The sequence below is a fragment of the Pinus tabuliformis genome, chromosome 7 (genome assembly GCF_031772625.1).
Source record: "Pinus tabuliformis cultivar Carrire ecotype Pingquan chromosome 7, CPIR1, whole genome shotgun sequence".
Lineage (NCBI taxonomy): Eukaryota > Viridiplantae > Streptophyta > Pinopsida > Pinales > Pinaceae > Pinus > Pinus tabuliformis.
The window spans coordinates 252432685-252504773 of record NC_142293.1 but is presented as its reverse complement, the minus strand read 5'-3'; positions in this window follow the sequence as shown (position 1 = coordinate 252504773).

The window sequence follows — 72089 nt, the reverse complement described above, 5'->3', positions numbered from 1 at the left end:
AACCTAGAGGGTTAGTCATTCAACAAGACACTAACTTTCCCAAAAAAAAAGTTATGATTCCTATGGAATATATTGTGCCTAGTCTACACATAACAGCTTTCATAGGTATGGAAGATCATGAAGCCTTGGAAGAACGAATCTCATAGCTAATAGAGCTTGAACAAGATAGATTCTTAGTTGTATTCCTTCAGCAAGAATAGAAGGAACGTGAAAAAGCATGGCACGATCGACATGTCAAGCTACACATGTTCAAGGTAAATGATTTGGTATTGTTATAAGACATAAGGTTCACTAATTTTCTGGGGATATTTCAGATGCACTATGTTATCAAAGAGATTATAGATGTAGGTGTAGTTCAGTTGGCAAAGTTGAATGGAGAACCTTTTTCGAAAAGGGTGAATGGAAGCCGATTGAAGCCATATACAGGGGATTCGACTCAATCACTATATGATGGCATGATAGACTTAGTGCTCCAGGAAGTTCTAAGGGAGTGTGGGACTATAAACTACACTACCAGAATTGGAGGACTACGCAATAGGTGGGCTACGCGGAAAATGGTGAAGTTACAGTATAAGAAGTTGTGTGCAGGTAGTTACACTGTGGATGGATGCATCATGCAACATAGCCGAAAAGTGACCATTCAACACTAGTGATCTAATTTTGCAAGGAAAGATTGGATTTGAATTCAAAAACCACTATAGATTATGTGTGTCGTCCAATAGAGAACACTTTGCAGCGTTAGAGTTTTTGAGCTTTGTTGTCTGTTGCTTATGAACCACTCGTTCTTGAGGATTTGTTCACAAGATCTTCATTTTCCAATTTACCAGAGTTGAATCATAAATTCATCCTTGAAACCTGGTTAGGACCAAGCCCTCCTGAGATTGTGAGCACTGGGGGAGATGTCATGTCTGAAGGAGTTTCTCTAGAGGTAGTGAGTATGGAAGCTCCAGATCTTGTGCCTATGGTGCTGAGGTTTCCTAGGGCAAAACCTACCCCTGTTAGAGAAACCTAAAATCTGAAGAAGGATAACCAGAAGAAGCCACTGCCAGTTTGCGAATTGCCCAGGAAACATTATGCAACTCAAAAATAGAAGAAAGACAAGCAACATGAGAAGGTTGTTCATTCAGAGATTAAGGATAGGGCATCGAGGACATAGACATTGAGGGAGTGGATCCCCTTAACAATTTTCCTAACTATGTGCCTCTATGCAAAGGGAAGGCGAAGGTCACCAAGGACCCAGACTCAGATAAGTTTGTAATTTCTATGCCCCTGCTACCATAACAGGCTCCCTTCGAAGGTCTGTGCCTTGCATTGATCCGCTTCCTGAAAATGGAAGATTGGGACCTAGAAAAACATGAGCGGTTCCCTTACCAAGCGACCACCCATTATACGAAGCGTGTCTATTACATGGGATCAGGTGACATTAAGTTAGAGACAGTGGAATGGATCTGTAGAGTGGAGAATTTCGAGTTGTTGAACATGTTGTGAGTGCCCCATTTTCACCGCACCACTATTAACACAACATGCGTGTGTCAATTACTTACGCTGGTGCATGATGGGTGCTTATGGCTTGGAGGGCCTATACCCATCACTGACATGCTCATCCATAGGATCACGCACCTGCCACATGAGGGATTGAATCTGGACAAGGAGCTTGGTGGAAAGGCAGGTGAAAAGGATTTGGTAGACAAGATGAAGAAGGAATTCACCCTTGTGAAAAACCTACATGGATACTCTATCCCTTCTATCAATGACGCCACGATGCAGCATGCAACAAAAATCCTCGCAGGGAAGGTAATAAGGAAGTGTCGTGTGGATGAAATTATGGTGCCCATAGTTTCTCTAGCTGCACAATGTGTGAAGGGTGTACACTTCAACTAGTCGAGGTACATATGCAATGAATTCCTTGCAAATTACCACGAGATCCAGGATGAGACCAAGTGCTGGCTTGAAGGGGCTTGACCCAGGATCAACGTTAATTATCCAAACAAATCCATACACTACTGGCCCTTTCAACATCAACCCACAGAGCGCGGACCGAAGTCTCACCCGAGGCAAGATGGGGGGATGCTGGAATCAAGTTTCTGCATCCTGAGATGGTTCTAATTTCATTTGATTCCTTCTATCCCTTCCTTCATGTAGGTGATCTCGCTCTAGGGATTCTAAGACAAACCCTCTATTCCAACTTTCAGTACCTTTGTGAAAGTATACGATTGACCTTCGCGAACACCTAACTTGGGGCTCATGTACTTTCATGCTGTTATTGCAGCGTGCTGTGCAGATTCCTTAATTACCCTAACTGATTTTCCTATTTTTCCGAATACTTAAAGTTATCACCGCGTAATCAGATATTTGTAATTGCATTTATTTATTCAATGTAACTGCATTCATTCACGCATCATAGAAGCATAATAAAGGAAATTTGTACACAAAATATCCAAACCCATCAACAAAACAAATACACAGAAATTGCAAAATAACTCCTTTCATTAATATCTTCTGAGTGTTACAGACTTTGTTCACCCTGCACACATAGTTGTAGGGGTCCATGCACTCAACTGCCGACTTCTATCCTAGGCCTCTACGCACTCAATTGAAAAGCCTCTACCTACGCAACAACTGTAGACTTAGATTTCTTGCTCTAAGGTTATGACTCTCTTACATGTTGTCCCTTAAACTACTTAGATCTTAGCTCTTTTTATACAATTCCATGGTTTGCGAACCATGGCTAGATCTCTTACAACTGACTTTACTTTACAAAACTAAGGATGGACTACACTTTATGACACATAACACCTTCGCGCTCCACGACCACAAAATGCAGAGTCTTTAGAATAATATTACAAAAATTGACTTAAACATGGGCTTTTAGCCCCAAAAATGCCCTTGGGGGATCCCTCTCCCAACACCAATCCATTTCATTATTCTTGGTTATTGCTCTCCATCATGTTGGTCACATGGGAGCTATCAGAGGATAGCTAGTTTCCTATGTTGAAAGAAGGATTCCTGGAGGCTGTGGATTTTTCCTCCCTACGGGCCACGAAGGACCTTGCGCGTGTCACATAAACCAAAATATTTTGGGTTTTGATGGAATCAAACCTCCCCATGGCCATCAACCAGTGCCCAAGTTTTTCCCCGACCTTGTACGAGTTGTTGTCAGAGTATGCCACGTCCGATGTCGTCTTCAACTGCGTATACATTTAGGCAAGGAAGGATTCACTGTAGAAATGGTATGCTTTACCATATTTGGTCATAGATAAAGACATCTGGTCATAAATACAAACATCCAAGAGGTAATCAAGTGATGGACAGTAGAGTGGCGCGCTGCTTGTTGAGGCAAATTAATTACCTATCATTTAATTGTCAACCCGAGGGTTTCGTAAAACTTGCGAAGCATGCATGCACTATATATGATAGAAACTAACTTCCAATTTAGATCAATCTAACTACGAAATCTTAATCTATCACACCTACAGGAATTGAAATCTTGATCTAACACACTTGTAGAAATTGAAATTGCATGAAATGAAATCTACTCTAAGTGATCATGTGTGCATTATCAAATTAGGATCCAATGAAATGAATAATCAAAACCACATGATATGAAATGAAAGCAAAAACAATCACTCTTAACCTCTCACACATGAAAAGATATGAAAGAAATAAATATTAATATATGTAAACAATAAATCTTAATCTATGAAAAACAATAAATCTCTTACATTATAGGTGGGTAATCCAAAAGCATGAGGAATGGAAAGTTGAGAAGCTCTAAATGCAAGAATAACCAAATCAAAGTGAACATCCCTCATGAGCATGATACCAAATCCAAATTCTATATTCAAAACAAGAGAATTTCCCCAACTTTTCACATCTAAAATGATAGGAGAAAACTTCCCCTATTTATACAAAAAGATGAGAAGATATCTCATAAATGAGAGTCCATGAATCTCTCCCTATATTTACAGAGTTACAATCAAAATAGGAAATGATAAGGCACATGTCTTCTTAGAGTTTCAATACAAATAGGAAATGATAAGACACATATTCTTGTGATCCCATGATCTTCTCCACTCAAATTCGAATTTTGTTTTGGGAGGGCACATAAGGGTATTTTAGAAGCTTCCTTTTGACCTAGACATGTCAACAATGTCATCCCACTTGTTAGGTATAAGAACATGCACATTATTTTTTAATTTTCAACCATAAATTCACTTAAAAATTCTAAGAATTAATTAAGTTTGGAATAACATAAATGTGACCCAATAATGATAATGGTAAGGTAAATGTAATGAAATCTAGGTAAATGTAATGAAATAAAGGTGGAGTGAAGGTGACAATATGGAAATATAAGTGAAAATGTAATGGAAGTGAATGACAATTTCAAGGCCCAACATACGTCCCAACTGAAGTTATTGCATGTCCTCATGCAATCTATTACATTAATTCCTCTTTATCCTTGAGCTTTGGCTTAACTTTAAATGATATCATTTGATAACTTCATATTTCTGCAAAATATTTTAGTTATAATTGCAACATGGTTGGTTCTTGTGTTACAACCATATTTTGTTGTTATATTCATTTTTGATCTTTGAACTTTGCGTAATGATAATTTGATTATTGTTGCAAATTATATCTTTATTGGATTGCATCATAGTTGGTTCTTGTGTGACAACCATGATTGTTTTTGTATCCAATTATCTTTTTAGTACTTTTGACAAGTTTTTATATGCTCATAAAAATAATGTAATAGTTGATATCTTTTGAAAGTGTGTGGTATTTCGAATGTGATATGAATATGGAAAAATATGAATATGAATGTGTCCCCCCAAACTGATGATATTGGAAAATTATCATTCTAGATTTTCAAAGAATCTTATGGTAAAATGTTATAAACTTATCTTTTAGAAATGGATGAGATACATGTGTGGTGGCTACAAAATTCTGATCATAATCTTCTTCAAGTGGCTAGACAAGTCATGGAGAAAAAAGTCAAGATGACTTTTTATTTGCTTTTATTAAAACTTGATGAATATTCTGCGGAATAGTGATGATTCTACTGCTGCCTTCTAATTTCACAGTTGTTATTTGATTCTGCAGTTGTCATCTGATTCTACAGCTGATGTCTAATTCTACAGCTACCATCTGGTTCTGTAGCTACATATCTTCTAGATTTGCTCCAAAATGCTGAAAATGATAGTCTTCGCGTCTTCAAAACTCATTGGTATAATTCCTACTACGTGAATAAATGTTCTGATGTCAAACATAGCAAGAAATTGTTGACTTAGTGGCCATTAATGGATGCCACTAGTCAACACCAGAACTTGCACCATTGATGACAATGAGAGTCAAGATGACCAAACACATCTTGCTAAGTACGAATAATTGTGTTGTTGTCGAGTACCTAGAAGATCCGATGAACAAGGTACATTGATGTATTCCCATTGTTCCTTGGCATGAGGACTTGCCATTAAGGCATGCAAGCCTCAAGGTGTTTTTGCAAGAATTTTAGACTCAAAGGACTATGAACTCAAGAATTTGCATTGAAGCAGGGTGTATTTGTGAAATGAAAAAGGATAGGAAAGGAAAAATGAAAATGGAAGATGACAATGGAAAATAATAATGACAATGGGCAATAAGCATGTAAGTGAGCTTCTTGCTTTTATTTGTGGGTTAGGCAGAAAGTGTATGTGAATAAAAGAAAATGAACAACTGACTCTTGCTGGGAAAAATGATTGTGGCTTGCTTTGAATTGCTTGGTTGGATTTATAATTCAAAAGGGAGGAAAGGTAATGGTTTTGATGGATATGGACATTAACTTGTTCTTACGCTTCTCATGGAATCAGTCCTTTGAAGACCAATTGTATTCACAATTAGTTTTCTTCAATGATCATTCTATCATCCCAAACCTACAAAAAAAACTTCACATAAAGCACATAAGTGTGTTAAAAAAAAATTACTAGTTCCTTTCTGATTCTTACACAAAATGTCAACTGAAACACACTAAGGAAAATCAAAAGTGTTATATTCAGTCCAATTCATGATATCGATAACAATCCATTTTTAGGAAATAAACATGAAAAATAAATTAACTCCATGTTGTCAGATGACTTCATGCACTGTGCTCAGTAAAACGATTGGCATCACAAAGATTCGTTGTGTCATGCAAGTTAAAACTTCATATAAAAATACACAGGAACAATATTATATTTTTTTTAATGCTAAATGTTCAGAAATCATCTACATAATGTTCCAATTATTTTGCAAGCCATTATTCAATCTGTCAAATTGAATTGTTTTTATTGATTCCTCTAAATGTAAAATATTCCTTCGAATTATTCCTCTTTCACTCATATCATCGTCAGCCATATATTGATTTCTATTGACCAAGTCGTGAACTGGCAAGACCATAAAGAGCCTTCTTGCGAAATTCGAACAACTGGATAGGAGGATTTTTATTTTTAAATCATTCCTCAATCATCCATCTAGCCCATTCCTTGATTTGCTGCGCAGAACCTGTTATGCACTTGAAGCGTTGATAACTGTTCCATTTGCACTGTTAGCCGTAGAGATCTCCTTCACTGCCAGCAAATCCCGTTTTTGTCTTTTAATCCATTTTTCCTTCACACAGTCACCAAACAGGGTCTCGAAGAACCATGACTTTATCTTGAAAGGTTAGGAATGTGAGGAAATGATTTATGGGTTATTAAATTCATCCCGTTCCAGAAAAACCAATGTCCCAGCTTTTTCAGATTCGCCATGGTTTGCTCATAAAATTCGTTTTAAAATCGGATGTCAAGACAGTTACGTTTTCTGGCAATTATGTTTTCTGCAAAAATCAATTTCGGATTTCTCCTAAATGGTTGCAAATTCTAGAAAATTGCTCACGTGTTACCTAATTGTCCCTGTTCTAGAGAAAATCCATGTCTCAGTTTTGTCTAACTTGCCTCGGTTTTCTCAGGATTTTCATTTTAAAATCGTGTGTTTATGCTACTACGTTTTCTAGAAATGTTCCAGTGGTTTTTTGTTTTGAAGGTTTTGAAGGATGGGATTATGGTTGTGTGGATGTCCTCCAACAAAGGAAAATAGAAGATCTAACTTATCAATCATCCTATGGACAATTCTGGGGAATTCAAAATCTAGAATGAGATAAAATATGGGACAATGCTTTGAAGAAATCGAACCAGTGAGTCTCAATCATGAAGTTACCAATCCAAAGATCTACCCAAGAAATCTAACCGCATCATTTTTGTATCCCCACAGAAAACTCATGCATTACAGAGGTAAGGATCATAATTTTTGCACATGGATTTGCCTATCTTGTAGCATTCTTTAGAGGTTTTGACTTTCAAATCATAACCCCCAATTGACCACCTTTCTCAGAAGTCCTGGTGTTTAACGTTGCTACAATATTTTTTAGGCGCAAGTTAAATTGGATTCTATCAGTTGATTTGTAGTCATCATACATGCAACTGGTATTGAAGGATTTGAAGAGCTGTGTGGTTGTTGTTTATGTTTGGTTGTTTTTTTTTTTTTGGTAAATGTTTTATTTTAAAAATTATATATGTTACATTTTTTTTTAAAATTAAAAATGTATACATATATATTTCATTTAAACAAAACAATTTATTAGTAAAGAAAATGCATTTGGAATTTTTTTTTTTATTGTTTATTTTTTTTTATTTTTTTCTAAGTTTATTGAAAAATCAAATTGAATTAAATCAAATCATGAAAATAGAAATTAGTTGCAGAATTGCATTCTGTAGCTAAAATTTTTTTATGATATATTAACAAAACAATTTCCTTTTCTGATCCTCCAGGTCACACGAAGTGCAGAAGGAGAGCATACTTGAGAGAATTTTTTCTATTTTTTTTATTTTGTTAGCATAGTCAAGATTTTATCAATCGATTCCTCTGGAAATTTTGCAAAAATAAAATGAAAGGGCTTGATCTCGTACCTTAAATTATCAGTCGTGATCTTCGCTTCCACTCCTTTTTCTCAACCATTTGTTTTATTGCAAATTTTTCCCACCAAGGGTTAATAGATAGGTGGTTCTTACTGCACCCTAAAACAACAAATTTATCCTAAAAACTATAAAAAATTATTTTTATTTTTCCTATCCATCTAAATTTTTATTTTTTATTTTTAAAGTAAACTCATGCTTCCAATGAAGCCATTTACAGATTAGAATTTTTGAAATACTCATATCCAAGCTTGAAAAATGTACCTTATTGTTTGTAAGTATATGCGAAATCGACTTCACCTTTCAATTTTCTGCAAGGATCTCTTGAAGAATTGATGAATATTGTGGCGTAACCACTTTTTGATACCATTCCTCAACGTAGTCTTTGGGCTGCATTCTAGACCCTTTGTCCATAAATGGTTAGTAAAAACAAAAACAAATAAAATACACTCTAAACTGAAAGCTAGTTCCTATGCACACTTCCTCAGCAACGGTGCCAAAATGTTGAGGAAACTTAATTACCTATCATTTAATTGTCAACCCGGGGGTTTTGTAAAACTTGCGAAGCATGTGTACACTATATATGTTATAGATTAACTTCCAATTTAGATCAGTCTAACTACAAAATCTTAATCTATCACACTTGCAGGAATTGAAATTGCATGAAATGAAATCTACTCTAAGGGATCATGTGTGCATTATCAAATTAGGATCCTATGAAATGAATAATCAAAACCACATGATATGAAATGTAAGAAAAACAATCACTCTTAACCTCCCACACAGGAAAATATATGAAAGAAATAAATCTTAATCTATGATAGCAATAAATCTTAATCTATGAAAACAATAAATATTAATCTATGAAAAACAATAAATTTCACACATTATAGGTGGCCAATCCAAAAGCATGAGGGATGGAAAGTTGAGAAGCTCCAAATGTAAGCATAACCAAATCAAAGTGAACCTCACTCATGAGCATGGTGCCAAATCCAAATTCTATATTCAAAACAAGAGAATTTCCCCAACGTTTCACATTTAAAATGATAGGAGAAAACTTACCTATTTATACAAAAGGATGAGAAGATATCTCATTAATGAGAGTCCATGAATCTCTCCCTATATCTATAGAGTTACAATCAAAATAGGAAATGATAAGGCACATGTCTTCTTAAAGTTTCAATACAAATAGGAAATGATAAGACACATATCCTCATGATCCCATGATCTTCTTCACTCAAATTCGAATTTGGTTTTGGGACGCCACATAAGGGGCTTTTAGAAGCTTCTTTTTGACCTACACATGTCAACAATCTCATCCCACTTGTTGGGTATAAGCATATGCACATTATTTTCTATTTTTTAACCATAAATTCACTTAAAAATTCTAAGAATTAATAAAGTTTGGAAAAACATAAATGTTACCGAATAATAATAATGGTAAGGTAAACGTAATGAAATGGAGGTAAATGTAATGAAATAGAGGTGGAGTGAAGGTGAAAATATGGAAACATAAGTGAAAATATAATGGAAGTGAATGACAATTTCAAGGCCCAACACTACCCCCAGACTTCGATGCCAAAACCAGTAAGGGCGTGAAAATCTTGGTAGAAAAGAAGACTACACAAAATTTGGCTGTGCAATGGAAAAGGGAAGCTGCAGAGAAGGCTACACAAAATTTGGCTGTGCAATGGAAAAGGGAAGCTGCAGAGAAGGCTAGGATGGAGAAGAAGCATGTTGCTAAGGAGCAGGTTGAGCAAGAACAGTGTGAGTCAGAGAGAAGTGGCAAGTCACCTTCACCCGCGACTGAAGAGGAAGAACCATCTGAAAATGGTGGCGGAGGAGATGATGGGTAGAGCACCCCATTTGACTAAGGAAGTGTGGACAGGAACAATGGGAAGGTCCCCACAAGAAGCAAATGTCATATTATTCAGAGGGTGACACCATGGTGTTGACCGAGGGCGATCTTGATGAGATCGACGACAATGTCTGGGATACTACAACTGAACTGCTACAAAATTTCGAGTAGAAGTAGATGCAGACGTAGGGGAGGATCCATAAGGATCTGTGCAAACTACAAAACCAAAATAGTAGGATACAGGTGGGTGCAGGTCAAGTGAGCGTAGCAAAAATGAGCCTGGCACTGGGGACGAGTGAGGGTGTGGAATTGGTAATGACCCTTGACCTTCGCACAATTGCTTTATCGAAAGGGTCCCTATGCACAAAGTCATATGATGACTATATAATCTTAGGTACCCTTAAGAACATCGGGCTGAGAATTGTAGTGCTACCCAATGAGCTTCTTCATGCACTACAGGCAAGGATGACGAAGGAATTGAGAGCTCGGGAGAAGCGTGCTCTCAATTTGATAAGAGAATACATGGTGAACAATGAACATATGTTCACCGAGAAAACACAAACATTGAAGGAAAAAGATACAATGCAGGCACAGAGGTCCAGGCTATAGGCCACGGTAGCAGAGGCATGCAGAACAATGTCGAAGCTGCACATTCTAGAGGGCACACAGTCGGAAGCCAAGATCCAAAAATTAGCTACAGGAGTGTGTGAGGCAAAGGCAGATGTGGGACAAGTTCAATTTTAACTCAGTATGAAAATCATGGAGCTATAGCTCAAATTACAGCCTATGACACTGCTCGAGGTCAGCGATCAGCGTACAACCGCCATCAAGGAAAGGATGGCCACTTTGGACGTCGTAGTTGTTGACTGCTTGGCCTTATTTGAATAGGCATTGGAATTGGTAACGACTCTACAGGAATACCCAAACCTACAAATTTTGAATACAAAGGTTCACGAGCTCTAGAAGTAGTATGATGAGGTTAGTACAATGGTGTGCTCAATTGCTCCAACGCAATGGATCGCCAAGTTGCAAGAGGGGAAACAACTCCTCGCACAGGTAGAAGTAGCTAAGAAGAAGGAGGTCATGCTTAAGGCCTCGTTGGGACCTTGGTTAGAAGATGCTTACTGAGCAATAACCAACATTGAGAAGAAGATGACGGGGTTGTAGAAAACACAACCAACGATGAAGCTGGCCACAGAAGGACGAGCTATAGAGCAGCTCGTATAAGTGGTCAAGCAGTTAGCTACACATAGTGTTGTCGAGGTTGCAGGTGTGCAGGTTGAGCTGGGGGATCTTCGTAGTAAGATTTTCGCACCAGCTAAGTGATTGGAGGGCAAGTCATGACCTTTGTTATGGTAGCCTTTTGGGATGGAGATCCCTGGGTCAGTTTGGGGTTAAAAACCCAAGTGTTGATGGATGTGGAGCATGTAGATAGTTAGGAGTCAAAAGGGTTTTTAGCCCCTTGTCTATGTAAATTCAAGTCGATTTTGAGATCCACCCATGGTTCATAGCTCATGGGATTGTATATGAAAATATATAAGTAGGTCTGTCTTAGAGAGTCTAAGGAATGTGTATGTCTAAGAGAGGCAAAAAGGGCAAGTAAGTAGTGGGTAGATAAAATGGAAAAAGCTCTGCAGCTGAGTGCGCGGACCCCTACAGCTGAGTGTGTATGGAAATTCTGAGTCTTTAATACCATATTGAAGATCAATAAAGAATATTGTTGATAAATCTTTGTTTTTATTTGTTTACTTCTATTATTTATGTCATCCATATATGTTGTGATGGAATAATGTCTTTATGAAATATTGATCTATTGGTGTGTGACTCTATGGGATAAGTCTTATTAACTGTATGCAATGCATGTTAAGTACTTTTGTGAATATTATAATACATTATGTTATGTTTGTTAAATACTTAAGCAGATCCGTGCAATCTTAGATCTAGGGGTATTTTTTATCTGTTAAGGGTCCTCAAAGACCTATCATAGACCTTTGTGAAGGTATAGAGGCCGTTTAAAGGGAATTGTAGTGTTGGGACCTAGGGGCTTATAGATGTACATGAAGATAGATCTAGGGAAATAAAATACATCATATTGATCTATGGATGCAGAAAATTGGTTCTAGCATCACCCCATACTACTTCGGGTGAGACTTCAGCCTGCGCTACACAGGTTGATGCTGAAAGGGCCAGCACTGTAGGGTTTTTTTTGGCGCAATTAACTCTAAATCTAGGTCAGGACCCACTAAGCCAACATTTCTTAATTCCTATATGGATTTTTCATCATTGGCAGCAGCCATGCCTTGTAATTCATGTTCTCTTTCTCGCAAAATCAAAGCCATTTTGTTCCAATGAATACCTGAAACATGACAAGAAAAACATTAGAATAAATCCCATGCAAAAATCTGAGAAATTTGAGTGAAGAGAGAAAAACAAAATTTTCAAATGCACCCAATGCACTCTACTAAAAGGATATAGTGCATTGCATCACTCTCAACAGTTAAATTTTTGCCAGCCCAACACACTTTTCAAAATTACCAGGGTTTGTTGAAGGTAGGGTGAACAATTAAAGCCCTAAATTACTCTAAACTTAAAAAATATTGCATGCAATGAAAAACTGGAATAGTGAAAAGAAAGAGGAAGGTAAGATCTCCTACCTAGAAGTGACAACACTGAAAAATGATCCACCAGATTGGTTGCAATCAACTGCTAAATATCAGGGGGAAAATGCACTCAGAGATCACTCACCAAGATGTAAAATGTGAAATGGTAAAAATAAAATTAATTTTCTCCTATTTATGTTCACTTTTATGTTTATTTAATTATATTTTATTACTTTGATCTAAATTTGACCTAGTTTTACCATGTATTAGATACTTTTAATCTTTTGGTGATGTTCTGAGAAAGTTAACAACTTTTTGAAGGAGCTAATGATGTTTTGAATTAAAACAAATCATTTTGACTATGGAGCATACTTTTATCACTTTGTCAGGCTCTGTAAACTCACAAAAACTGAACTCCCTAGAGTCCTCTTTTAGCTCTTTTCAGACTCCCTAAACATGAAAAGATTTTTGAACACTTATCTTTACGAACTCATTAAAGTAAATGAAAAGACTTATGGCCAGTATAATTTTAACATTTATCCAGATTGGGATATACTATGTATGAAAAAGGAATACGTTAGTCAAACATGGATAGGAGGTTCTAAGTATCATTTTCATCCATTTCAGACTCAAGAGACTATTTACGAAAAGGAGCCTTTAGAGTTTTTTTTTCGCGTCTTTTTCAAACTCTTTGAACTTGAAAGAGGAGACGAGTTACACCTTCTTTGAACTCATAAAAGCATCAAACAACGATGGCCTCGTCGAACATGATGAGACTGAACCACTCCTTCTTAGGTTTCATTATAAGTACTCATAGGGATTCATCTGAAGGATGAACTTACAGATTAAGAATATGTTATCCTCCTCAAGGTTGTCAAAAAATAAAGAGGTAATGACAATAAATGGTTGAGGAAATTGGGAAAATAGGGTACTTGATCTATTAATGGTAGTGAGTCTCCCTTGAACATGGCACTCTTCCATTTCATCACTGTGGTTTTTGGGTTGGGAAATCTACGCGTCTCATTGGTTCATCACACCATATCAAATCCTCCGCATTTGGTTTTTAGTAAATGCTACTAACTCCATTAAGTGTTATCGATATGTCCAAGAGAAGTCTTTTAGTTGATATATTTTACAATACTCCTAAGCGTTCATTCATGTCTATCATTCCTGAACCATCTCTACATCAACATCATTTTGTCTCAGATCTTGGTACCTATTTCTTGTCATTAATGGGGGATACACCAAGGCCCTCTTGTGAAGGGTTTCTTTTTATCGCCATCAACTCATTATACATGAAGTTGACATAGAAAATCCATTTGGTACCTTAGGGATTGCGTACATCAATGGTAATTTTCCTTGCTCTTGGTGAAATTTTTTCATTATTGGTCTTTCGGTGAAAGACTCTATGTGGGGTTGGACTTCAACTAATTCAATCACACCATACAAATTGTACTATAGTACCTTGAGATCCATTAACATCATTGGTGGGTTATCTCGTGTATGTTAACAACTCATCTCATTGGTCGGTAATCAGATGGTGTCTACCATGTTCGACTTCAACTTATTTCTTCACAAGGTTAGACTCATACGTTGGATGATTGAGTGAATGAAATAGAAGACCCCAGATCTAGATTCATTCATCTGGGCTGTGATTTTAGGATTAATGCATGATTAAAAAGTATGATGGCCATGATCATACAAAAAATCATCCAAGCATGGGTCCACTCTCTATCATCAGTGGACGAGGCTTCTTGATCATTGTACATGTAATGTTATCTTATATGCTGAGCATGGGTATGCCTCCCTCATAAAGATATCATGATGAAAATGTATTGTAGCAGATGCTGATCTTGGCCAATTGTTCTTGATCTAGAATTATCACAAGGTAAACCATTTCAATCATCAGCTACCATTTCAAAATTTGTACTTTAAGGGGCAATCTGTTATAGGCCATTTTGTCACATTTGGTTAATAGGCCTACAAACTTGATCAATCAACATCCATAAACATGTTGTTATCATCCCCTCTAAAATACATAAGCATGACCTTTACCAAAGGTTTGAGTTTCTAGGATTAGTTGCTCAAAATCAATGTTTGTAGCCCCAATGCACCCTGTCGCTTTATCCACCTTCTTTCAGTGGCATTTTCTCTCTTTTGCACTAGCATTGGTCAAAATTTCTTTCTCCCTTCTATAGGTGGGTTGATTCTAGAAACTCAAGAAAATTACAAGATATTCCGAAGCTTCCTCTATTAGAAGCTTACAAGGGTTGTTTTAAATATTTATGATCGATAAGAGCTCAAATCCTATCATATCCTACCTTTGAGACTTCACCTCTTATCCCTTGATCTCATCCTCCCATCATATGTGAATCTCAAGCTCATAATGGTAGATCCTGGACTATCATCCTTCTCCTATAAATTTACAGTCATCCATCGCATCGGGGTTGGATTTTGGAGATTGATTGTTGCTTTGTGTTGTTTCCTTGAACCGAAAGGAGTCATCATCTTCATGCGTTACATTTGATATTGAGGTGTTATTTATGACAAGGAAGGACAATTCAACTCGGAGAGACATCTACAACATCAACTACTATTTATGGTTGTAAACTATCTCCTATTTCTATTAATACAAAGAGTGTCGTGTTTTCCTATATTTTTTGTATTATGTTTGCACTCATGTATTTCAATGCATTGATGATTCATTGAATATACTGTTGGATTATGCAACTTGGTTGGTGTAGATCCTTTGCTTGTTTCAGTCATGTGTGCAGGTTCTAATTATAGCACTTGGAGATACAATTGGAGCTTACAAGTGAGGAGGAAAATAAATATTGCTATAGATTTGGCATAGGTCTCTTTCCATTATCTAATTTCTCTAAGGAAAACTCTATTCTTTTTGTCTTCTGTTTTTCTAGACCAGTCCACTAGGTCTACGGAATTCACCTTTGTCCATAATCATAAATTATGCATAACACATAGCTTAAAAATTTGAGGGAAAACAACACAACCAAGGAAGCGAGTTATTTTTATGGTTAATCACATCCCTGAAGATAGAATAGGTGTGATGAAATATGAAAAATTTAAGAAACTTTGGTGAAATCACAGGTCCTATGAGTTAAGTTGTGTGTTGCATATTTTTTGATATCACATGCCTCTATGTCAAAAAATGTGATCACAAGTCACACTTAGAAAATTGACATGATCTTTTATTGATCAAAATTAGAAATAATGTTGATGAAATAACATTCCTCAGTGTTGATTTGTGTGATGAAAAGTCAGCAATCAAACTCTGCTCGAAAACATTAGATGACACAACACAAAAAGTTGATATACAGTTTTTATGAGGAATGATGTTCTCTATGGTTTATCCACACACGGATTTTATGAGGCATGAGGAAAGAAAATTCAAGGCTTGGTATGCTATATGCTTAAGTTTTTGACCCACAAAATTTGAACTTTTTATTTTAAGAAAGGTCTATGATATCATATGTGCTCATGAAACATTTTCAATATACTTATCACATGTGCATGCATAAGTTTAAATAAAAATGGGAACTTTTAAGTCTATTAAAAACAAGTCAAGTTGATTTAAAACATGTTTTTAATAAAACACAAAACCAAATTTGAAAATAAAGGGCTCGTTAATTTTAAAGACCTTTTGAAAATGCCTATGTAATTTCATTTAAAAAAAAAAGTATATGTAATTTCATTTAAAAAAACAGTAGATGTAATTCATTAGAAGGGCTTTGAGGCTAGTGGTTTTAAAATGCTAATATAAGTTTTTATTTAAAAGGGGCTTGTTCAGAGTGGGCATTGTAACAAAAAAAAAAAGGTGTTTTTCAAATTAGAATGCAATTTAATTTTTTTTTTTAAAGAAAGGGTTTGTGAATTTTTTTGTAAAAGCATCGCTCTTCTAAAAAAATTGTAGACCCGTCTATGTTGTAAAACTAAGCAACATAGAAGGCACTGTAGAGGCTCAACCTCTATGTATAGAAATTGATTTTCTTGTTGAGCTTCAATAAATTATTCCTCAACAAATAGAAAAATACAAGAGGCTTAGAAAGTAAAAGCAAGATAAAGAGTTGTTTGAAGTCTATTTGGAAGACTTGGAAGCTAAAATGGAAAAGGATGTCTTCACATTGAAATGCATGAAGGAATGTGTAGATGAAAACATTTTTCCAATCATTGCAGATCAAAAGAAAACCAAGTAGGATTTGGATATCTTTGATAGGATCTTTGGAGTAAGGGGAGTATTAACACTAAAAATGAAGGTGGATCTATAGCATAAAATCTACAACAATATGAAGAATTTTGTGAATCCCACTTGAAGGTGGACGGAAAAGATGATGCTTGTGAAAAATATGAAAAATAAATAGAAAAAGATGACATGTATGCTCATGAGTTCCACTGTGCATAACCAAACGTGGATAATGATTTTTTGAATCGAGATTTTTTTTTTTACAGTGAAGTTGCCATTGAAATAACTAGTGTTATGGTGAATCTAGCAACAAAATTTGTTGATGTTAAGTTTGATCAAGAAAAATTAGCTAGAGATGAAAGGTTGTAGATGATGCAACAAAAACATCATATTGACATGATGATATTCGGTGAGAGAATCCCACTTGGGTCTCAAAACTGAGTGCAAGACAACCTTATTGCAGCAACTCAGGTTAGCAAACAAGTTGAAGCGACACAGGTAGAGAAAAAAGTACAAGAAGAGAAAGATCTCATTGGTGAGAAAAAAAAATAGAATCAATATGATTATGCAGATGTTTTTAAGCTTGCCATTGACTTCTAGTGTTGAAGTAAACAAGACAATTATGAAGAAGAGTTCAATTTTTTTGAAGCATGGCTTGAAAGGACATGTTTTGATGAAGTATATGCAAAATTTGTAACAATGAATGTTGAATACAACATGGATAAATATTGATGATAAGAAACACACAACAGAAGATGACTTGTGGTAGCAGTTCACATACCAACCGAATTTGGAGGAATTTAAGGACATGCTTAGACCACCTGGAACAATGGAAGAGTTGCATAAAAAAAACAAAATATGAAGTTTTGATACCACAACAAAAGGACAAAGTTGAAGCAATTTTGCGGCTACATAATCTCGAAGAAAAGAAAAAGAAAAGGAAATCCAGTTGATGTCGATTTCCTTTTATTGTAATCCTAGTTGAGACTCAAACCAATAGACAATCTAGTTAAAAATTTTGTAGTTGTAATTAAGGGGAAGTGGTGGAGGAACTAATTCCAACCACTTGCTAAGTGTCATAAATATGAATCCAGGTGTCTAGTTCAGCTTCAATTAGTTCATTTTAGTTTAGTTTCACTCCAGTCATTTACTGTTAATGTCTTCTATGTAATATTACTTAAATGTTATTGAGCAATGAGAATTTTAAGACTTCCACATTTTGCATTCTTTTTCATTGTGAAACCACAATATCTATATGATTATCACACATCCTCTCAGATTATAGTTGATGATGGTATCATGTTTTATGATAACTTTCAGAAACAATTAAAATTCCCTGAAAGAACCTGAAACCATTAAAGTGGTCTGATGGAATATGCGAGTTTGAGTCGCAATTGAAGAGAATATATTAACAAGGCTCTTATGTCATTCGATTGAACACTTTGCGTAAGTGATTGAAATGATGTTTTTAGCATAATTTCAAAGATAACCTTTAAATTCAATGGCTTAGAGGTTTTTCCCATTGATAGTGGTGGTTTTAATATTTTTTTAAAATAAAATTATTACATTCAAAGTAGTAGTGTGTTTTTTCCTTCAATAATTTTATTTGATTTTGGTATTTGAAAAGAGTTAAAGTAATTATATTTCCTTTTTATGTCTAGTTTGAGTGATCAATCTTTTCTGAATTTAAATTTTTAAATCATCTCAAATTGTTAAGAAAATATATTTTAGGAGAAAAATTCATAGGTGTAAATTAATAAATATTTTTGGTAAATTTGAGTAATCAAATCTTAGTTTATAGAAAGTTCTTTCTCCCATTAACAAAAGTCTCATTTAAATTAATACATAGCATCATATTAAAATTTATGTATTAAAAATGTAATCTCCTATTTGATAAATCTAATTTCAAAATGATTTTTTAAAAGAATGATAAAACACAATTACTCCCTTGATGGGTGAGGAATATGGAGGGGGGTGAGGGGGATGGGGGGTGGGACAGGTTGGCCACAAATTTTCCACTTGGCCAATAGTCTAGAGGACATGGTACCACGCCTTTGATAGTTGCAAGAAGACAAATGCAAGTTATAATGGCCCTCGGGTAAATTGTCATGCAAGAATGACAACAACTTGTAGGAAGAGATGATGTGTGTGATGGAATGTAGCCATAATGAGTTGAATGGATAGTTTAATTCACCTGCCAGGCTCGACAACCTAGAGTGTTGAGGAGAATGTGGGTTTTAGGATTCAAATACCTAGTGATAAAGGCCTGGCATGAGAGTGTTAATGTTGCGGCGAATGTAACCATGTAGGGAATTACAAATATTTGAGTGTTTGTTCCTAGTAACGGGAAAAGGTGTCCGAAATTTACATTTTTATTGTGCAAGATTATATAATTTACATACCTCTCAATATTAGCAGACGGGTATTCATAGGCTTGAAGAGCAGGTTACAAAAAATGCATGCAAAGAGGGCTTCTAATTGTTTATGCTAGTTTCAGACAATAAAAGAGGAAAGCTTTGAATTTACTTCTAGGAAATATCTATCACTCCAACTGATACCCTTCTTTTGGGTCTATTCATCATTTTTCTAATTTGAAAGAAACTATGGGTAGTTTTCTATTTGTTGTTTGGGCTTTGCTGGTGTTTGTGTACACACATTTCTTTATCTTCCTTCTACTAGTTTGGGCAAGGAACAATTGGGGGATTATGGGTGAAGCATAGTGGTGGGGTAATTTGAAGAGGGGTGGATAGTGTTAGAGGGTACTCAATCATATATGCCTTGGAAATTAGTATGGATTTTTTGGTTTAGAATTATGGTGCTCCCATGAAAATTATCCCAATTGACCTACATTCCCAAGAAGTTGACTTTGGATTTGACGTTTGGAGTGGTGGTGGTATAAAAGTGGGGGGATGTATCTACACGTGAGAGAGATCCTATAACCCTTTTTATCAACATGGGGTCAAAGGGGCGTGTCACTATAGTTTGAAACCCCTAAGATAGAGCCCCCTTGATTATTTTGGAAGTTATAAGGGGTGAATATTGGTGACTTTCGAACTGCTCATAATAGGTGGGATTCTATAATGGTGAGGTTGCGTTTGTTGGGAGGAGGCTATCCCTTTGATATTCAATTATGTTGCACCCTAGCCAAGGAGAAACAATTTGTAGTAAGGAATCCTCTGCATGCATACTATCTCTTGCAGCTCACTAAGAGTGTCTGATGGAACCATGCCCAGATAATGAGGTAATCTAAGTAGAGGAGTTTCTTGCTATGAGGAGAAATCACGTAGAGGTAATACTCACTTCATCATCGTATAGAAGGATTTATATCAATATACAAGGAGTAGATCTTGATTGAAGTATATGAAGAGCTAGCTCAAACTAGAGGGGGAGATTATGCTCAAAGAACTTCCTTATGATGTTATGAGGTTATGAAAAAATGGACAAGTTGGATCCCTCACACGATCCACATGCAAGGAAGAGATAATTAGTACAGGTAGATAGTAAATTTCTACTAGAAGACAAAGTTCCTATAAGGTCACATTCTATTGGATTGTTAAGAGTCTGGGATGGTAATAATGCAATCTATGGACCACATAAATGGACACATAAAATATTATGACAATAGGTTGGAAAAAATAAATGACATATTTGTAAGGATTGGTCATCATTTAGGCAGCCCCCAAGTTTCATCTAGACCCTTGCTTGATCCAACAACTTCCATTACAATGATAAGCTTTGATTCTAATCCCATCACTTAATGTTTATCTATGGACAATGTATAGATATTGTTGTTAGTTTTGAGTAAGGGCAAGTGGAACAACATCTGGTTTTAGAGTTTTGAAATTTATTTTTTTGTATGTGTCAATTTGTCTCTCCCTACGTAGGGTCCAATTTTGGTTATCGTCTGGTCTCCCATCTAAGAGACTAGTAAGAATTATGATATTTTGTGATGTAATATCTAATTTATGAAGCTAATAATATTCACCTTACAAAAAATATATATAGGAAATAGGGACATTATCATCAATATATATTAATATTATATATATTATAATAATGATAATATAATGATTTGTTGGATATCCTTGCGAGGGTATAATTGGAGACAATAGGATGGAGTCTAGGATTTCAGGTTTTTTAGTATCATCTTTTCCCATCGCCATTGCATCTATGGAGGTGCCCTGGAGTTGAGTCATGCCTTTGGATCTCCTTTGTTGTGTGGATGACCATCCCTCATGGCCTTTTCTTAGACGACTTGTTTTCCCTTTTGTTGCATAGGCTAAATGTATTTTCAGGAAAAAAGAAAATAAAAGAAAGGATATGGAGTGAATGGTCCCTCTTTCATTGATTCCAATAGTCTTTACCACTTTCCATCATTTGTAATCATTCTTTGAATCTACTTGTTCAGTGGGTTGGTCATGCAAGGGAAATTGGGTGGACACCCAACATGGGATTCTTTTATGAAGTTTTTCTTGTTTTATTTGTTTTCCAATTTTCGATTTAGTTTATGGTTGGCTATGAAGGTGGGGAAAATTACTTCTTTCACCTTTCTGTTGGATTTATTAAATATACCCCACCCACCTTCCTATCCTAAGAATTCTCCTTCTTAGGAAGAGCTTAAGAAGTATAAATTGTTCTAGATTTTTGTTATAAATACGAGGTAGAAAACTTTAAATTTTTGGAAAAATACTCAACCTCTTCTATCTCTGAAGTACCTTTTGTATATAAATGGGGTTTATCTACAAACCTCCAATTTCTACAATACAAAGGGAGAGCTCTTGAAGATTCAAACCAACTCAAGGGATATTGTATCATAAGAAATTCTTCCATAATCCAGACACAAAGGTTGCATGGGGGTGCTCAAGGTTCCAATATTTCATGTGGAAACTTGTTTTCTTTCAAGGAAGTTGTTTAAGGGAAGTCCTAAGATAGGGGAGAATCAGGTCAAAACTTGTTAGGCCCCTACATTGTAGATCAAATGGAGTATAATCCTTCTATGGAAGTCAATCTTCTTGAGGTAACTTTCCATTTTTTGTTCTCCATTCAAAAGTTATTATTTGTAGGCTTGATGGTTATTGGCCAAAACTATAATGTCTATTGCAAAGGGTTTTCTTTATGTGGACACCTAATAGTGAGATTTGTTTGTTCTCAAAAGGCTTTTTGTAGTCCAATTTGAATATAAAAAATATCTGAATTTTGTTCTTAATGAAGGCGGCCCTTTGGTTATAGGGCAGGAATGGTTTATTTATCATTTCATTGTTCCTAGAGTTTGGAGACACAACCATGGTGGTATATACCATGCTAATGTTGGTTAGGGTCCTAAATATCCTCCTCCCTTTATGAAATCACAAATTCCTTGAGGATATTGGAATTACATTAGGTAAATTCAAAAAAATGGGCCTAGAAAAAACTAATAAATGTATCTTCACCTTCGTGAGAATATGAGTGGAGGTTTACCTTAGAAAATCCCCTCTGGATATCATAATATTGAAACACCAGAAATTTCATTGGTCATATGTTTTATACTATGAAAACATGGACTTTCGATGTCGTGTTTGTTTTCAAATAGGAAACCTACAAAATGCATGCCGCCAAGTGAAGAAGAATCCAAAATAGTCCAAAAGTTTGGAACTCTTTAGATCCTCATCTATCAAAAGATAAGGTTGAATATATGAAGAAAAGACATCCTATCCATTTAGTATAAGATGTTGTGGGTCAAGCTAAAACCAAAGAGGATGGGGAAACAGTTGTGTAGTCAAGTGGAACTATTTTCCTGTAAAAAGGGGGGAAATCTAAAGCCACTCAGGCACCAGATGGGAATGGAGGCACAAAATGAACCAATGTCTTAAAGAGTTCAGATTCAAGAAACATGTTATCCATATTGAATATGATTGAGAATTTTCTTTGGTTCCTTTTGAACCAAATTCAAATAGTTGGCAAAAGTACAAACAAGGAAAAAATAACAGATGCAAAAAATTGAACATAAATTCCTTCTCCCCTTCGATGTATGTTTATTATAGTTTTTTGTCTATTTTCGTAGCTTCTATGATGAGAGGTGTCTTTTTTATGAATGCTTAAATTCAAAATGTAATTTTATTTTTCTATGATGAATAAAATTACACATATTTTTCCTTAATAATAATAATAATATAAAATGTTTCTAAAATTGGTATATAAATAAACTAATCGTGAACGAATCTATCTAACATTTATTAGATTGAATTACCAAAAAACTATCCAAATAATTTTATGTCATAATTTTACGTTTTTAATAAGAATAATATTAAATATAAATTGGTTTAAGAAATTTTTAAGGATAATATCAAATATAAATTATTAACTTAATTGAAGTTGGTTAGGTATGATTTGGTTTTTTGAAATTAGAACTAAAGTAAATTAATTGTATATATATATACCAGGATATAATTATCTTAACCTTGGATCTATTAAACACAAAGAGGGATCAAACATCTCTAGATGAAAAAATATTTTTGAGTGAAAAACGTGAAGAAATGTTTGTTCCTTGAAAGATTTTATTCCTCTAAGCCCTTGATAGATATGGAGTTAAGATGGATCTATGTCGGTTTTTAATAATATTATATATTTTTGTATAAAATTCACATGTCTCTCTATATAAATATTCTTACTTTTTAATTTTATTGGAACCATGATAATACATATAGTTACATATATATGCAACATTTTTCTTTGATCTATTTTATAATTTTTTGAATTAATTTTTTTAGTGTGATTTGGATAGCATTGTTAATGTATATAGATAGATAAATAGATAGTTTAGGGAAAAGAGTTTATACTAAATATTGTTTTTTTTATATTTGTTAATTAAATATCATTACGAATTTTGAAAATATATTGGTCATAAAGATGAATTATTACTTTAATTTATTTGGCCAAATGGTCAAACTATGGATCTACCAAGTGCCAAGAGGGATTAAGTATTTCGAGATGCAAACCTCTTTTAGAGTGGAAAGAGATTTCATCCCTCTTAGTCTAGAGATAAGATGTATCTAGGTTGTTAATAATTATTTTAAATAGAGTTGTAATTTAGTTCATTCTTGTGATTTTTTTAATTTTAACAACTTGAAATCTATGATGGTGTAATTGTTTTGATGGTTATTATGGATTTATGTCTATGGGTATGTACTAACCATTAATTTATATGGCTACACTATTTTATTAATTAACAATCACCCTAAACATTTTATATTAATTTTTTTAACAAAATGGATGGCTTTTATATTATAAAATTGGATGCATGGCAAGAACTATTTACATGTCTTTTTAGTATTTTCTAAACACAATGTAATTTGCAATACCCAAAAAGGCTTAACCTTCATTGGATCGAAACAACATAACACCTCCTTACCTTCATTGGATCTTTTATATTTTTTGAATTTAAGTTTTTAGTATGATATGCATAGCATTGATGATGTATATAGATAGATAAATAGATAATTTAGGGAAAATAATTTATAGTAAATATTGGAATTTTCTATACTTGTTAATTCATTATAATTATGAATTATAAAAATATAATAGTCATAAATATGAATAATTTTTGTACTTTATATGTTCAAAAGGTCAAACTTTGGATCTACTAAGTGTCGAGATGGATCAAATCTCTTGAAATGCAAACCTCTTTTAGAGTGCAAAGAGATTTGATCTCTCTCGGTCTAGAGAGAATATTGATCTAGGATGTTAATAATTATTTTAAATAAAGTTATAATTTAGTTAATTCTTGTGATTTTTTAAACTTTAACAAATTGAAATGTATGATGAAGTAATTTTTTTAATGGTTATTATGGATTTATCTCTATTGGTATTTACTGACTATTAATTTATATGGATACACTAGTTTACTAATTCACAATCAACCTAACCATTTATTTTACATTTTTTAAATGAAACAAATAAAATTTATTTTATAAAAGTCGGATGCATAGCTAAAACCATTTGCAAGATTTTAAGATTTCAGAGGTTTCAATATTCCAATGTATCCATAGCATAGTTTTCTTGCTCTGTGGGATTTTTGAACTACAATTTTACATTGATTTTTCCATAAATTTTGCAAAATACCCCCAAAATGTTGGCATTATGACTCCGGTTTGGAACAGGTTTGGCTCTACGACATAAGTGTTGTCCTTGATGGCAACTCACTCAAATGGTAGATCATAGTTCAGGCTCTCAGAATGAAAGAAAATGAGGTATACGCAGGTTCTTTGTAACAAAGTCACGTATACACGTGAGTGTAACGATCAGAAGGCGCGTATACATATACGCACTTTCATGCAAAGAAAAGCACGTACATGTGGGAAAACTTATGGTTGGTCCATGGTATTTAATCCGACATAATTGAACCTATGGTTTTGATCCTTGGTATTACATTTCAAGTATTAAACCCAGGTATTGGGTCCCTAGTATTAGATCTCTATGGTTTTGGACCATGGTTTGAGTAAGGCCTAGACTATAAAAAGGGAAGGAGATCATTTGGAAAGATCATCGACTTATGCATTGAATATCTTAAGAGGAGCAAGATCTGGAATACTCGTGTTTGGTTGGTGAGATATAGCTGGATCTGAATCAAGGAGGAACCTGGGCATTACAAGATGGTTAAGTTCTATTAATGGGTCAAGATCTCAAGGCTTGAATAGTAGTATCATTGTGTGATTTTGATCTATTATATTTGGCACATGATTAGATCTATAAATCTGATAATCTGGGTATAACTGATGACTGATTAAGTAAGAGGATAAATTATCTTTTATAGATCTATACACATGTTCGTCACGGCAGAGGTGCGTATACACGCAGGTTAAGCAAGTGAAGACTGTGTATATGCTGGTTGGTTTTAGCATAGTTGTGTATGTCTGCAGGTTTATATTGGTGAAGTAGTGTACATATCTTGAAACATGTTTTAGCTACTTCTGTTTATTGCTGCAGTGTTATGGGTTCAGAATTGGTGTCTAGTTACTGGTACTATTTTCTGGTTACAGTATTGTGAGAAGTTATTGGTTGATTCAGTATTTGTACAAAGGAAATTGGTTAATGCAGATATACTTGTTGATTGATTGATATACATGGATCTAGTTTGAAAATTTATGAAACGTGGTCCTTGGAAGAAAAGAGAAGGTTGTAGCCTTCTATAGGTTAGCACCTACGTACTAGTACCTCAGCTAATACAAGAGCTAAGGGGTTTGTAGCTACCTTCGAGGAGAAGCTGGAGAATGAGAGAAGGTTGTAGCCTTCTGTAGGTTGAAGCTTTCGTACTGGTATAAGACTGCACTAGTAAATAATATTTGTAAAAGAAAGGTTCTAATTGAAAGAAGATAGAGACATATTATAGCATGTGATTTTCACCCACATTAGGTTTCCACCTTATATCTTGTGTTCTTTTGTGTGATTGTCTGCTCTATTTTTATATTCCTGGTTACTGTTATAAGGCTCTGACACAAATTAATGATCAACATCTGAAGAATAAATTAAATTATAAGTCTGCAAGTTATATGCAAGTTTAATTAACCAGAGTTGCGTATACACGCTGTTTTCACTAACTGAAGTAGCGTATACAAATCTGTGTTGATTGAAAAATAATTTGACTTAATAATACTGATTCACCCCCCTTTCAGTATTATTTTCAATAATTGGTATCAGAGTAGGTCCTTCAAAAGAAGCTTGATCACTTCAAGGAAGATCTATCATCATGAGAAACTACAAGAGGGAAGCATCGATCAGGCCACCAATTTTTGATGGGAGAAACTTCGTCTATTGGAAGGTAAGAATCATTGCCTATCTTCAATCTCTTGGTATAGAAGTTTGGGATATTGTGGAAACAAGATACACATTTCCTTCAACAACTCCTACAGATACGGCTGGTAAAAAGCAGTATCAAACAAATACAAAGGCTATCAATACCCTATTAGGGAGTCTATCTCAATTAGAATTCGTCAAGGTTATGCAGCTCAAAACTGCAAAAGAAATATGGGACAAGATCATTTTGAGCTATGAAGGAGATGATTAGGTAAAATGAGAAAAACTTCAAACTCTCAGAATTCAGTATGAAAATCTCAGAATGTACAATGATGAAAGCATGGCTGACTATTTTCTTCATATAGATGAGACTGTTAATTGTATGGAAAACTTGGGTGAAGAAATAAAAGAAGTTGTTTTGGTTGAAAATGTTCTAAGATCTTTATCTACTAAGTTTGATTCAAAATTTTCTACCATAGAAGAGAACCAGAATCTACAGAGCCTTACCATGTCACAGCTGCATGGAATCCTAACTTCTTACGAAATGAGAAAAGGTGGACCATCAAACAGGAGAGAAGCTGCATTCAAAGCTTTAGGAAAATGAGATTACAATGACTCAGGACATATGTCGGAAGAAGAGGAAGAGTCAAATTTTGTCAAGAACCTTCAACGGGGTTCTGGAAGATTCAGAGGTAAGCTCCCTTTCAAATGTTTTGCTTGTGGAAGAGTCGATCACTATGCTACCAAGTATCCTCATAAAGACAAGCTCGACAAAGGTAAGGAACTAGTTAGATGGAACAGAAAACAGAATGTAAGTAAGAAGAGCTATTACACACATGAAGATAGTGATGGACTTTGAAATAACGATGAAGCTGAACAAGGTAATGATTATAGACTTTTGATCGCTTTTGAAGATGATGATTTCTTGGATGCTATAGATGAAGAAAGTTTTTATGAAGAAATTTCTAAACTAAGAATTTGCTTAGAAGAGAAAAATATGATTATAGATACTCTGACATCCCAACTTGCTAAAATGGAGAAACAAAATGAAAAGTTAGAATGTGAAATTGTGGGACTTAGAAAGGACATTGAGAAGATGAAAGCTCTTAATCTTAGATTTGCTAAAGGATCTGAAACTTTAGATGAGATTATAAAGTGCAACGTTCTCCTCTAATTAAGATAGGTCTTGGGTATACCAAAGAAACATCTCAAGCATAGAATCCATCTACCTCCAAAGTTATCTTGAAGCTGCAAGGAGAAGTGAGTAGGATGAAAATCGATAGCAAAGGCCCAATGGAGATCACCAGGTAAATCAGGGACAATTTACCTCAAGAATGAACAAAGACTACTAGGTAAATTGGGGGAAATCTACTTCAAGGATGAACAGAAGCTACAACCAACCACAGGTAAATCATTCTCAATTTTCCTCAAGAATGGATGTCAATAGAAACTACAATCATTCGGTTGGTAGATTTTGATAATCGTAGGAGCTTCTTCAATGGCCAATGTTTCTCTTGTCATAACTTTGGTCACAAAGCAACTCAATGTGTTGCCTACAAGAAAATCATGACTAGAGAAGTTAAAAAAGAGAGGAGTATGACAGGGATCATGAAAAGGACCTACAATAACTTTTCTACTCTTGAGAATGAAGTAGAATGTTCTATTTGTAACAACTTTGGTCATGAAGATTCTGAATGCAGGAGTAGGTTTTGGCAAACAACTCAGAAGGAGCAAGTTTCATTGTGTCCCAAAACATGGAAAAGGAAAGAATCACAACCAAAAAGATGTGGGATAGCCTTATATGCAGAAGGACAGGAAAATCAATGGTACATCGATAGTGGATGCTCAAAACATATGACAGTGTTATGAAACCAGCTCAAGAAAAGATAGAAAAGGTAGATCAACACCTTAGAATTTAGCCTCATCGAAGGGGCAACCTCCTTTAAATTACATAAATGAACAATTCTTGGATGATACAATTGAAAAAACCTCCTTTCTATATAAAGGCGTCTAAGGAGTCACAATATAATCTAGCTGACCTAACAATAATAATATAAAGCCACAAAAATAACAATAGAGGGATTCTATGGGGCACAGAAATAACAACATGGGGGTAATAGGGGCACAACAATATAAATAAGGGGTATAACTACAATAGTAATGGGGTAATCACTAGTATTATAGGGACCCAACATGCCCCTCTCCTTCAAAAAAGTGTTGTCCTCAACGCTTGAGTAGTTCTGGATACTTCTGCATAAAATTCTCATCCTCCCATGTGGAATCTTCAAAGGATAAGTTCTTCCACTTGATAAGATACTCTGAAATTGATCGATTTCGTAGCTGTCGAGTTCTTGTTTCTGTGACTGCTTCCGGTTCCAATATAATTTTTCCTTCCTCGTCAAGTTTTGGCAATATTGTTTGAACTGGGAGCTTGTCGCCTATAACCTTCTTTAAACATGAAACATGGAAAATTGGGTGCAATCGAGAAGCTGCAGGAAGCTCCAATTTGTATGCTATAGTACCAATCGTTTGCAACACCTTGTACGGACCCTAATACTTTGGTGATAATTTATTATCCTTCTTAGCTTGCTTTAGGGACATTTGCTTATATGGTTGTAGCCGTAGGAATACCCAATCACCTACATCAAAACTTCTTTCACTACGATGTTGATCTGCCTGTTGTTTCATTCTATTTTGTGCCAACACGAGGTTATCCTTTAAGAGTTGGAGGACTTGTTGTTGATGTTCGATGTGATGTTCCACTACTTGAACCTTAGAATTTTCTCTTAAATATGATGTGATGGATGGTGGTTGATACCCATAAAGTGCCATAAATGGGGTCATTTTTGTTGTTGTATGGAAGGAAGTGTTATACCACCATTCAGCCAGAGGCAACCATTTGACCCATTGTGTCTGTTTATCAGATACAAAGCAACGAAGATATCCTTCCAAACATTTGTTTACTATCTCAGTTTTCCCATCAGATTGAGGATGATAAGATGAGCTATGAGCTAACTGAGTACCAAGACAAGAAAATAATTCTGTCCAAAAATTTCCAGTGAAAATGGGATCTCTGGGTTTCCATATAGATTTTGAATTGGTTCCATAAATGCAGTAGAAACTGTACTGGCTTTAAATGGATGTGATAATGCACAAAAGTGTGCATACTTGGTAAGTCTATCAACTACCACCATGATGACACTCTTTCCCTCAGACTTGGGTAAACCTGTGATAAAATCCATTGAAACCTCCTCCCAACGTTGGCTTGGAATGGATAAAGGTTGTAATAGACCCGGTGTCTTAATTGTTTCAACTTTATTTTTTTGGCAAACCAAACATTCCACCACAAACTTTTGAATATCTGATTTAAGGCCATCCCAAAAAAATTCCTTCTTAACCCTGTGGTAAGTTTTTAAAAATCCTGAGTGCCCTCCTAAGGGAGAAGTGTGCAATTCCATAAGAATCTTTTGTTTTAGCTGGGAATTCTTACAGAGGTATAAGCGATCTTTGTACCATAATGAATCATTTTTCCAGCTAAATGTATCAGACGTACTGGAATCTTGTTGTAGCTTTCGAATAAGTGCCCACACTTCTTCATCATTCTTCCATTCCTCCCTTGCTTCGTTTATCCAATCTGGTTGGATAATAGAAATGGCACACAACAATGCTTCCACATCCTCATCCTTTCTTGAGAGTGCATCTGCCACCACATTTTGCTTCCCTTTTTTGTAGATGATTTCAAAGTCATAACCCAACATCTTTGTGACCCACTTTTGTTGCTCTTCAGAGGATAATCTTTGTTCTAAAAAGTATTTAAGGCTATCATGATCCGTTTTTACCTTGAAGTGTCTTCCCATTAGGTAGGGTCGCCATTTCTTAAGTGCATGGAGTATTGCCAACATTTCCTTCTCATAAATAGCTTTGCTTAAAAACTTTCCCTTGATTGGATGACTTTCAAAAGCAATGGGTCTTTCATCTTGCATTAGAACAGCACCAATTCCATTTCCTGAAGCATCACATTCCACAATAAAGGTTTTTGTGAAGTCCGGTGTAGCTAAGACCGGTGCTTGGCACATTGCCTCTTTAAGATGTTCAAAGGCCTTTGTTGCTTCCGGAGTCCATGAAAATGCATCTTTCTTCAATAATGTTGTTAGAGGTGCTGCTATTCTCCCATAATTCTTAACAAACTTGCGATAATACCCTGTCAACCCAAGAAATCCTTGCAGATGCTTTATGGATGTGGGGATTTTCCATTCCTTAATGGCTTTAATTTTGCTAGGGTCTACCTTAACTCCTTCATGAGATACAATATGACCCAAATATTCCACCTCCTGGACTCCAAAGAAACATTTGGATCTTTTTGCATATAATTGTTTCTCCTCCAATAGTTGTAGCACCCTGTCAACATGTTCAACATGATCCTTCCAAGACTTGTTGTAGATTAGTATATCATCAAAAAATACTAACACAAATTTTCTAAGGAATGGTTTGAAAATTGAATTCATCAAACCTTGAAATGTTGAAGGTGCATTGGTAAGGCCAAAAGGCATGACCAAAAATTCATAATGACCCTCATGAGTTCTAAATGCCATTTTCGGAATGTCTTCAATCTTCATTCTGATTTGATGATATCCCGAACGAAGATCCAACTTGGTGAAGTAAATTGATCCATGCAATTCATCCAGTAATTCATCAATGACAGGAATGGGGAACTTATCTTTAATAGTGAGCTTGTTGAGTTCCCCATAATCCAGACACATGCACTATGATCCATCCTTCTTGTGCACCAATACTACTGGAGAAGAGAAAGAACTTTGACTTGGTTGAATTATACCAGCCTCTAGCATTTCTGCAACCATACGTTCAATTTCACTTTTTTGGACATAGGGATATCTGTACGGCCTGATGTTTGGAGGAACACTTCCTGGAATCAGATGAATAGCATGATCATGATCACGCATAGGTGGGAGACCTTTGGGAGTCTCAAATACCTTGGAATGATTGTCCAGGACTTTTTGGAGATCTGGAGAAATAGATGATTTTGATGTGGAAACATCTAGCGAACATAATTGTGTAATTACACCTCTTTGCTCCTTTTTTAGAAGCTTTGTCATACCATTAGAGCTGATTATCTTTCCTGGTTTCCCTGCAATACCCCTTAATTCAACCTCCTTTCCTTCCGTAGAAAATTTGATGAAAAGTTCTTGAAAATTAAAAGCTATTGTACCCAAGGATTGTAGCCATTGGACTCCTAGTACAACATCAACACCTCCCATTGGAATGGAAAGCATTGGGCTAGTCAATACATATTCTCCCATGGATAGCTTGATATTATGGCACTTCCAGAGCAATTTATTGTTCCTCCATTTGCAATCATCACTTGACACTCTGGTGCTGGATATAGGAAGCAATTCAATTCTTTTGCTACCTTACAATGAATAAAATTGTGGGTGCTTCCTGAATCAATCAACACTATTACCTTTCTCTTCTTGATTTGTCCTTCTATCTTGATGGTTTGAGGAGTGTTAATTTCCGCCAATGCATTACAAGATATGGTCGGATTTATTTTTTCTTCATCTAGGCTTTGTTCCTGGAGTATATCTTCTTCTTTTGACCTTTCTTGCTCCTTTTCTTCTTCCTCTTCACAATCAATGTAGAATAATTTCTTCTCAACACACTTATGACCTTTAGTGTATTTGCTATCACAACTGTAACAAAGCCCTTTTGCTATTTTTTCTTCCATTTGTTGTGGTGTCAACCTTATAGGTTGTGGAATACTAGGGGCAACAACACTTCCGTCTTTATAGTTGTGAGTGGTATGCTTCTTGGTTGCCATAATTTTGCTTTCCATTTTTCTTGCTAACCTGAATGCCTTCTCTAATGAATCAGGTTCCCAAAGGTGAACATCATGTTGGATATTATCCTTTAAATACCCTATGAACACATCAATCCTATGCTCCTCTGGAATATCTTTTACCCTTATGTTCAATTTTTGGAACTCCCCAATGTGCTCCATTACTAAACCCTTTTGTTTGAGACTCATCAATTGGCTAAAAAAATTGTTTCTTTTTGTATCTTCATAATGTGCTATCAATTCTTCCCTAAAAATTGCCAAAGTGATAAATTGTTTACGAGAGCAAAGCCATTGATACCATACAAAAATATTTGGCTCCAAATATACAGTTGCCATACGTACCTTTTGTGTGTTTTGCACATTATTGAGATCGAAGAACTGCTCCATCTGTAATATCCATGTGGCGGGATCCTTGCCATCAAACTTCCTCATATCGATTTTTAGAATATGGTGGATCTTCGATCCAAAATTAGAGTCTATGGAATCATGATTAACATTAAATTTCTTCACATCATGAGTTTCCTTTACAACCTTTTCACCATTAGCAAGTATTTCTTGTAGAAAATTTGTCAAATTTGTCTTCAAATCTGCCATGTCTGTTTTCAAATCTGTCTTCAAATCTACCATGTCTGTCTTCAAATCTATCTTTGAATCATCCATCTTAGCTTCCATTACCTTTATCTTAGTTTCCATGCCATTTATCTTAGCTTCTGTTAGCTTTTGTGAGCGTGACATTTGTTGCACTTGTTCTTGTAATTTTGATATATCATGTAGCATTTCTTCCTCTTCTTCATGAGTCATGCTAGAGCTTTCAGGTTCCTTAATAGGTGTTTTCATTTTCTTTCCTCTGGGCATCAATTACCGATAATAATGCTTTACTATGCCCTTTGAATTCCGTTAAACCAAGCTTACACAAAAATTTAAAAAAAACTACACACCTTTTTTCACTTTATAGAAGCCTGATATTGAATCTGATGTATCTCTATAATTTTGGATCATCCAGTTCTTAAGCTGTGACTTGTAGTAGCCTTCTACGTCCTCTTTCCAATGCCACAAGTCTTACCCAAATTGTATTCTCCAAGGAAGAGTTATGTGAAATCTCCCATAGTGACTTGCTTTTAGACTAGTTCAGTAGAGCGAACTTGTACGACGTGCCACGAGTCATTTTTTCAACCTTTGGATCTAAAACACACACACAAGAAACTACAGTCCATCCTTTTTCTGTACCCTTTCACGAAATTTCAATCCAATCCCCAGAGAGAAAGTTATGACGATTTTCCTCAGGTCACTTGTTTTGAATGTAATTCAGAAGTCTGCAAAAAGACCAACTTCCTCAGATCATATCTCCGTAAATATCGTGCGAAATGTTCTGAAGTTTGGATCCAAGGTTCAGCATGACTTCTTCTCAAATGGGGTTTTTTCGCGACTTTTGAAACGTCACAGAAAAATAGTTATAGCGAAAATGACACGATGACCTGTTTGGAGCAGCGAAACCCCAAAATCCAAAGCTCCGATACCAATTCTTATGAAACCAGCTCAAGAAAAGATAGAAAAGATAGATCAACGCTTAGAATTCAGCCTCTTCGAGGGGGAAACCTCCTTTAAATTACATAAATTAACAATTCTTGGATGATACAATTGACAAAACCTCCTTTCTATATATAGGAGTCTAAGGAGTCACAATATAATCTAGCCGACCTAACAATAATAATATAAAGCCACAAAAATAACAATAGAGGGATTCTATGGGGCACAGAAATAACAACATGGGGGTAATATGGGCACAACAATATAAAGAAGGGGTATAACTACAATAGTAATGGGGTAATCACTAGTATTATAGGGACCCAACAGACAGGTGATAAAGATAAACTTCAGTCATATAGTTCCTTAGAAAAGGAAAAGAAGGTCTCATTTGGAAATGACACCCCTGCACTCATAGAAGGTAAAGGTTTTGTTCTCTTGAAAGAAAAGGTCAAGGCTGGAAATGTTATGTATGTTGATGGCTTAAAGCATAATTTATTAAGTGTCAGTCAAATGTGTGATCAAGGAAATGAAGTAATATTTCGATCAAATGGATGCATTGTTCGTGAGGTTGATGCAGGAGAAACAGTGATCAAAGGCATAAGAACTCCAAATAACTTACATATACTCAAGGGAGGACAAAAACAATGCTATCTAAGAAAGAATGATAAACACTGGCTGTGGCACAGAAGACTGGGGCATTTAAGCTTCTCACAGATAAGGAAAGCATGCAAATATTAGGTGGTTCATGATCTACCTGACATCAGAATTCCAGAGAATACAATATGCAAATCATGTTAATTTAGTAAGCAAACCAGAACTAATTTCCCTGAGAAGGAAGGATTAGCTAGCAGGCCACTTGAACTTGTCCATACTAATGTATGTGGTCCATCTAGGAAAAAGTCACCTTGAGGAGAAGAATACTTTATATTGTTCATTGATGACTTTTCCAGGATGTGTTGGATAGGATTTATGAAGCATAAAGATGAAGCTTTCAAAAAATTCAAATCATTCAAAGCCTTGGTGGAGAATGAATCAGATCGCATAATCAAATGCCTCAGGTTTGATCAAGGAGGATAATTTACCTCGAATGAATTTTTCAATTTTTGTGAAGAACATGGAATAAGAAGGGATATGGAATAAGAAGGGAATTATCTATAGCAAGGACTCCTCAGCAAAATGGAGTAGTGGAAAGAATGAAGAGAACAGTTCAACAAATGGCTCGTGCTATGCTTGATGAGTCTGGAACTCCCGCAACCTTCTGCGGTGAAGCCGCATTTGCTGTAGTTACTATTCTCAACAAGACAAATATCCAGGTAAACAACGCTCAGACTCCTAATGAACTTTGGTATGGTAAGACTCCCATGGTAAAATACTTCAAAATTTTTGGAAGCAAATGCTACATCAAGAAGACTGATGAAAATCTTGGCAAGTTTGTACCTAGTGTAGATGAAGGCATTCTCCTTGGTTACTCTCCCCACACCAAAGCATACAAGTGTTACAATAAAAGACTTGGAAACTTTGTTGAAAGTATTGATGTAGTGGTTGATGAAGAAGGAAACACTCCTAGGCAAGTAAAATCTGAATATTTTGAAGATGATGAGGACTATCCATCAACATCAAATCAGATTCATGATGAAGAAGAAACCCATGAGGCACCAGAAAAACAGATAAGGGTAGAAGAAAAGAATCCATCCAGGTATGTTCAGAAGAATCATCCAGAATCTAAAATTTTGGGGCAGAAAGAGGTAGGTGTACAGACTAGAAGAACCATTTCAGAAGCTTCAAGCTATCTAGCATTTCTCTCCTCCATTGAACCACAAAATGTAAGAGAGGCATGCAAGATGAACGTTGGGTCAAGGCCATGGAGGAAGAACTTGAGCAGATTGAAAAGAATAACACTTGGGAGTTGGTCCCTAGACCAAAAGATAAGAATGTCATAGGAACAAAATGGATATTCAAAAATAAGCTGAATGAAAATGGTGATGTGATTAGAAACAAGGCCAGACTTGTTTGCAAAGGGTATGCTCAACAAGAAGGGATAGATTTTGAAGAAAATTTCGCACCAGTTGCTAGATTTGAGGCCATAAGAATGTTCCTTGCTCTTTCTAGCTTTCAGAAGTTCAAAGTATTTCAAATGGATGTGAAGTCTGCCTTCTTGAATGGAGACTTGTATGAAGAAGTATATATTGAACAACCAGATGGGTTTATTCTTGGAAATGATCCAAAACTTGTATGCAGACTCAAAAAGGCTCTCTATGGCCTTAAGCAGGCTCCAAGGGCTTGGTATTATCGGTTGGATAAGTACCTCCATCAACAAGGTTTTATAAAAGGATCAACTAATAGTAATCTATATATAAAAATTGACAATGATAAGTTGCTAATACTTGTTGTGTATGTTGATGATATCATCTTTGGTAGCAATGAAGAAGACATGAGTCAAAATTTTTCCTTGGTGATGCAGAAAGAGTTTGAAATGTCCATGCTTGGTGATCTCACATATTTTCTTGGTTTACAAGTCCAACAAAACAAAGACGACATTTTTCTATCACAAACCAAGTATCTCAAGCAGATCTTGAAGAAATATGGGATGGAGGATTCGAAACTAGTATGTAACCCTATGGTGACCGGATGCAGCCTTAGTGCAAATGATGAATTGGCAGCAGTACATCAACCAACCTATAGATCCATGATTGGTATTCTGCTCTATCTAACAGGTACCCGACCAAACATTATGCATGCAGTGGGAATAGTTGGAAGGTTTAAGGAAAATCCAAAGGAAACTCATCTTCAGGTAGTTAAGAGAAATTTCAAGTATCTTCAAGGAACTCAAAACTATGGCTTATAGTATCCTAGAGATACAGATCCCACACTTCATGCATATACAGATGCGGATTGGGTAGGAAGTGTGGATGACAGAAAAAGAACTAGTGGTGGTGCATTCTTCATGGGTCCTAGATTAGTATCTTGGTTCAACAAGAAACAAAGTTCTATTGCATTATCTACAGCTGAAGTATAATATGTAGCTGTTGCATCTTACTACACACAACTCCTTTGGATGATGCAAACATTGCAAGACCTTCAAATCAATTGTACTCCACCTATCTCCATTTTTTGTGATAATACAAGCGCAATCATCATTTCAAAGAATCTTGTCATGCATTCAAAGACTAAGCACATACCGATCAAGTATAATTTTCTCCAGGAACAAGTGCTTGAACAAAAGGTCAAATTGGAGTATGTTCCCTCTAAGGAACATGTTGCTGATATCCTCAACAAACCACTGCCCAGGGAGACATTTGAATACCTCAGACAGAAGCTGGGGGTAGTTGATGCATCATCTTGCTGTTGAATCTTCTCTGTTTCAGAGAAAAGTGGTGGTACGCGAGTGGAATGAGGAGGATCCGTGTACATACGCCAATTTATTAAGGTACAGTCGCGTATATGTTGGTTTGAAGAAAAGCAGTGGGGCCAGGCTCAAGATGAAAAGAGTCTGATATGGGTTTCACAGAGACCATCTGGCATAGGTTCAGGGGGAGCATATATTCTTCTAATAATGCATTGTTGGAATCATCTTAGAAGATCTTGGTTCAAATTCACAGTTGGTTTGATTTCAGGTGGAACGGGTGCAGAAGGAGATCATGGGTGCTGGTCTAAATAATGGTTGACAAATGCTGATAATGTTTGTTGTTGATAACTGTCAAAGTCTTGCTGTAGATATTTTGTCTCTATGTTTTATATTTCTTTTATCAAGGTCATGTAATGACCTATTTTGGTTTCCCCACTATGCCTAGGATGAATGATGTAATGTTCTTATTTTATCATGTATCCCCACTTGGTTGGGTGGATGAGTCAATGTTGGTATATTCCCATGGGAGATGGATGTATGTATGAGTCTTTGGTGATAGGAAGGTTATTATAAAGTCATGTTTCTTTTTGTAGAACATCTTCTTGCAGACCTTGCCTACAAATCAAGGGGAGCTTCGACAGCACAGCAGAGCAAAAATTTCAGCATGGACTCAGGGGGAGCATAACCCTTTGCCCTTGATGTCAAAGGGGGAGAATGACTTTGAGTGACTTTGGGTGACTTTGGGTTGCCATCAAGTCCAAAGGGGGAGATTGTTGGCATTATGACTCAAGTTTGGAATAGGTTTGGCTCTATGACATAAATGTTGTCCTTGATGGCAACTCACTCAAATGGCAGATCACAGTTTAGGCTCTCAGAATGAAAGAAAATGAGGTATACATAGGTTCCTCATAACAAAGTCACGTATACACGCGAGTGTACCGATCAGAAGGCGCATATACATATGCATGCACTTTCATGCAAAGAAAAGCGCGTACATGTGGGAAAACTTATGGTTGGTCCATGGTATTTAGTCCAACATAATTGAACCTATGGTTTTGATCCTTGGTACTGCATTTCAAGTATTAAACCTAGGTATTGGGTCCCTAGTATTGGATCTCTATGGTTTTGGACCATGGTTTGAGTAAGGCCTAGACTATAAAAAGGGAAAGAGATCATTTGGCAAGATCATCGACTTATGCATTGAATATCTTAAGAGGAGCAAGATCTGGAATACTCGTGTTTGGTTGGTGAGATATAGCTGGATCTGAATCAAGGAGGAACCTGAGCATTACAAGATGGTTAAGTTCTATTGATGGGTCAAGATCTCAAGGCTTGAATAGTAGTATCATTGTATGTTTTTGATCTATTATATTTGGTGCATGATAAGATCTATAAATCTGATAATCTAGGTAAAACTGATGACTGATTAAGTAAAAGGATAAATTATCCTTTATAGATCTGTATGCAGGTTCAGCATGGTAGAGGCGCATATACACGCAGGTTAAGCAAGTGAAGACTGTGTATACGCTGGTTGGTTTTGGCATAGCTGCGTATGTTTGCAAGTTCATATTGGTGAAGTAGCGTACGTATCTTGAAACATGTTTTAGCTCCTTCCGCTTATTGGTGCAGTGTTCTAGTTTCAGAATTGGTCTCTGGTTACTAGTACTGTTTTCTGGTTACAGTATTCTGAGAAGTTATTGGTTGATTCAGTATTTGTACAAAGGAGATTGGTTAATGCAGATATACTTGATGATTGATTGATATACATGGATCCAGTCTGAAAATTTATGAAACGTGGTCCCTGGAAGAAAAGAGAAGGTTGTAGCCTTTTGTAGGTTAGCACCTACGTACTAGTACCTCAGCTAGTACAAGAGCTAAGGGGGTTGTAGCTCCCTTCCAAGAGAAGCTGGAGAACGAAGCCTGCGGATTTTTTTAACTTTAAGAACTTGAAATGTATGATGAAGTAATTTTTTAATGGTTATTATGGATTTATGTCTATTGGTATTTACTGACTAGTAATTTATATGGATACACTAGTTTACTAATTCACAATCACCCTAACCATTTATTTAACTTTTTTTAAACGAAACAAATAGAATTTATTTTATAAAAGTTGGATGCATAGCTAAAATCATTTACAAGATTTTATGATTTCAGAGGTTTCAATATTCCAGTGTATCCATATCATAGTTTTCTTGCTCTGTGGGATTTCTGAACTACAATTTACATTGATTTTTCCATAAATTTTGCAAAATACCCCCAATAATAGTGCATACTTGCAATACATAATAACATTAGAAATGTAAAAAATGTTCGACGACCCAAATTCTCCAATAGTTATAAATTCTCTTCAAGATTGCAGATTTTGTCATCTCCATGTGCTTTAGAATCTCAAACCTTAGTTGTCTGCTCTTCATTTCCTACCTCTACATCTTTTTACCTGACATCATAATCACCAAATGACATGACATCCCCATTGGCTTGGAGCTTCAAAATTTATAGTGTAGCCTCCAAACTTGTCAACTTCCTGTCCATTTTTATCTACAACCATTCATGGTGTTTTTTTGAATTATTGGAACCTAGCTTCCTTTTCTTTCTCCACTAACTTCTTTCTTCTATTGGAGATCCCCATTATTTCTTTGAAAAATATTTGCAAATAATTCCCTCAACATTTCAGGTATTTCTTTGCAACATACTCTTCAGAGACTGCTAATTCCTTCCTTTTGAAACTCATCTTGAAGATCCATAGGAAAAGCCTCAAGGAGGTTCAAACTAAGGTCCCCTACATATATAATGGTAATTCATGAAGCTTAAATTGATGAAACCTAAGGGAAGTATTAAATTCAAAATATTTCTGAATTTTGATCCCTCTACAATCGATAGGATTTACCATTATATTGAAGCCTTGAACTCGATTGCAATGATTCAAATTTAAGACCAAAACATAGAACTTTTGTGATTGAATTTTCGACAAGTTATACTCGTCACATCCTTTTAAATCTTGTAATATTCCCCTACAAGTTTCGAGTCAACACAATCTTGTAATCAAGGATCAGGGAATATTGTACACGTTGCCTCCATGCACTAGTGCATAACCATTACCCATCATTTTGTAGGTCATATCCCTAGGAGATTATTTTTTCTCCAAGACTATCCTTATTCGGTAGCCAATATCTACTTCAAACTACCAATTAGCTCATTGTGACATTTCTTCCCCACATGAGCTAGCCATGTAGTCCCTCTCCCATCTAGGATGATCACATGTTTGAAGGTGGGCCTCTCGAAATTGAAGTATGCCTTGTCGTTTGGTAACTGAGTATTGTAGTTTTCTTATCATGGACACTCTTGGGCATGGATTAGTGGAGGGATTCGGTGGAAAGTATGGGCTAGGTTTGTGTTGTTCTCCCCTAGACCCCTTTTGGATATTAACCTTGAATTCTAGTCTTGTCAAATCTCTTTTACTGATCGTTTAGCTTTAGGGATGATATTTCACGGGAAAACCTAATTTTGGTTGCATGTTCTTGCTCCCTTATCCACATATATTACCCCCTTTCCACTCATTATCACTCGAGTAATCATTTCTACCACCTGGATCCATATTCCTCCAGTACGTCCACATAGGGTTAACTCACCCTTTCCCCTTGCCCACACCTTGGGTTAGAACTAGAATGATGCCCCAGAGGTTGATGCAACTAAAAATAAAGACAAAATCATATTTTGCCACATTCAACAAGAATATGTACCACAAAATTCAAAAGATGGTTGGGAAAAACACATTTAGCATGTGGGAAAAAGCCAATACATGAGATCTACCGCATCATCATGGCAATCACCCTGGTTTCTTTAGGTTCTATGAGCCTCCTTCATCATATAGGAACTCATGATTGTACCAACCCCTTGTGGGAAATGAACCACCCTACCTTAAAGGGGGGTATTAATTGCTATATCTTATGCATCCTGCTCTTACCCCTTGATACCCAAGTAGTTAATTAAAGAAAAACATAAAAAGGAAAAAGGAATATAAACAAGGGTGGAAAAATAAATGTCGGGGCATGATGAGCCCCAAATTTGGTAACATTTTGGGCTCATTTGGCCCACTTACCCTTGCTCAACCCTTCATTTTTCATCACTTATGCATCTTTTTTTAGTATATTCATGTTATTTGTACGAAGGAGGGCAGTCACTATTCCTAGGTGGCTAACACATGTTTATTTCAGGTTTTTTTGACATTTAATGGAGCAAAACCACGCAGATGAAGGCTAGGAGACAGCCAAGATGGGATTGCGGTTTTGTAGGAAGGTTGTCCACAGCCTTGAATGGCCTTCCTCGTGATCTCCACCCCAACTCCGAGCTCCAACCACCACCGAGCTAGAAGGCATCCAAACGGATTGAAAGGAAACAACAGATTACTCTTAGTTTGGACAACCAAACCCCACTAATTTAGGAGGCCAGCTTGGCCCTTGTAATGTATAAATGATGAGGCTGTAGCCTTCGATGGGGACTTTTGAAACTTTGTTGTTTATTCTGGACTACGAGCTGATAGCTCTGTTTTGCTCTTTGTAAGCCATTTTTGGCATGTTGTTAGGCTTATGACTATTATCTTTTAATAAAAGGCAGGCAGATTTGAGTTCAGTTCTGAGTTCTTAGAGGAGCTATAGCTCTCAGGGTTGGGCCCAACCTGAGAGCAATAGACCTCCTTTCTTTGTATTGTTACTTTTCTTTCAGCATTGTATTTCTTTCCCTTTACATGCATTTGGAAACACAGTTTGCTGAGTTGAATTTCTTGATGTGATTAAGTAGGTTAGTTTTATGAACAAAGTGCTTTCAGTAGTTTAGATTAGAGTAAGGAGATTAGAGTTAAGCGGAGCTCCAAAAAGGGTTGATTGCACACTCACTTCCACCTCTGTTTAGAGATTGGGATTGCAGCCCGTGCCACCCACCAAAAACACAGTTTTACACGTTCATACAAGCTTTAATGCAATGTTCTCAATTGTAGCAGCATCCATGCATTTAGATCTTGTGGAATGAATCGTTGTTTCAATACCATGCAAGAGTTTCCTTACAAAATCACGTTGTTGTTCTGTAGTTTTATGAAAACAGTGAGAATAGGTTGATGAAATCTCGGTTTTGTGCAAGACACGGATGATTTGTTTCATTTACACTGTGCAGTACCACTCTCTCACTCCCGTAACCTTCTAAGCCGTGCCTAGGCCATCCACTCTTCCCTCAGTTAGACCACTTACCTCCAAAACTCTTCTATCACCCACGTGATTCTACCTTTTCGGCCTTCCATTTCCTCTTACCTCCTCTAGACCCACCAGCTTTACTCACCCCCTCTTCATCTCATCTCTCTGTCCATAAGCCATCACAAGCTCCCCTCCTACCTCCTTGACCATCCATATAGCCCCTTCCACTCATCCATCACCCAAAAATCCTATTGCAGAACATCCTGTAGAAATTAGCAGACTTCCTGTAGAAATCCTGAACATCCTGTAGAAACCCCTGCAGACTTCCTGTAGAAGCTTGTAAACACGGTTGCCAAGCATCTGAACTTTATGAACTTCTCTGAAAGGATGCTAGGGATCCCTTAGACCCTCTCTGAGCCTTCCTGACCTCTTCCAAGCATTTCCCTCCTCGATCTATCCCTGCACAGTCAAGACCACACGCATAATAATTCCAACAACTTGAACAAAAATACAAAAATACGTTTTATTTAGATCAAAGTAATCTAGACACATGCATCTCACCTTCCTAGAAGTAATGGCACCTCTTCCAGTATTTTGCATTCCCACCTTTGCATCAGTAGGACTAGCTGGTAGAATTAGGGTTTGTTAGGGTTTTAATTTCTTGTTGGCTTTCAGTTCCTTTCTGCAGTAGGTTAATTTCCTTTGAGATAGCTTTCATTCGTCGGTTAAAAAGCTTCTTCTGAGAACTCATAGAAGTTGGCTTGAGCCCTAGCGGACTTGTGCCAGCTGACCAAGTGACAGCTGCGACAAGAGCTAGTACTTGTGCATACATCACCGTCACTTCCAAGTTTGTTACGAACTACCGGGTTGATAAAATTAGGGAAGGAAGCCCCAGGAGTTGTAGCATTATTGCTACAATACTGGAGCCCACCATCTTTTTGGCGTCGTTGCCGGGGAAGCATCAGAGTATTAGTAATTGTTGCTTTTCTTCTATTTTCCTACTCTCGCCTTCTGCCAAGTAGTTTATTTCATTTCCATTCTGCAAAAGTAGCATAGACATTTCCTGCTTTCATAGATTAACATTTCAATTCCGCAATTTCATTTTTGCAAGCATAGATTAGCATTTCAATTCTACAAGCGTAGACTAGCATTTCCATTCCTGCAAGTTCATTTCAGCAAAGTAGATTAGTTCTTTCCTGCTTTAATTTCAATTCTGCATTTTTATTTCAGCAAGATAGTTAGTTGTAGATCAATCTGTTTCAGTTTTTGTAGGTACCAGAGAAAAAAACACAAAAGCAATCAAAAGTCTTTCCATTTCATGCCTCGTAGGAATCGAGATAAAACAGGCAAATTCTTACCCAACACCCCCACTACATCACTGAGTCACCCTTCTCTCTTCTTCGGTGACTGTGATCCAGAAGAACCTATAGGTGAACCTCCTGAGATATACGAAGATCCTATAACAGAAGAAGAATTAGAGACCATTCCATCTGAAGCCATGGCTGACAATAGAGGAGAGGATGAGAGAATAGAAGGTGCCTTCCCCATCCGAGAGACCAATGGGAACATGAAAATGAAGAACATTAGCCCCTCCGCTTTACCTCACTTCCATGGACTGACTACTGAAGATCCTAATACCTTCCTATTTGAGTTTGTTGTCCTTTGTCGAACCTATGACTATACTGAAGATGAGCAGAAGCTGAAACTCTTCCCCTCAACCCTTAAGGATGCAGCATTACACTGGTTCATGGGCTTACCTGGGAACAGTATCACCACTTGGGCTCAGATGCAGCAAGCTTTCAATACCAAGTACCGGGACTACTGTAGGTCCAAGGAAACCAAGGGAGAAATATTCTGGATGACCATGGGAAATGATGAGTCCTTAGAGGATTATGAGGAAAGGTTCCAACTTAGCTATAAACGGGCCAAGTGCACACTTGACCCTGAATCCCTCAAGTTGGTCCTGCTCCGAGGAGTCCCTGAAGACCTTTTAGATACCCTTCACATGTTAGCTAGAGGAGATATTTACCAACTGCCTTTTGAGGACATAAAGACTGCGTTTAGAAACCACTCTAGGGCAGCCCAGAAACGAGGTAGAGGAAACCTCCTCTCAGCTGGTATTCCTTTCTCAAAACATGAGTTTGCAAATCAATTAGAGGATCTCAAAAGTGAGGTGAGACAGACCATTGCCATGCAACTTGATACATTCAGGATCCAGCAGAAGAAGGAAGAAGCTGAGAGGGCCTTGGCTATCTTCTGCCCTAGGTGTACAAGGAGACACCCTAAGAACGAATGCCCATTACATTCGGTTGAAGTATGTTTCGTTTGTGAGGAGGACCATCCCACAAATCAATTTCCAACCTTACCTGGGCTTAAAGCCATGTATCAAGGGACAGAAGCCCCCACTGAACCTCTCTATTTCCTCAACCAAAGGAGGCCACAAGGCCCTAGACCTTACCAGCAGGGGATGCAAGGGGCACCCCAAGCTTATTACAGCCCCAACCAATCTACTCCTATGCCTTCCTGGGGTCCCCCTGCTCATCCTTCCTGGTCTGTGCCTCCTCCATGGTCTTATCGACCTCAGTACCATACTCAACCCACTACTCATTCGTATCACTCACATGCCCAGCCACAGCCTCAGTGGAATGCACCTCAGTCGGGGTGGAGGCCCCAGTACAACACTCCTCCGGCCATTTTTCCTCCACCACCAGTTCAACCTCAACCATTACCTCCTGCTCCTCCAAGGCAACCTCAAATGCCTGCTGAACCGAACCCGAACCCCAACAACGGACAGGCCCAACAGGTATACACTGGGGAAACATCATGCCCTACCTATGCTGTGGAGATCTAGGAGATCAATCTGCGATCTGGAAAGACTCTTCCGGATCGCCAACCTCATCCCCCAGAGGACGAGGAAGACAAACAGGAAAGTGAAGAAAAGGCTATTCCACCCTTTCCTGATAGACTAACAGCCACCACACAACCCAACCCAGAGGAGGATGAGCTTCTAGGAGAGCTCAAGCAGTTGTGTGTGAAAATACCACTTCTCCAAGCCATCAAGGATGTGCCAATATACAACAAACTGGTTAAGGAAAAGTGTTTCAAACACCCAGGCAGGCGAAAGAGGGATGCTTCAACCATTAATGTCATAGGACAACTGTCTGACCTTATGTTGGGACAAGTAATCTGCCCAAAGTACCTAGATCCTGGGAGTCCTGTAGTAGATGTCCACATCAATGGCACCATCATACCTCACACCTTGATTGATCTGGGGGCTGCCATTAATGTGATGACCAGGGATACCATGCTCAAACTCAACCTTCAGGGTTCCATGAGGAAGACCTCGACAGTCCTACAACTAGCAGATCGCTCCACCGTGACTCCCGAAGGGATTGTGGAGGATGTCTTGGTCTCTGTTGACTCTTGGGAATATCGTGCAGATTTCTTGGTGCTGCAACCAAAGGCAAAGCTCACCGGATATCCTCTTATTTTGGGAAGGCCTTGGTTAGCCACTGCAGATGCTTACATAAGCTGCCGTGCAGGAAACATGACCATCAAAAATGGTCCTATGTCCAAGCAGCTAGTCCTATACCCTCCTGCCCAACCCTCATTAGAGCATGACTTACCACTTTGGTTGGAGGAAGGGGAAGAGGATGAGGTGTACTCAGCACCTTTGTGCACCCTAGACACCACTAGGGGAGATCCCCCAACCGAGGATGATTTGATTGAGACCTTGATCCAAAATCCACCTCCCAGTGCGCTGACCTTAGAAGAATTGGTGGAGGATGCCCAAGCCAGCACCTTAGTGGACCTTTGTGCGACCAACCCTGTCACTCCCAGAGTTAAGAATGTGGAGTTTGGCCCTGAGAGAACATTAAAGATCAGCTCCTCCCTATCTCCCTCTCAGGAAAAGGAGCTGTGTGGTCTGTTGGCCAGTCATCTAGATGCCTTTTCTTGGAGCTATAAGGAGATGAAAGGAGTCCATCCTTCGGTCTGTATCCATCACATCTACATCAAAGAGGATTGTAAACTGGTTAGGCAACCCCAGAGGAGGATGAATCCAACCCTTAAGGACATTGTCAAGGAAGAATTGCAAAAACTGTTGGATGCCGGATTCATTTACCCCATCTCAGATAGCGAATGGGTGTCCCCTCTGGTGTTGGTTCCCAAGAAAAATGGGAAGTGGAGAATCTGTGTGGACTATCGAGAACTGAAAAAAGCTACCAAGAAAGACCATTTCCCTCTACCTTTCATAGATCAAGTGTTGGATGGATTGGCAGGAAAAAAGTTTTTCTCTTTCCTAGATGGGTTTAGCGGGTACAACCAAATCCAAATCAGCCCGGAAGACCAAGATAAGACCACCTTCACTTGTCCTTGGGGTACCTTTGCCTACCGAGTTCTTCCCTTTGGGCTATGCAATGCTCCTGCTACCTTCCAGAGAGCCGTCTTGAGCATCTTTTCTGAGCTGGTCCATGATGCGGTGGAAATCTATATGGATGACTTCACTCCTTATGGGTCCAACTTCTAGGAAGAATTGTCCAATCTGGGAAAAGTCCTAACCAAATGCATTGAGATGAACCTGTCCCTTAGTCCTGAAAAATGTGAATTCTTGATGACTGAAGGGACCGTGCTAGGCCATACCATTTCTTGCCAAGGGTTACAGGTGGATCCTAACAAAATTGCTCTCATCAAGAAGGTTCCACCTTCCCAAAAGGTAAGGGATGTTCGGAGTTTCTTAGGATTAGCAAGGTATTACAAAAGATTCATTAAAGACTTCAGCAAGCTAGCCTCACCATTGTTTGGCCTATTGGCAAAAGATGTGGAGTTTACTTGGACTGACGATTGTCAGAGGGCTTTGAATGAATTAAAGGACAAGTTGGTGTCTGCCCCAATCTTGAGAGGTCCAAACTGGGCCCTACCTTTCCACATCCACACTGATGCCTCGAACAAAGCCATAGGGGCAGCCTTAGGACAAGTCGAACAAAAACTTCCGTATGCCATTCACTTTGTCAGCAAAAGCTTATCCAAAGCAGAACTGAATTACACTGTAACTGAGAAAGAATTCTTGGCTGTGGTCCATGCACTGAACAAGTTCCGACATTATATCACGGGCTATCAAACATTTGTACATACTGACCATGCTGCAATTAGATATTTAATGAATAAACCAGATGTGAATGCTCGCATTAATAGATGGTTACTTTTGTTGCAGCAGTTTGATTTGACTATCGTTGACAAACGAGGTAACGAAAATGTTGTTGCTGACTTTTTATCTAGATTGGATTTATCTGCAGATGAGGATGGAACCGTGGATGACCAGATCCCCGATGAACATCTGTTTGCTATCTCAGTACTCTCTCCATGGTTTGCTGATATAGCAAACTACCTTGTTTCAGCACAGTTCCCTCTGCACCTATCCTCAAGAGAGAAGAGGAGAATCATCAGAAAGAGTGCCTCATGTACTTGGATCGGGGGCAACCTGTTCAAGCTTGGCCCTGATCAGATCTTAAGGCGTTGTGTAAGGGAGGAGGAAGTCTTTGATATCCTCCTCACCTGTCATGATGGGCCTTGTGGAGGACATTTTGCAGCAAAGAGGACTGCCTTCAAAATCCTACAGGCAGGCTACTATTGGCCCACACTTCATCAAGATGTCAGAAGGTATATCAGCCAATGTGACCGATGCCAAAGAATGGGGAAACCGACTGAAAGGGATGAGATGCCTCTCCAACCTCAAGTGACTCTTGAACCATTTAAGAAGTGGGGTATGGACTTTGTGGGTCCAATCAACCCTCCTTCGAGGCAAAGGTCTTACATCATTGTGTGCACTGACTACCAGACAAAGTGGGCAGAAACTAAGGCAATCAAAGCGGCAACAGAAGAAAAGGTAGCTGAGTTCTTAAGAGAAAACATCTTCTACAAATTTGGCTACCCAAGAGAGCTAGTCACTGATCAAGGAAGCCAGTTCACATCCAACTTAATTGAAGACCTACTAGCTCATCACAAAATCAAGCATAGGACTTCCACCCCCTATCATCCTCAGACAGATGGGCAAGTGGAAGTCACCAACAGAGCATTAGAAGGGATTTTGACTAAGGTGGTGAGCAGCAGTAGGAAAGATTGGGCAGATCGCCTGGTTGAGGCCACATGGGCTTACAACACCACTTGGAAGACCACAACCGGCTTCACACCTTATGAGCTGGTCTATGGGAAGAAAGCTTTGCTGTCAATTGAATTTGAATACAACACTTTGAGGTTGGCAGCTCAGCTGGACCTAGATCTCAGCCATGCCCAACAAGAAAGGTTATTGCAGCTGAATGGACTGGACGAGCACCGAATGCAGGCCCTCCTTCACTCAGAAGTGATTCAACTTCAAAGAAAGGTGTGGCATGACCAACACCACAATGACAAGCAATTCCAGCCAGGAGATTGGGCACTGTTGTATGATTCCAGGCATAAAGATTTCAAGGGGAAGCTGAGAACCAGATGGCTGGGACCATATGTAGTGGAAAAATGTCATGACAATGGATCTGTTCTTATTCGGACCATTGATGAGGAGGCCATCCCCATGCTTGTCAATGGGCATCGACTGAAGATCTACAGGAAACCTCTCTCAAGACAAGAGTTCATCAAAACTGTGGAGAAATCAGTGTTGGTCATAGAGAAGGGTTCTGTTTTGGGCATACCCTGAAAGTTCAAAAAAAAAAAATAAAAAAATTAAATAAATAAATAAAAAGAAGAGAAAAATAAAGATCCTTGGGTGAAAACCTTTCTAAGGCTCCCAAGGCAGGTGGTAGGGGTGAAAACCTCATTGAGGCACCCCTATTGTCTTTCAAAAAAAAAAGAAAGATTTGAAAAAAATCCTTGAGTGAAAACCTCTCTGAGGCACTTAAGGCAGATGGCAAGGGTGAAAACCTCATTGAGGCACCCCTGCTATCTTTCAAAAAAAAAAAAAAAAGAGAAGAAAAAAGAAAAAAACAATAAGAAAAAAGACAGGGACAGCAAGTTTATAATGTGGCAATGCATGCAGGTTGCAGGTATTCTATGAAGGAGAGGAGGTCTCTCAACTCGAAGTCAAGGATCCTTATCATGCTGCCAGGAGACCTCACCAGCACCTCCTCCAAGAACACTCATCTTCTCCAAGGTATGGGCACGATTTCATCACAGCTTAGTCTTCTACAGGAAGGTGCAGACTTTCTACAGGAAGTTCTGTATTTCTACAGGAAACTTCCTGTAGAAGTTCGGGACGGCCCAGAATTCATTGTGTGAGGAGATCTAACGACCAAGGTTCGACATGGAGGCATGCAAGCTACTCTTTCCTCCATCACACACTGCTGTCACCTCCTGCTACCACCCCAGTTGACATGCAATAAAAGTACCTGCACAATCAAAACAAATCATTGAGTTATCAAGAGGAAGCGATGTTTAAATGAAAAAAGATGCTGAGGTGCCATGCAATACCCATCACAGCTATCCAAGGGCCCTGTGAGCGTGATCGGGATGCCACTGTCTTCATCGTTCAGCATGCACCCGAGGAGGAGAAACTGCTACAGGACATCCTGCAGGAGTCCCGTAGCAGTTAAGCCAACTAGAGTGTACACCATTCCACCGCCTGCAACATGCAATGATAACGCGGGCACATGCAGCCGAATCATAAGCTTCATCGTCAGCAGCTTGTGAAGAGGAACCTCCGGGCCTGTGCAATCAAGCAGCAGCAAACAAATCTAGTCATCGTCGTCCAAAAGCCTGAAGAATCATGTCGCGGCCGCACAGGTAAGTGCCTCGCCCTTTCTTCCGTCGAATTACATGAATTTTACTGTGAAATGTTTGCAAGTGTGAAGTGAATGGGTTGAGCGGTCGTATGGCCATTCGACTGGCCACGTCGACCAGTCAGATGGTCTAGTCGGATGTGTAACCGGTGGTCGTGGAAAAAGGAACGAGTAGTGGACACGTGAGAGCCATCCAGTCGGGAAGAAGCATGTTTTAATATAAATGACGGCGGCAGATCAGCGGGGAATGATGTGGCAGTCAGGGAACTTGCAGTAGAATGATTAAGTGACGTCGCCCAATGGTCCGGCAGGGACAGCTCACCCCCGCGCCACGGATTCCGCCGGATTCAAATCTATCGACTAGATTGCCACCCCACGCATTTATCATCAGCCGTTTGAAAGTCGAGTGAGCATCTGGATTCCTCTGAAGCTCGACACTCCAAGTCTTCGGCCGTTCGAATGTCTGTTAAGCAGCACAGAGAGCGCAGAATCACTGCAGTGTTCTCCAGAACCCGTGCGCTGTTTCTACAGGAAAGCTGCTTCTACAGGAAGCTCACTGCCACGGGAAAATTGGGCCTCTTCACGTCAAAGGTGGCGAATTAAAAAGGTAAGCCTGAACCTTGCCTCCCATGCAATTGGTTTCAAGGGTGGCGGAGTCGACGTTCTACAGTCTGCTCATAAAGGAATGCAAGTATTGTCTGCCGTTTGCATGAATTGTCGTCGGGTTGCATATAAAGTCTCCTACAGGATATAATTTGTAATCAAAGCTCTGTTAAAACTCATCTAGAGATAGTTTTCGTGAATTGTATGCGTGGCTCTGTCCCAGAAGGCTAGTTTGTTGCATTTGCCACCTCCAGCCAACGTAGCAGTTTTTCACCATGCCGGGTGCATTCATCAGAAAGGAACCAACCGACTCTAAGAAATTAAGAGAGAAGCCTGAGGTGGTGGAGTTGTTCACCCGTGCTCAATGGATGTCGTTCTACGACAAATTGCAAGGGTATGATGATGAGGTGGCAGAGGAGTTCTTGCGGGCTCTGAAGCCGAAATCAAAGACATTAGCCACCGTCAATTTCAGGGCTTTGAGTCTCAGACTCACCCCATAGTTTATCATCCGAGTTACCGAGCTCCCAATGGGAGTACCATGGGACAAAGAAGAGAGGAAATTAGGCCAACAGGCTAAGAAAGAATTCTTTCCCCCAGAGGAGCAGTTCTCAGAAGATAAGAACGGGGTTTGCAGGACTAGCTTACTGCCACTTTAGAGCGAAGTCAGCCTCCAAATCATGAAATACATCACCTGCGAAGGTCGGTTTAGTATTGTGTATGGGTACCATTTTCGGTTACTCACAGAATTAAGGTATCAGATGGACCTACCTGCAGAAAACAAATTAAGCATTCCCTACTTTCTATTGCAGTCTATGACTGAATGTGCCACCAGGTTGAGGGAGGGCACACCAGACCAGGTAGCTCATCACGGTCTCATTAAGCTCCTCGTGGAGGATGCACTCCACACATAAAAGGTCCCTCTCTCATGGGAAGCCTTCCGAAATTTAACCAAGGATGGCAATATAAAAATGTTGACTGAAGAGCTTGGTTCCTCCAGCAGCGAGGAGAAGGAGTCAGTACCCGCAGGAAAGAAAGAAAAAGGCCAGAGACCCACGGCCAAAACACTAAAGACTAAGCAAAAGGAGAAACAAGAGAAAAAGGGTGCCAAGGAGGAAGAGGAAGCACCCATATTAACACCCCGAGAGAAGAGATTACAAAACAGGGTGGACAAGACTGAGCAGGTCAACATCAGCAAAGACACCTCGATAGCATCCTTGACCAAGTCAAAAAGTAAAACACCCTCAGCAAAGCAAACTAAAGTGGTGCCACCTATTCCTATAGGAAAACCGAAACCAGCTTCTACAGGAAGCCCGAAATCAGCTAAAAAAGGGCCTTCTACAGGAATCCCTGAGAAAAGAAAACCAAGGGAAAAGAAAGTCGATGTTCTTGCAAGGGAGGTAGCAGCTGTGCTGGCCGCCCTCAGTACACCTCCTAAGCCCAAGGAAAAGAGAAAGAGGGAGGCCCCTCTATATTTTAAAGCCAGGAGAAGTGTGAGAATAAAAACGGGCAAGCCACAGCCTCCATCCAGCAGCCCAATCACTATAGATGATGCCCCTACTTTGCCCAAGGAGAGGTCCCCCTCAAAGATATCAGTCACCTATGAGAGGGGGAGCCCGAAAACAACTACTTGGAAAGAAAGATTAGACCAATTGGCTTCAAAAGCCCGGCTACAGGATGCTGAAGCTGCTCTACAGGAAACCTTAGCATGGCTTAAGGAAACAGAGAGAATGGAAGGAGAAGCACCCTCATCACCACCGAGGGAGGGCGAAGTAGAGCCACCAAGAGAAGAAGAAAAAGAGCACATTCCAGAGCCTAGCCCTCAGCCAAGTCTGAGCTCATACTATAACTTCTTGGAAGCTGGTAAAATTATACCACAGAAATTCACTGTGCCACTGTTCTTTGCATTGGAGGAAGAGAGAGTACGATCACACACGTGGATGAAAATAGCCAAATCAAAAGGTGTGGCGGACATAGGTCCCTTGGAAGAGCAACTCAAGGAGGCCGGAAGGGAGTTAGCTATGGCTAAACACATGGCAAATTGCCAACGGGTGTTCCTACAGGAAGAAAACGAAAAACTTAAGTTGCAGCTACAGGAGCTGAGGAGAGGAACAAGCACATCCTCCGGGGACATCACAGCAGAACAGCAAGGCAAAAAGGAACTGCACATCGGTCTTGGGGAGCCAACCACGCATCTACAGGAAGCAGAGCTGCAAGCACAAATTGAGGTGCAAACTCTCAAACAATAGCTGCAGCAGAAAGAGGCACAATTAGCCTGCATGGCGAGTTGGGCCATGGATGCTATACAATGCAGACAGCCGGCCAAATCCTATGGCCTGTACCTGAGAGACCAATGGCTACAATTTCAAATCAAAACCTTGGCGCAAAGGGGTATCTCTCAGCTCCAAGACCCACAGCAGTTCACTGAATTATGCAGTACCAGTTCATCTGAGGATAAGGCCAAACTATCGGAGTTCTACCTCCATAATTTGGCCCTTCCTAATGTGGTTTCATGGGATCCCAACACGGTCTTAGGGGATATGCAGTTAATGGCACTTGCCTCATGGTTGAACCATGAAGACAAAAGAGCAGCAGAAGCCAAAGCGGTCATGAACCGAGAGCTGAATGAGCCATTACTAATTAGAGCAGAACCAGGGGATCCAACTGCATTAATATCATCACACCAACACTTATCCACCGACCCTCAAGCTTCATTGAAATTTATGGATCAGCAGGCCCAGGCCATAGCGCATTTTGAGGATATGGAGAGACTGTTAGGAGATAACTGTATTCAAGCTTGCACCCGCCGATGGAATACATTGGCCCACAGTCTAAAAATCAGAGAGTATCATACTCCAACTCGCATGAGGGAAGCTCTAGTACGGGTGCCCCTCTATAAGAAATCTATGCAGAACCTCCAGGCCAGCTGGATTGGCCTCAAGCTAAGCCCACCTCTGCTGTTAGGATTGATGGAAGGCAGCACAGAGATAGATGAGCAGGAACAGTGGGAAGAGGTGGAGAGAAAGGCTGGGTTCCATGTCAGAAAGGAGGACACTACTACAGAAGCTTGGGATGTGAGGGTGGCAGTAAAGGCAATGAAGGATGAGGAGCTAGACTAGTTGCTCAAGGATGAGCAATCACTTTAGCTGGGGGGTGATGATGAGCCCCAAATTTGGTAACATTTTGAGCTCATTTGGCCCACTTACCCTTGCTCAACCCTTCATTTTTCATCACTTATGCATCATTTTTTAGTATATTCATGTTATTTGTACGAAGGAGGGTAGTCACTATTCCTAGGTGGCTAACACATGTTTATTTCAGGTTTTTTTGACATTCAATGGAGCAAAACCACACAGATGAAGGCTAGGAGACAACCAAGATGGGATTGCGGTTTTGTAGGAAGGTTTTCCACAGCCTTGAATGGCCTTCCTTCTGATCTGCACCCCAACTCCGAGCTCCAACCACCACCGAGCTAGAAGGCAGCCAAACGGATTGAAAGGAAACAATAGATTACTCTTAGTTTGGACAGCCAAACCCCACTAATTTAGGAGGCCAGCTTGGCCCTTGTAATGTATAAATGATGAGGTTGTAGCCTTCGATGGGGACTTTTGAAACTTTGTTGTTTATTCTGGACTACGAGCTGATAGCTCTGTTTTTCTCTTTGTAAGCCATTTTTGGCATGTTGTTAGGCTTATGACTATTATCTTTTAATAAAAGGCAGGCAGATTTGAGTTCAGTTCTGAGTTCTTAGAGGAGCTATAGCTCTCGGGGTTGGGCCCAACCTGAGAGCAATAGACCTCCTTTCTTTGTATTGTTACTTTTCTTTCAGCATTGTATTTCTTTCCCTTTACATGCATTTGGAGACACAGTTTGCTGAGTTGAATTTCTTGATGTGATTAAGTACGTTAATTTTATGAACAAAGTGCTTTCAGTAGTTTAGATTAGAGTAAGGAGATTAGAGTTAAGCGGAGCTCCAAAAAGGGTTGACTGCACACTCACTTCCACCTCTGTTTAGAGATTGGGATTGCAGCCCGTGCCACCCACCAAAAACACAGTTTTACACGTTCATACAAGCTTTAATGCAATGTTCTCAGTTGTAGCAGCATCCATGCATTCAGATCTTGTGGAATGAATCGTTGTTTCAATACCATGCAAGAGTTTCCTTACAAAATCACGTTGTTGTTCTGTAGTTTTATGAAAACAGTGAGAATAGGTTGATGAAATCTCGGTTTTGTGCAAGACACAGATGATTTGTTTCATTTACACTGTGCAGTACCACTCTCTCACTCCCGTAACCTTCTAAGCCGTGCCTAGGCCATCCACTCTTCCCTCAGTTAGACCACTTACCTCCAAAACTCTTCTATCACCCACGTGATTCTACCTTTTCGGCCTTCCATTTCCTCTTACCTCCTCTAGACCCACCAGCTTTACTCACCCCCTCTTCATCTCATCTCTCTATCCATAAGCCATCACAAGCTCCCCTCCTACCTCCTTGACCATCCATATAGCCCCTTCCACTCATCCATCACCCAAAAATCCTATTGCAGAACATCTTGTAGAAATTAGCAGACTTCCTGTAGAAATCCTGAACATCCTATAGAAACCCCTGTAGACTTCCTGTAGAAGCTTGTAAACACGGTTGCCAAGCATCATCCATGCATTTAGATCTTGTGGAACGAATCGTTGTTTCAATACCATGCAAGAGTTTCCTTACAAAATCACGTTGTTGTTCTGTAGTTTTCTGAAAACAGCGAGAATAGGTTGATGAAATCTCGGTTTTGTGCAAGACACGGATGATTTGTTTCATTTACACTGTGCAGTACCACTCTCTCACTCCCGTAACCTTCTAAGCCGTGCCTAGGCCATCCACTCTTCCCTCAGTTAGACCACTTACCTCCAAAACTCGTCTATCACCCACGTGATTCTACCTTTTCAGCCTTCCATTTCCTCTTACCTCCTCTAGACCCACCAGCTTTACTCACCCCCTCTTCATCTCATCTCTCTGTCCATAAGCCATCACAAGCTCCCCTCCTACCTCCTTGACCATCCATATAGCCCCTTCCACTCATCCATCACCCAAAAATCCTATTGCAGAACATCCTGTAGAAATTAGCAGACTTCCTGTAGAAATCCTGAACATCCTGTAGAAACCCCTGCAGACTTCCTGTAGAAGCTTGTAAACACGGTTGCCAAGCATCTGAACTTTATGAACTTCTCTGAAAGGATGCTAGGGATCCCTTAGACCCTCTCTGAGCCTTCCTGACCTCTTCCAAGCATTTCCCTCCTTGATCTATCCCTGCACAGTCAAGACCACACACATAATAATTCCAACAACTTGAACAAAAATACAAAAATACGTTTTATTTAGATCAAAGTAGTCTAGACACATGCATCTCACCTTCCTAGAAGTAATGGCACCTCTTCCAGTATTTTGCATTCCCACCTTTGCATCAGTAGGACTAGCTGGTAGAATTAGGGTTTGTTAGGGTTTTCATTTCTTGTTGGCTTTCAGTTCCTTTCTGCAGTAGGTTAATTTCCTTTGAGATAGCTTTCGTTCATCGGTTAAAAAGCTTCTTCTGAGAACTCATAGAAGTTGGCTTGAGCCCTAGCAGAGTTGTGCCAGCTGACAAAGTGACAGCTGCGACAAGAGCTAGTACTTGTGCATACAACACCGTCGCTTCCAAGTTTGTTACGAATTACCGGGTTGATAAAATTAGAGAAGGAAGCCCCAGGAGTTGTAGCATTATTGCTACAATACTGGAGCCCACCAGGGCACCTCATGTACCACGATTTCTCCCTCCTATACATTTTAAAGCCGAGTGTGGGGTTCCCTTTTCATTAGTTGCCCTTGTACCCCAGCATGTGGCCTATGGCTGCCCCTTCTTATCCCCTACTTCATTCACCTATATTTCACATGCCACCACCTTTTGAAGGATGTACCTTGAACATATTATCCCATTTTGTAGTAGAAACCACCTAATAGGATACTTGGTAAACCCCTTTTGGAGTTAGGAGACATTGGCACATCCCAAAGCCCATTATGGAAGGGAATTCCATTATGAAGTCCCCACTTGTGTTCCATGGAAGGTAAACTCATTTGCTTGATTTCTCTAATGCTTTTTTGTACTTGAAGGATAGGGGACACATTGGATCATATGCAGGATGGCAAATGGTCCCCATGTTGGGTTTGATTTCCCTATAGGGGTCCTAATCCTCTAGATGGATACATTGGCACATGTATGGGTGTGTGATGAGATCCATGGACCTCCAAAATAGGATAAAGAACTCCATGGACCACTAAGGATGGTCATAGATGCCTGAGATACTCTCATTGGACGAGGAAGATGCACCTAGTTCACCTTTGCCCAGCGAGCCCCACAGATGTACCATGAACTTGGTAGATGACCCAAAACTTGTAGGATGATGTGTCATCCCCTATGCCATCATCATACCCCTTGCAGATGATCTACAACCATCCTCGACTCATTTGGAGACCCTTGAGGTTATTATTGTGCCCCCACACCCATTGGGAGAAATACAGGTTTACTATTTGGAGAACAAGGGGCCAACCCCGTGTTCATCACTTTTGAGGGTCCTACTCTTCATTATGGTGCTCATCAACCTCATCAAGCTTCTTAGAGGGCTCTACGACAAGTATTATTCATCATTTGACCTCTTAAGAGGCATATTATTTCATTTGTGAGATAATTTGTTGGGCTTGTCACCAAGATTTAGAATATTAGCAAACTATTTTTTTTTTTGGGATTGTGTATTCCAAGGAGGCTAATTCGAACTCCTCATTAGTGTATAAATACAAGTGTTATGATTTCATTTTCTCATGATCACTTTGGATTGGATCTCTTCTCTCTCTTGAGAATTTCACACTCTTTATTGGAGGATGAATTGTTGCATTATAGATGCATTTTGATGTGTGGATATGTTTTATTTTGTCTTAGAGCTTCTCTATTATGAAATTGTGCATGGTTGCATATGCTCTATTACATGTAAGTACATGCTTTTAACGTTATTCTTGTTTTACTTTGTCATATACATTGGACCAAGATTTTCTCTATTTTTAGGACTAAATGTTGCATGCATTTGCTACTTAAATTGTGTAATTTTTTCTCTGTAAAGTGCCTCTCAATGTATGGGTAATGTAATTTGAATGAAATCTCCTAGCGGTAATTCTATCAAAAAAATCATATTGATAATATATCACCTTTTGCACATAAAAGTATAAAAGTTGCAACATTGCTTCTCTTTGACTTAGAAGGTTAGTGAAGTAGTCTTGAGGCCTCCTTGACTAAGAAACAAAGGTCCTCATTCATATTTATCATAAAATTCATTCTTCCCAGGCTAAGGCACTAATATACCAAGAGGTGGTCACATAAAATCAAGTATTTTTCACCTTTTCCTAGGTTTATACAATTTGGGTAACCTAGGGCATCATTTTCCCGCAAAATAGCCCTCCAAATTTTTTTATCTTCTACACTCTTGTCTCTTCAAGGCCTCCAATTTTGAATCGATTCTGAAGGTGGAGTTGTGAGGAAATCCGAGCCCTAGCTTTGAGATCAAATTTTTCCCCAGCGTACCAAAGGCTAGTGCCACATAAGATCATATTATGATCAGTAGGGAAAATCACATCCACCCATGGTATTGTATGTGACATCAACCCATGATATCCATTCATCCATGGTATTTACCCACCCATGGAATTTACTTGTGGTATTGTAACCAAAAAGCACTACATGTAACCAGTCACATTTTGTAAAATGACAGATTTTCCACCACAATGTAGCTTTTACAGTTATTCTATATTTTAATAAAAAAATATTTGTGGTTTTATTTACTGTGTGTTCTCTCCTTTTCTGCCTGGCGTTGCAAATTTTTGGATCTTAGGGGCCTCCCCCTAAGATCTAGAATAGTGGCATCAGATTCAGGTTGTGACGCCATGGAAATGAGGGTTTGATGCATATTTCAGTTTCAAATTTTTGATGATATATTAAAAAAACTTCATGCACGTGCTATGACCTCCACAAAGCACTTTCTTGGGAATAGTGGGAATATCTTTTTTTTCTTTTTTCATCATTTTTTTACAGGAATATTTTTTGTGGTGAGTTTGTAGATCAGATCTGAAAATTTTGGTACAAAATTTATGAAATAAAATAATATATTTGGATTCCTCAAGAAAAAATACCCAAAATCAAAAAAAAATCGGCCAAATCAGAGTCTGGATGAGGGTGATGTCATTGATTTAAAATCAGCTATGTTACAAAAACATTTCTGACAGTAATTCATGGACGACAACTCTCCTATCATTATTTTGTAGTTTTTGTTCATAATTTTAGAAAATTTATTATAGTTCTAAGCTCCTTTAAAAAATCACCCAATTTAAAAAAAATGGTCAAAACAGAGTTCGGATGAGTGAAATATAGCTTATTTAAATTTAATTATTTTTCAGAATTTTTGTGACGATGAAACAGTTGCAGCACGAATCTAAGTTTCAAGAGTGTCCATATACGGATTTCAAACACAATGGAAGACGCAGAATGGTCATTCTATTTCCAAAAATAGGTTTTAATAAAGGTTTTGAGTTATATGGACCTAGTTATGTCCATTTAAAATCTGAAGCAACATTCAGAGAGGGTTCTCTTTGGAGACGTGCCCTCCCACCCCACTTTAGTAGGCACCTTCTTTTCATTCATCAATTTTAGCATAGCACCATCTAGCTTTGGTTTTTTGGAGACGTGCCCTCCCACCCTAGGCTATGTAGGCACCTATTACTTCATCAGCAGTCAACATCACGGTTATGGATCAACTGCACAAAATCCTTGTCATCAAAGTCCTTTTGCTAGGCTGCACATTGTTAGTATCACAGTTGGTCACAAGAATTATAGGGTATCTCTATCCTCAAATCTTTGTTTGTCATGGTTATAGGTAATCTATAAACCCAGACTTCGTCAAAGTCCACTTGCTTCACTACACACTATCAGTATCACAATTGGTCATAAGCATTATAGGGTACCTCTATCCTGGGATCTTCATTAATCATGGTTATGGGTTAATCACAGAAAACCCTTCTCTTCAGTGTCTCTTCTTATTCCAAAAGGTTTTGTAGGAGGGAACTTCATGGAATGGCGACCATTGCATCTTAAGGAGCCAGGAATGATCCAAATGGAAAATGGAATCCGCCCATGATATTCATCCACCCATGTTATTCATCCACTGTTGGGTGCAGAATCCCCCAATGATAGTATTGGTCTAAAATCCCATATTTTGAGAAAATTTTGTAATCCAAGTGTAAAGACTCTATATTTTGTGGTCGGGGAATGCGTAGATGCTAAAGAGTCATAAGGTTTTCCATCCTTATTTTGAAATGTAATGTCAGCTATAAAAGATCCAACCATGGTCCACAGACCATGGGATTGTATAAATAGAGTGAATCTCTAAGTAGTGTAAAGAGGAGACATCGAATATGTAAGAAAATAATACCATAGAGAAGGAAGTCTAAATCTTGGGTCGTAGCGTAGGTAGAGGATCTACAACTAAGTGCACAGAGTCCTAGAATAGAAGTCTGCAACTGAGTATGTGGAACCCTGCAGCTGACTGCGTAGGGCGGGTAGAGTCTGTAATTATCCATAATTGTCAATAAAGAGAAGTATTCTACAATTCCTGTGTCTTTACTTCCTATTTATGCATCTTGTTATATTGGGTATGAAATTCACTTATAATGCTTATATGATGCGCGAATATATGTAAATGTGTTGGTTAAGTGAATGCAAGTAAGAACATCTGTTTATGCGAAGCTAACTAAGATTGGTTAATAACATAAGTGACACACTTAGAATAATTAAAGTATCTGCATGAATCGCTGCCATAGAAGTGTGAAAGTACCTAAGCCCCGGATTAGGGTTGTGCGAAGGTTGATCATATACTTCCACGAAGGTATTAAAGGCCAGAACAAGGGGTTTGTCCTACAAGCCCTACAGCAAGATCACTTGTGTGAAGACAGGGAATGAAGAGATCAATGACATCAAAACCATCTCAAGGGTGTGGAAACTTGGTTCCAACATCCCCCCATACTGCTTCGAGTCAGACTTCAGTCTGCGCTCCATGGGCCAGTAGTGTATGGATTTGTTTGGCTAATTAATGTTGAACCTAGTTTAGGTCCCCTGAAGCCAACAAATGGTTCCCTTATCGGGACCGGAATTTGTATAAGAGATGTGTGATGCCGTATCACTAGAATCCAACTAAGAAAGAAATCAAAGGCTGGCTGGATAGAAGGATCCATGAGTTTGTGGCAGAAGAAAATAGAAATCCATGACTAACAAAAGAATGGTGGCTAGACAGGTACCTATATACGGAGATCCATAAAATATTTTTCACCTCCTTTCTATTTGAGCTACACGAGTGGATCGCAAAGCTAGTAGATAGCCAAGGGAGGTGGAAAGTAAACAGTCCTATTGTGTGGACCCCAGAGCTAGTGTGAAGGTTGGAAGCATCGAAGGATAAGATCGTGTGCACTATTGATCATTTGCTCGATTGTGTCATAGAAGGATTTGTTACTAAATTTGCGGTAGACACCTCAGTCAGCTATAGCGAGGTAGAGCGACTCTTTTTCAAAGGACCCCGAGGTAAGTACATAAAATCATTGAATACTTAGGTTAAAATGTTGTTGTGTGAAAAACGGGTTATGCAGCTACCTTGATGTCTGAGACTACACGCAGTGGAAAAAGTTATAGAAACGAAGGAAATAAGGGTCCGGAGTATAGCCCCTTGATTTCACCTCCATGAAGGGACAAAGAAGTGATGGCAAAGGTCTCTCCATGAATCGTTATTCAGTTAATAAGATAGGATTCTCGCGAATACAACCTCCACCCACTCCACCTCCAACTTCACCGCCATCACCTTCAGCTTCACCCATACCACCTCCACCTCCACCGTGGTTCAGTATGGAAAATACAGTGAAGTTTCCTTTGTTCAAAGGCTTAGAAAATGAGGACCCAGACAAATTCTAGTTTGTTGTGAGGGATGTATGGGAAGCTCAAGTTGTGACAAATGACCACATAATGAAGGCGACACTCATTAGTGATCTACAAGATTGTGTGCTAACTTGGTATGTTAAGTACTCTAACGATAAACCGAATGCTAAAGTAGCATACATCTAAACAACACTAAATAAGGAATTTAGCAGGCCTAAATCTGAGGCGCAGTCGATCATGGGATTCAAAGAGATCATGATGCGACTGGACGAGACACCTTGGGAATTGGATCAAAGATTGAAGTGTAAAATCTGCGAAGCCAATATGAATTTGACAGATGGACAACATCGCGAGTGGTTTGTGGTTTCACTACTACCCCACTTAAGGAGCGCGTTGTCGCAATAGAAGATAACAACTCAAGCCGAGGCCTTGGAGATTGCCATGAGGCTACATGAGACTTCGATCTAAGACCCCAATCTAGGAGTTCAGCAGATCCATGCGCAGCTGCAGAATCTTTGCCTAGAGATGCAAAGTATGAGGCACGATAGGATGGTTCGACCAGAGGTATGCAAGGAGGTATGGTGCTTGAAATGCAAGAGTCAGGGTCATGACAAAGACCAGTGCCCGGTCTTTGCGAAATACATTGTAGGACGAGGACTGATGCCTTTAAGACCGGAAGCTCAAGCAGGACCTAGCACTGGGCCTACATTATGGTGCGCTATCTGTCAGGTAGCCGGAAAACATGCCACGTGTAACTGTCACTTGCTACAAAAGTATGTACAAGCACTGCAACAACTGTTTTGCAATTTTTGTAGGTCGGTAGGACATGATGAGCGTACTTGCAGGATCTATGAATTGATGATGGGTAGAACTCCGACATATAGGGTTTAGGTCGAAACGTGACCCCTTGACCAAAATGTAGGGATGACATGAACAGGATTTTGGGGGCACAAATGAGGCTGAGGCACAGGAGGTCTTGGTAGAGGTCGTGGACAGTTGATTTTCTACAATTGTGGAGGACCAGGACACTATGCCCATGATTGCACTAATCCAACGCATTTGTCATGCAAGTGTTGCATGATGTTTGATCATGAAATGGAAGATTTTCCTATGTTGATAGCTAGGATATGAGACAAAGGGGCACTACCACCTCCATTGACTCAAAACTTTCATATGGTTAGGTATGAGCCATGCAAGGAAGATCTAAACGTAACTATACTGCTCAGGAGTGGGATCACGACAGGGGTTGACAAGGGAAAATAGCCAGAAGATAGTACATGAGTAATCAAAGCTCTAATGAAAGAGGTCGAGGTTGATTTGGAGCACACTCATGAAACCTTCATCGAAGATAAGAAGAGCTTCACTGAGGCCTCCACCTCAGGAAGAAAGGATAAGCCTAAGTCAGAAATGGACCCTTCTATGCTCACAACTTTCCTGGAAACCTGTATGAAGTTACTGCACAATAGCAAGGTTGTAAAATGGTTGCAAGAATGCATCAATAGATGTGTTGGGACCATGCACGGTGAACTGCTTGTAGTTTGAAAGATTGGTAAGCATAAGACAAGGATGGGGCGTGAAATGAGACTCACCACACAGATCAAAGAATACGAGATGGATTAAGTCATTCTAGATTTAGGGTCAGATGCGAATGTCCTACCAAAATAGACATGGGAGAAAATGGGGAGACCTATACTGCAATGGTCTCCAATTCAGCCAAGGATGACGAATCAGTAGAAAATCATCCCCATGGGACGGCTGCAGGGAGTGACCATGGATATTGAGGGAGCGAGTGCGCGGGAATATTTTGAAGTAATAGAGATAGTGGATGATAGCAATACCTACCTTGTGCTCCTGGGAATTTACTGGGCTACTGATATGAATGGGGTAATCAATTTAAAGAAGCAAAAGATGATCTTTGAGAAGAAGCCACTGAGCATAATAATACCCGTCGATCCTACCGAAGGATTGTACTATGCAGAACCAGTTCGCGAATATGAGAGTGATGATGATCTGGATTGCATATATAAGATAATAGCGTTAGACCAAGACTGGGTGAATCGAACCACGGATAGATGAATTACATGGGATTGCGAGAGTTCCTACACTTCAAATTCTGATGAAGAAATAGAACACTTGTAGTATCGGTTACATGAAGTAACTACGTTGAATTGCAACATGATGAGCTAGTTGTTGTGCTATGTATCGTCAAAGGTAAGAACTATTCCTACTTATGATGGACTAAATGAGGTATATGTCTTTCTGGATGCATTTGAAAGAGGGGTACCAGAAAAACAACGCTTCTAGTCCTTGGACTGGGCACTATGTGCTATGCCTGCAAGATGGTGGGGTATGCACAAAGGAAGCTTTGATGGTTGGTGTGACTATAAGAAAATGATGAGAACATGATTTGGGAAACCTAAGATGCAACTAACAAACAAGTACAATGGGCAGAATGATCCATGCGCGCATCTGGCCAAATGGACTCAAGTTTATGGAGAAAAGCCCCAACCTGAGTTGGTGCATCTGTTTTGTCATACCCTAGATGTTATCCCAATGAATCAATATTTAGAAATAGAGCTCCACCATAGGATAGGCGACTGGGATATCCTACGCGAAGGATTCATGATGACATTTAGTTTTGAGGACGAGTTTGACAGTATTGATAAAGCACTACAAGAGGTAAAAGTAGCCATTTTTAGGATATCGCAAGATCCTTTAGACATAGTCCAACTCAAATTGGCTACTCAGCTGAGTCACATGCTCAAATGTAATAATGTAACTACTAAAGATGAGGATGAGGATCCATGGAGGATTAAAATTTCAGAAATAGAAGGCCACCGTGAGGTTCAAGGACTGTAGATTGAGAACCTTGATATAACTGCGCCTGTGAAAACAAGACAAGTGAACCTTGGTATGAAGGGAGAAACCAAATTTGTGATGATTGGAGACTACTGGGATGACACGGTAGTGGATAAGGTCACTGAGTTACTCCGTGAATACTAGGACTTATTCCGAACCAAGTTTATAGATCTCAAAGGAATAATTAGAGATCTCGAAGTGATGAAGATCACGTTAAAGCTCGAAACGAAGCCAGTTAAGAAAAGGCCTTATTGCCTCAATCCAAAATACAAGGAAAAGTTCTGCTTAGAGCTAGACAATATGCTAGCAGCAGGCATCATTGGGCCTGTGGAAGAATCCAATTAGGTAATCCCAATGGTGGTGCAAGAGAAGAACCAGATGGATGAGATAAGGATATGCGTGGATCTCAGAAAATTGAATGATGTGTGTGTGCAATGATCCTTTCTCGACTCCATTCACAGATGAAGTGTTGGACAATGTAGGTGGCCAGGAAGCATATTCCTTCACTTATGGGTTCTCTGGGTACCACAAAATCAAAATCACACCGGAGGATAGGAGCAAGATAACCTCCGACTGAGTGGGGTTATTTTCAATACACCGTAATGTTGTTTGGATTGAAGAATTCACTTGCAATTTTTTCGCGCGTGGTTGTTGTGGCATTCAAGGAATTTATTCATATGTTCCTTGAGGTATATTTTGATGACTGGATTGTATTTGGTCTGGTTAAGTGCCATGTAGCGAGCTTGCACTTAATGCTGGATACCTATCAAAGATACCAGAGCACACTCAACCTCAAGAAGTGTCTATTTTGCGTTCCTTTCTGGAACCTATTAGGGCATGTGGTTTGCAGACAAGGACTGATGGTAGACCCCACAAAGTTCATAGTGATATTGAACTTGGAAGCGTCGAGGAGTGTGAAACAGCAGCGCACTACTCTGGGACATACAGGATATTACAGAAAGTTTATCAAAGGCTAGACCCAAATCACCATGTCAATGGAAAAACTGTTGACGAAGGCTGTCACGTTCTGCTGGAAGCATGATTGTAAGAAAAGCTTGGATATATTAAAATATAATATGGTTACCACGCTGATTCTAATCTTCCCAGACTGGAAAAAAGAATTTCATGTACATGTCGACGCGTCATGTATAGCGCAGGTGGCAGTACTAACACATGATGGAGGTGAAGGCTTGGACCATCTTATCAGATTCGCAAGCCGCAGACTATCCAAAGCAGAGAAGAACTATTCTACCACTGAAAGCGAGGGGCTAGCTATGGTGTATGCGCTCCAGAAGTACTGGCACTACTTTCTAGGAGGCCATTTTAATATGTATATGGATCACTTTGCGCTAAAGTTCCTAGTCAATAAGCCTATGTTGGGGGGGAGAATCTTTAGATGGCTTATAATGCTCCAAGAGTACAATTTTGAAGTTGTTGTGAAACCTAGATGATTGAACGTGGGACCTGACCACCTGTCGTGCATCGAGACAGGGGAGGAACCAACTAATTTGGAGGAAGGATTACCTGACGCACATCTCTTTTCTGTGTGCATTGAGAATGGACATTTTTAGGATATAATACACTTCCTAACAACAAGAACTGCACCGGAAGGATATTCTTTACAGCAAAAGAAGGAATTATTTGTGCACATGGCATATTTCTCTGTCATTGTTGGGCATCTATAAAAAATGGGGACTAATATTGCGAAGATATGTACCAAAATTTGAGAGATGTAGCATCCTTAGGGATGCTCATGGGGGCAGCACGGGAGGACATTATGTAGGGAGAGAAACCGCACAAAATATTCTACGTGCAGGATTGTGGTGGCCAACCCTTCATCAGGATTCAAAAGCATATTGCAGGGCATGTGATGTATGTTAGTGAACAAGTAGGAGGGATGAAATACCTTTGAATCCACAAATGACATTGCAACCTTTTTAGAAATGGGCAATATATTTTTTAGGACCCATTCAGCCACAAGGGAACACAGGAGCGAGGTATATCATCACTGTGATGGAGTATTTGAGACAATGGGTGGAGGCGCAGCCTGTGAAGGATTACACAGGCGCAACGACTGCAAAATTCCTCACCCATGGAATTTAACCATGGTATTGTAAGTGGCATCCACCCATGGTATTGTATGTGACATCAACCCATGGTATGCATTCACCCATGGTATTTACCCATCCATGAAATTTACGTATGGTATTGTAACAAAAAAGACTATAAGTAACAAGTCACATTTTGTAAAAGGATAGATTGTCCACCAAAATGTAGCTTTTACAGTTATTCTCTATTTTAATAAAAAAAGTTTCTTTGTGGTTTTATTTGCTACGTGTTCTCTCATATTCTTCTTGGCACTGCAATTTTCAATATCTTGGGTGCCTCCCCCCCAAAAATCCATTTCAATTTTTTAGCTATTAGGGGCCTCCCACCAAGATCTAAATCATTTCAACACGTTCAAGTGAAAATTATTTCTTTTATCCTTTCCTCCTCCTTGTCTGGGTTAAGAACATCATTGGTTGCTAAAATATTTCCCCCTGGCCTAGGTTGGGTCCACTTGGTCCCATGTAGTCCCATTCCTTTGAAAGATGATTCTTCAAGAACCATCTGGGGTACTAATTTAAACAAGGATTTTAGGGATCAAGAAACTCTTTCACAAGTCATATTCCCTAAACCTCTCTCTCAAATCCTCCCATCCTTCTCCTAGAAGATATTATACCTTTCTTAGAAATAAAGCGAGCTCTATTCTTCAACCTCTTCTGGAAAGGGATTATTTGGGTCACTCCATATCCACTTATTGAATTATACTTCATTGGTGACTCTATAATATATTAGGTCTCCTCCCATTAGTCAAATTCCATAAAGAGTAGGGAACTTTAACTGAGGTGGAAGTGGGCTAAGTATCCTTTTCTTTCCCTTAGTCTAGCATTTTCCCTTTAGGCCCCCTGCTACTTTGAGCGATAACATTTTGGCGCAGTTGTCAGGGACACGATATTGTGTGTTGCTCCCCATATGACATATTGACATAACATTATTGGTGACTCCATTGGAAGAAGGAAGCCCTAGTTCTTCATTAAAATTTAAGGTCAATGCTTCTAGGGTGAAGCAAGCATTTTTCTAGACATCTTTAAATTCACCCTAGCTACTCCTACATATTTCTCATGCACACTCAAATAGGTTGTCTTTCATTGATAAATTTCCTTCTTTGGGCATTGTTGGCATCCTTGGGCACCCTAATCATGTCACGTGAAGGATGGTACTTGGGGTGCCCATGTTTGATGGTGATCCACTCTCCGCAATTAACCATATAGAAAGATTCAATGCACATACGTGAAAGGAGAAAGTGGTTCACCAAGATGTCCTTATGTTATTGTTCATGGGATCTCTCAGTGGTCACAACTCATCACTGCATGATCATGAACCCAAGAGCATCTCAACTATTGAGGATTTTTTTGATGGGTTTCTTAATCACTCTCAAGTATACCCTACATTAAGCATCTAGGAGGAAGCCCTGATCAAGCATCATCTAGACATTGAGAATCTAAATAGTGAGTAGGAATACAATTTGTCATTAGGTCCACATGGTGAGAAGGATGATTCTTAGAATACATGCTTTGGGAAGAATAATTCCAACGAAGGTGAAGTTGAGACTAACCTTACCTTTCTCAAGGATATTACTTCTAACGATTCTCCTTTTGAGAACCTTGAGGAAGCTGACCCCATTAACCCCCTGAGAGATGAAATTGAATATTACTTCCACATTGAAAGGGATAAATTGGAAGTTGTTGGTCCTCAATTTGTTTGTGCTCCCATTTACGACACCAAAAAGGAGGATGAGGATGATACTTATCTTTGATATTGAGGAAATTGATAAGGCTCCCACTTCTCATGAGTATGATTCTATGTTCAAATCACTTGAACCTTTAGATTATTTTGGGAAGGAAAAAACTATTGAGTACAATATTTCTTCCTCTGTTTTTCCTATTGGTCATAATATTGAGTCTTCGTCAAGTGATTCCCTCACCCATGGTCAAATGATCTCAAGTAACTATGATCCCTTCCCACTCTAGAGTATAGTGTCAAGGAAAATCCCTTCATTGGTTATACTTTTCCTCCATGGAAGCACCCTCATGGTTTAGATCACTCCATTGTCTCCCTGTTAGGTCCCTATAATACTAGTGATTCCCCCATTACTATTTTCATTGTAGACATTATTTTTATTTTTGTACCCCTATTGTCCCCACATTGTTACTATTGTGCCCCATAGAAGCCCACTATTGTTATTTTTGTACCCTTATATTATTATTGTTATGTCGACTTTGATTATATTGTGCCCCTTAGAATCCTATATATAGAAAGGAGGTTTTGTCATTTGTATCATCCAAGAATTGTTCAGTTTTGTAATTTAAAGGAGGTTTCCCCCTCAAAGAGGCTGATTTCTAAGTCGTTTATCTATACTTTCTATCTTTTTGTGAGCTACTTTCATAACATTTGGTATCAAAGCATTGGATTCTAGGGTTTCGCTACTTCAAAATAGGCCATCGTCGAATTTACGCTATACTTTTTTTCTAAGTCCTTTCAGAAGCTAAAACAAAACCCATTTGAGTGGCAATATCGGTGATCTATGGGTCCAAATTTCAAATCTTGTCTAGCTATATTGTTTGAGATATGATCCAAGGGATTTAGGGTTTTTGTAGGCTCCTAAATTACATCCCAAACATGTGACCTTGGGAAAATCATTAAAAATTTCTCGCTTTGTATCAGATTTAAATATTGTTAGAAGTTACAGAAAGATAAGGACTGTAGTTTTCTGTACATCGTTCTTAGGTCCGAAGGTTGAAATAATGACACGCGGCACTTTGTACAATTGCACTCTACTGAAAAAGTGTATAATCAGTTCATCTTGGGAGATTGGGCATAACACTTTCTTGGAGAACCCAATTTCGATCTGACTTGTGGTGTTGGAAATAGTTTTCACAGGGCTACCGAAGTTCACAATTTCGGACCATGGAGATATGAAATTTCAGAGATACATCATATACAATATTGAGCTCCTACAAATGAAAAAATGTGTGTAGTATTTTTAAAATTTTGCATAAGTATGGTTTGAAAAATTAGTTTGAAGGAATTAAAAGGGCATAGTAAAGTATAATTATCACTAATTGATGCCCCGAAGAAACAAAATGGAAATACCTAGTAAACAACCTGAAAGCTCTAGAATGACTCATGAAGAAGAGGAAGAAATGTAGCATGATATATCAAAATTACAAGACCAAGTGAAACAAAATTCACTCTCACAAAAAGTAATAGAAGCTAAGATGTATTCTTTAAAGAAAGACTTGGAAGCTAATATGGATGGCGCGGAAGCTAAGATTGATGGTTGAATTAAAGGCATAGAAGCTATGATGAATTATGTGGAAGCTAAAATGAATGATTTTGAAGCTAGGATGGATGGTGTGGAAGATAATATGGATGGTTTAGAAGAAAATATTAAAGGGAACATGGAAGATTTGAAGACAAATTTGACAAATGTTCTACAAGAACTGCTTACTAATGGAAAAATGGTAGTAAGGGAAACTCATTATGATAACAAAATAAATGTTAATCATGATTTCATAGACTCTAACATTGGATTAAAGACCCACCATGTTCCAAAGATCGATATGAGGAAGTTTGATGTCAAGGATCTTGTAACATGGATACTACAGATGGGGCAATATTTTGATCTCCATAATGTGAAAAACACACAAAAGGTATGCATTGCAACTTTATGTTTGGAACCAAATTAGTTTGTATGGTATCGATGGTTTTGATCTCAAAAAGAATTTGTCACTTGGGCAATTTTTATGGATGAAATAATAGCACATTATGAGGATACAAAAAGAAACACTTTTTTTATCCGATTGATAAATCTCAAACAAAAGGGTTCAATGATGGAGCATATTGAGGACTTCCAAAAATTGAATATAAGGGTAAAAGATATTCTAGAGGAGCATAGGATTGATGTGTTCATAGGGAATCTAAAGGATAACATCCAACATGAGGTTTTCCTTTGGGAAACTGATTCATTGGAGAAGGAATTCAAGTTGGCGAGAAAAATGGAAAGCAAAATTATGGCAACAAGGAAGCCTACCACTCACAGTTATAAAGATGGAAGTGTTGTTGCCCCTAGCCTTCCATAACCTACAAGGTTGACACCACAACAATTGGAAGAAAAAAGAGAAAAAGGGATTTGTTATAGTTGTGATAGAAAATACACTAAAGCTCATATGTGTGCTGAGAAGAAATTATTTTATAGAGATTGTGAATAGGGAGAAGAAAAGGAACAAGAAACATCAAAAGAAGAGGATATACATCAAGAACAAACCCTAGAGAAAGAGGAAATGAATTTGACCATATCTTGTAATGCATTGGATGGAATTACCACTCCTCAAACTATCAAGATAGAAGGACATATCAAGAGGAAAAAGGTAATAGTGTTGATTGATTTGGGAAATACCCATAATTTTTTTCATTGTAAGACAACCAAGGAATTGAATTACTTCCTATATGTAGCACCAGAGTGTCAGGTTATGATTGCAAGTGGAGGAACCATAAATGTCTCTAGAAAGTGCCATAATATCAAGCTATCCATGGGAGAATATGTATTGAATAGCCCAATGCTTTCCATTCCAATAGGTGGTGTTGACGTTGTACTAAGAGTCCAATGGCTACAATCCTTGGGTACAATAGCTTTCAATTCTCAAGAACGTTTCATGAAATTTTCTTCTAGAGTAAAGGAAGTTGAATTAAGGGGTATCATAGGGAAACCAAGAAATATAATGAGCTCTAAAAGAATGACAAATATTCTAAAGAAAGAACAACGAGGCATAATTGCACAATTATGTTTGCCAGGTGTTCGCACATTGAAATCATCTATTTCTCCAGATCTCCAAGATGTTTTGGACAATTATTCCAAGGTATTTGGGACTCCCAATGGCCTCCCACCTATTCGTGATCATGATCATGTTATTCATTTGATTCCAGGAAGTGTTCCTCCAAACATCAGGCCTTACAAATACCCCTTTGCCCAAAAGAGTGAAATTGAACGTATGGTTGCAGAAATGCTAGAGGCTAGTATAATTCAACCTAGTCAAAGTTATTTCTCTTCTCTAGTATTGTTGGTTCACAAGAAGGATGGATCATGGAACATGTATCTAGATTATAGGGAGCTCAACACACTCACTATTAAAGATAAATTTCTCATTCCTATCATTAATATATTACTGGAGGAATTGCATGGATCAATTTACTTCAAGAAGTTGGATCTTTGTTCAGGATATCATCAAATGAGAATGAAGACTGAAGAAATTTTGAAAACAACATTTAGAACTCGTGAGGGTCATTATGAATTTTTTTCATGCCTGTTAGCCTTACCAATGTACCTTCTACATTTCAAGGATTGATGATTTCCATTTTCAGACTCTTCCTTAGAAAATTTGTGTTAGTATTTTTTGATCATATACTAATCTACAACACGTCTTGGAAGGATCATGTTCAACATGTTAACACGGTTCTCAAACTATTCAAGGAGAA